General features: G+C 31.6%; 3 protein-coding genes and 1 long non-coding RNA gene across 5 annotated transcripts; 2 read left to right on the top strand and 2 right to left on the bottom strand.

Moving 5' to 3' along the window:
• Positions 1-31,644: 31,644 nt before the first annotated feature.
• LOC130676254 (uncharacterized) lies at positions 31,645-34,596 on the bottom strand. The gene is made up of 4 exons (XM_057482419.1): positions 33,953-34,596; positions 33,290-33,859; positions 32,909-33,192; positions 31,645-32,647 (listed from the first exon to the last, which is right to left on the bottom strand). Exons 1-4 carry the CDS (start codon positions 34,479-34,481, stop codon positions 31,808-31,810), a joined length of 2,223 nt encoding a protein of 740 aa, XP_057338402.1. The 5' UTR covers positions 34,482-34,596; the 3' UTR covers positions 31,645-31,807.
• Positions 34,597-36,448: 1,852 nt separating this feature from the next.
• On the bottom strand, positions 36,449-38,140 carry LOC130672919 (uncharacterized). The gene is made up of 4 exons (XM_057477713.1): positions 38,098-38,140; positions 37,499-37,655; positions 37,283-37,363; positions 36,449-37,193 (listed from the first exon to the last, which is right to left on the bottom strand). The coding sequence occupies exons 1-4, from the start codon at positions 38,138-38,140 to the stop codon at positions 36,449-36,451; spliced, it is 1,026 nt and encodes a 341-aa protein (XP_057333696.1).
• A 1,039-nt stretch (positions 38,141-39,179) lies between these two features.
• Positions 39,180-40,937, top strand: LOC130676483 (uncharacterized). The gene is made up of 5 exons (XR_008991416.1): positions 39,180-39,996; positions 40,064-40,167; positions 40,291-40,326; positions 40,406-40,616; positions 40,686-40,937. It is a non-coding gene; the product is annotated as an uncharacterized LOC130676483 (long non-coding RNA).
• An 11,356-nt stretch (positions 40,938-52,293) lies between these two features.
• Positions 52,294-54,750, top strand: LOC130676330 (uncharacterized). 2 transcript variants are annotated; one of them, XR_008991409.1, is made up of 3 exons: positions 52,294-53,869; positions 53,970-54,162; positions 54,527-54,750. XR_008991409.1 is itself a non-coding variant. In XM_057482502.1 (2 exons), exons 1-2 carry the CDS (start codon positions 52,412-52,414, stop codon positions 54,528-54,530), a joined length of 1,755 nt encoding a protein of 584 aa, XP_057338485.1. In that variant the 5' UTR covers positions 52,294-52,411; the 3' UTR covers positions 54,531-54,750. The 2 variants fall into 2 exon arrangements, 1 of the variants encoding a protein (XP_057338485.1); XM_057482502.1 differs by having other exon boundaries at positions 52,294-54,162.
• Positions 54,751-72,089: the final 17,339 nt, after the last annotated feature.

Raw genomic sequence — 72,089 nt, 5'->3', positions numbered from 1 at the left:
ATAAGAAAATAATTTCATTTTCATATTTATTTAGGTCTAAACTAAGTCTATTTTTTAAAAATTAGAATATATCTCATCTCACGCACTTACTTTTAACCATACCATTAACCATAATTATGAATCTATAAACACTAAATAACCAATAAGAATATTTAAAAGTTAAAAAAGAAATTAATATAAAATAATCAAGTCATAACCAGATTTCTTTCACAAAAATATTATAGATTAAGCAAACGTAAAAACTTGTATGATGAGTAGACAGAACAGGTTTGTAGCACTTAATTTAAAGGCGAGCATATATGATTCAGAAGTCTATTGGCTTTTTCGTTTATGAAGATATAATAGAGAGTAGTCAATTCCATACCAAGTTAAGTAAAGCCACTCACTCTTACTTTAGCTAAAGCTTGTCCTCGCCGTTTCTACTCGTTCTTAAACTACGTATATATACATATATATATATATATATAGATAAAACACACCAACCGGTTTTGGCAACTGACCAAAACATGTGTTTCCTATAAGCTTTTATTACTGATAAATCAGTCGAAAATTTTATTGATAAATTATTATATAGATTTTTTAATATTAAAACGTGAATGTCTTGCCAAAAAAATTAAGTATAAATTTATAAATATATTTATTATCAATCATAATAAATATTTGAATTCAATTTATTATTTATAAAATAAAAAATACGAAATTTATTATTTTATGAAATAACAATTAATTATTATTTGAACTTACCGATGTAAAAGTATTAAAAATTAATTAACAAGTCAGTATCTATTTTTTGGCAATTAATAATAAGTGGAATGATTAAATGTTTATAGATTTATTTTCTTTTTTTTTAATATTTTTGGTGGAGAAAAAGTAAAAGAATTTAATTTATTTAAAATAAATTTGTATAAATTTATAATATTATATTAAATATATAAAATAAATGTATATGGTTTTTAAAGATCGTTTATAACTACAGCCAGAATATCAGTGGCGCCACAATGTTTTTAAAATTAGACTACGATAAATCACACTACGGAATGCGAATCATATCTGTTAAATATGCTTTTGCCGGATACCAAAAAGTAAATAGCATAAAAAATAAATGTATAAGTATCTCTTGACCAAGACTTTATACGATAATACAAAAAAAATATACGTATAATCTTATACATACTTAGTTTCTCCGTTCATTTTATCGTAGATCACTCAATTTGGTCGTATAATATTTTAAAAATATAATCAAAAAATATATTTATGAATTTATTTTTTATAGAAAAATTTAAGTTGTGATTATAAATTTTCTTTTTAATTTTACAATTCAACTTCCGCTTGCGTGTCAAATAAAATTATTTTGAATAATCTATTTACGTGGCGGAAAAAGCAATTTTAGTTTTTTTTTTTTACATCAATTATCTTTTTTTTTTTTCAAAATACTAATAAATTTTGTTTTCAATGCAATAGAAATTTTTTAAAGTACACTGAGAAAATTCAATAATAGTAATTACTATATCTATGGTAAAATTTTTTACCATTAATCCGACAGTAGCGAATACTATCTAGATGATTGTATAAATCATCTCGATTGTAACATTTACCATACTTATAATAATTGTTACAATCCTGTAGGTTAACTAGAGTTAATTATTATTATTATTCTAAATAGTTAGATTTATAATCCAGATGGTAACAATTACCATCAGAAATTATGAAAGTTACAAGGTTAAAAAAAGGCTATTCGGCAGCCGAAGTGGAAGTAGATTTCTCATTATTTAATTTTTTTCACTGTTCAAATAAAAAGTAATAATAAAATAAAATTTTTTTTTACATTTTCTTAAAAATTCTCGAGATGATAAAACAAAAAAATCAAAAAATTATAAGAATAATGCCAAAAATTGAAGCTAACTAAATGAGCTTAAGAAGAATTTTTGATGATAATGCACTACATGTTTTGATTTGACGTTATTTGAAGATACGTATGCATATATTCAAACTATCGGACCAATGGTAATCCGGACCCTATTCGACAAATTATGATAGATTATGGTTTTAATGGGGGTAGGGTTTTAAAGACGAAAAAAAAGCATATTTTTGTGATTTTTTCCCGGCGAGATGAGTGATATAATTTTATTAAACTTAATCACATATTATTGTACAACTTTTAAAGAATATCAGAAAAAATTTTCAACGAAAAATATTGATTAATAAGCCGGTGACGTTGAATCTCCGGAGGCGCCTCGAAAAAAAGTCGTTTTGCGGTGAACATCATAACTCGTTACCGGATCATCGGAAAAGAAAAAATTGATATGCATTTTAAAGTTGATATATTTCTCGAGGTAACGACGAAGAGTTTTTTTTTTTTTTTCGATTTTTGGCAGCACTTGGAAGTGAAAAACGTGATTTAAGCGAAAAAAATAGCGGTTAATTTGTTATTAAAAAATAGAAATTAATGAAAAACAAAATAAAATTCTTCGTGGTTACCTGTTGATTTATGTGAAGAAGTAATGTTCAAATTTTCAAAAGGATCGGTTCAGTACATTTTGAGTTGTGATGTTCACGGACTTTGAAAATAACATTTTCCGGAAAATCCATATGAAGTTTTTTATTCGTGAAAATTTGAAATAAACTATCAATCAAAGAATATGAATTTTTATACTTATATTGAGTCATCAGTTTAAATCCTTTGAAAGACACACAGCCGGAGAAAGGGATTCGGAAGAACAAAGAAGATTGCAGCTGATTTCTACTAGGGGTATATAGGGGCAGGTCGGGCAGGTATAAAAATCAGGTAAACCGGCCGGCCATTTGAAACGCTGTAACTCCGTTAGTTTTACTCGGATTGATTTAAAATTTGTACAAAATATTCTCGACATATTGTTCATTCAGAAAAAAAATTAAAAAAAAAATTTTTTTTAAATAATTTAAAAACCCTACCCCCCCCCTTAATGCTCGAAAATTCTACCATAAGAACAAAGGCGATAATTTGCTTTCAATAAAATCTACTAATGAAATATTCTAAGATTAAAAATTGATTGTGATACATCAAAGTGTCATACTTGAAATTAGTACTAATAACTATTGAATTCGTAGGAAATAGGACCAGGAAATAAATAAATTACTTTAAATAAATTGAACGTTTCGTCATTTATTTATGACTTCCTCAGCAACTAAAAACAAAATAAAAACACAAACTATTTTTTCAGCACATAACAATTGTTCTAATAAAATTGATTAGGTTAGATTATATACCTTATTATTGTAATTCAATTGTCTATTGTATAGAAACTATGGAGAAAGACCTTATATCTTAAAATTATTGCCATAATCAGACTCATTATTATTGTAAAACTTTGATTTTAAATTAATTATTGTTAAATAAACTCAAATTTTTAACTATTAGGGTTTTCTCTATGTCACAACGGTTTCAAATATAATTTATATTATTATTATTATTATTATAGACAAGGTTCTGTCACGCCATCTATACTGACATGTTTCAACTTAATTAAGTTTAAATTTAAATTGAAAGTAGCTAAATAATTATTTTGAATTAAAATTTAGTACAGTTTAAAACTACATTAATTAATTGTTAGTAACTGATTATAAATCATACTGAGGTTATTTACATCTGATCTGAAATTTACCGTGTCATTAATTTTTATAAAATACATTTCACTAATGTTTCTTTTTATCCAATTTTGTTCTTTGTCAACAATTGTAACATCTCCGAATTTAAAATTATGTCCAGTGTCAAAATGGTGAGAACTTAAAGCTGTTTTATTCTCCTTGATAATATTAGTATTTCTACAATCATTTTTATGTTGTGCTACTCTTTTCTTTAACTTCTGTTTTGTTTGACCCACGTAACATAAGTTACATTCACATGGAATTTTATACACTACATTACATTGGTCCAGAGTTTCAATCTTATCTTTAAGACTTGAGTATAACGATTGTATTTTCTTGACATTATAACTGGCTAATTTGATGTTGGTGCCTTTAAAGCATCTGTCTAACTTCAATGACAAAGGAACAATGAATGGAAATTTCACAAATTTTTTTATGATCAAGTTGTCCTTAGATGTAGCTGTTGTTTTTAATTTAAAATTGTTGACCAAGTTGTGTATTAAACCAGTTGGGTAATTATTATTTTTAAGAAGAGTTTCAACTTTTTTCAGGTTGTCTGAATGAAAATCCTGGTGACTTAGAGATAGTACACGATGTAACAAACCTTTAATCACACCAATTTTTTGTGTCATTGGGTGGTTCGACCAATAATTTAATATTCTTCCCGAACTGGTTGGTTTTACAAACCAATTCGTTTTTAATTTCCCATCTGGTGACCTCAGAATCATCACATCTAAGAATGGAATCCTTGAGTTATTCTCACATTCCATCACATTCCACCCAATGACACAAAAAATTGGTGTGATTAAAGGTTTGTTACATCGTGTACTATCTCTAAGTCACCAGGATTTTCATTCAGACAACCTGAAAAAAGTTGAAACTCTTCTTAAAAATAATAATTACCCAACTGGTTTAATACACAACTTGGTCAACAATTTTAAATTAAAAACAACAGCTACATCTAAGGACAACTTGATCATAAAAAAATTTGTGAAATTTCCATTCATTGTTCCTTTGTCATTGAAGTTAGACAGATGCTTTAAAGGCACCAACATCAAATTAGCCAGTTATAATGTCAAGAAAATACAATCGTTATACTCAAGTCTTAAAGATAAGATTGAAACTCTGGACCAATGTAATGTAGTGTATAAAATTCCATGTGAATGTAACTTATGTTACGTGGGTCAAACAAAACAGAAGTTAAAGAAAAGAGTAGCACAACATAAAAATGATTGTAGAAATACTAATATTATCAAGGAGAATAAAACAGCTTTAAGTTCTCACCATTTTGACACTGGACATAATTTTAAATTCGGAGATGTTACAATTGTTGACAAAGAACAAAATTGGATAAAAAGAAACATTAGTGAAATGTATTTTATAAAAATTAATGACACGGTAAATTTCAGATCAGATGTAAATAACCTCAGTATGATTTATAATCAGTTACTAACAATTAATTAATGTAGTTTTAAACTGTACTAAATTTTAATTCAAAATAATTATTTAGCTACTTTCAATTTAAATTTAAACTTAATTAAGTTGAAACATGTCAGTATAGATGGCGTGACAGAACCTTGTCTATAATAATAATAATAATAATAATATAAATTATATTTGAAACCGTTGTGACATAGAGAAAACCGTAATAGTTAAAAATTTGAGTTTATTTAACAATAATTAATTTAAAATCAAAGTTTTACAATAATAATGAGTCTGATTATGGCAATAATTTTAAGATATAAGGTCTTTCTCCATAGTTTCTATACAATAGACAATTGAATTACAATAATAAGGTATATAATCTAACCTAATCAATTTTATTAGAACAATTGTTATGTGCTGAAAAAATAGTTTGTGTTTTTATTTTGTTTTTAGTTGCTGAGGAAGTCATAAATAAATGACGAAACGTTCAATTTATTTAAAGTAATTCATTTATTTCCTGGTCCTATTTCCTACGAATTCAATAGTTATTATTAAGTATGGACACGAATGTCAGTATATTAGTACTAATATTTCAAATAAAAAGCCTATTAGAATATCAAACGACGAGTAGATATAGAGAATATTATCATCATAACTAATGCTAATCTTGTTATTGATATATCATATCATTTATACACTGTCGATAAAACAAAATTGTATATACCCACTGAATTGAGATGTTTGGATTTTATAAGTGTCACACTGCGATAATATGAATTTAAGTAACTCCATGAATTTACTAAGAAGTAGGAGAACTAATGCAATAGCAAAATTTCATTAAATAAATGGTAAAATAAGTAATTTCAGTGGTCTAGGCATATATATAGGCATGAAAATAAAAGCTAATTTGAAGAGCTTTCAGATGAATTTGATAAAAAGTCGATAAGTTATCACATTCAAAAGATATTGAAGGAAGAATAAGTAAAAATGTAAATTTTGGGCATTTTGAAATTTTTGGTAGTCACCCACAAAATACGTATACTAAGTTTCAAGGTGATCAGTTTGAAATTGTGGCTATAATCAAAGTGAAAACCTGCATAAAATCAGTTTTTATAATATTTTGTAAATGTTCAAAACCATTTATCAACTAGAAAAAATGGTCAAATCAATGAGCTGTATCCCAGAGAGGAAAGTACCACGGGCCCAGGCTTGGCCCAGACTTGGCCCAACTTTGTAGAACCTTGGGCCAGGCTTGTAAGCCAGTCTTGGTCCAGCCTTGGTAGAAGCCTGGAATGATAATCTCGGGCCAAGCCTGGTTGCCAGACCTGGCCCATGCTTGGTTACCAGACCTGGCCCAGGCTTGGTTGCCAGACCTGGCCCAAGCTTCCAGGAAACGAATAAATTTAATTTAAAAAAATTTATTATTATTAACCTCGTAGAATTCATGATCATTAACGTTTTAATTATCTAAGAGAGGTAAATGATGTGAAAGAACTCGGTGGAAATTCTGCTGGACTCTGGGCGCGAACTGCCGTCCTGCTGATTACTGGGTCCGAACGGTAGCTACTGGACGAACCTACTAACGTTGAACTGGTACATTTATATGATCTACTTGTATAAACCATGGGTATATCCAAACTTGGGTAATCCTACCTTGGCCCAAGCCCGGGTAATCATTGTAACGGCCAAGGCTAGGTTACCCAGTCCTGGCCCAAGCGTGGCTTGCCATTGGATGGCCAAGGCTAGGTTACCCAGTCTTGGCCTAAGTCTGGGTTGCCATTGGACGGCCAAGGCTAGGTTACCCAGTCTTGGCCCAAGCCCGGGTAATCATTGTAACGGCCAAGGCTAGGTTACCCAGGCTTGGCCCAAGCCTGGCTTGCCATTGGACGGCCAAGGCTAGGTTACCCAGTCCTGGCCCAAGCCTGGGCCAATATAGGTGTGCCAAAGCTACGTTCCCCAGTGCTGGGCCAAGTAGGGGCCCGTTGTTCAACTCTGGCAGCTCCTGTATGGGATAGTCGAAATTGTAAGCAATCGAACGAGCTTTCACATAGAACAAACGAAAATAAGCTATCTCTTTTCGTTTAGAAGTTACATCCAGTTAAAGCGGCAAACAAATTTTTTTTGAAAATTTTACAAAATTTCAATTAACCATAACTTCTGAACTTATTGGCCAAATTGGTTCATCTTCGAACTCATCCAAGGTAATCGTCCATAGAATAAGTATACTAAGTTTCATTAAGATCGGTATAGAATTGCGGACGCTATCGTTGGAGAACGGCGCTTTATATTGTATATATATATAAATACATGTATAAACTTTTGAACTGTATGTATTTCCTGACTCAGCTCGTCGAGCTGAGTTTAGAGGTAGCAAAATTTTTCGAAAATTCCATCATGAAGACAAATACAATAGTTAGATTTTTAAGAAATCTACTAAAAATACCAAATGATAATAATGACCAAATTTTATTTATTACTCAGTACTTGAATGATTCTTATTTTGATGAGCATACTCAATCATTCAAAGTTATTGACAGAATCTCTCTCGCTTGGAAATTTTTATTCTACGCTGATCTAGACGACTGATAGTAACTTATTGTAACATTTTAAACAATAAAATTTACATTACTAAATTAAAGATTTAAATAGAAAATATTTGTTTACAATTTAAAAGTAAAATTAAGATAGGGCTGGTACGCCAATGAAGAGTTTACAATATAAATAATTTGAATACTTGTATTTTAACTTTTAAAAAATTGTCATTTTCTTTTAAAAATTTTATAAATAAAACTCAAGTATGTTTGTCATAATATTTGTATTCGAAAATTTACAATTTCGCAGCAGTACGTGATAATTATTGAATTTTCGATCAATTCTTTCATAGCATTCAATAATATTAATTACCATCCTTGATAGTAAATACTGAAGGTAAATATTCTTGATTCAAGAAAACTTTTTTGGAAACCTATATTTTTTCAGATAAAGTAGAAATCCTCTTCGACCAAGACGAATTTTTTTTAACCAAGACAAATTTTCTTGGCTTAAGAAAATTTTGACTTGGTTCCCGAAAACGTTCATCTTCCAAGATATTTTCTTGACTCAAGATAACTTTTTTTTCTGTGCGTGGAATCCACTCAAATGCGACAAAAATCACATAGAATCCTATAGACTGTATTGGTTTCTATGCGGTTTTTGTCGCATTTGAGTGGATTCTATGGCAATTTTTGGGTAGGGACAGATGCTAAAAATTTTAATAACACAATGAATACGACTATCCATCTATAAAAACTAAAAAATGCACGTAAGAAAATGCTAGAGTTAAATTTATCACACTAAACTAGTAATATTTGAACTACAGTTTGTGGTCATCGTATCGACAAATAAAATAGCAATAATGACACTGTATAAGATTCTCTACTGTAGTAGTTCTATTTACTATTTCTCTGGGGTAAAAATTTGTAGGCTCAGTAACTACTCAATATAGTATGGAAAACTCATCCTGTGGTTTATTTAACCACATAATTTTATAAGGATTAGTTGATATCATTATTCTTTGAGTACACGATATCACATAATTTGTACAATCTACGCCAATGTGGAGTAAAATGACTGATAAACAAAAACAACAGCGCCACCACCACCTTTTTTTACCCCACTGTGTGTTTGTACTACCTCCGTAATTATAGTTATAATTATTGTTATAATTACAATTACTACATCATTAAATGTGTGAGTCATAACCTTTAAAATTTAGTGCTTTGATTTTGTATCAACAAAAGTTAAATATTCAATAAAACTATGTTAGTAGTACAATAATTAATTTGTCATAAGGATATTTCCAAATGAAAAATAAATATCATGACATATAGAAAAAAAGAGATCTACTTTAAAAATTTTGTGTGTGGGGCTATCCGAAATAATTATTTACAAATCCACTTCAATATATTTGAAAACTCTTTGTACGAACAATATGATATAAATTTAAAACTTTTTAAAACGTTTTAAATACCATGAAGAATAATAAGTATCAATTAGTATATACTTGATAACTAAATTAAGGATAAAAAATTTGAAACTTTGATGTGGGGTAGTAAGAACCATAGCTGTCATTTAACAAGGAGTAGTTTAACCAACGACAGTAATAGATGTTACTACAGTTCGTGTACCACAATAGGCTAGTAGTCATTACTAAATGTGTAATGATTCTGTATATTACTATTCAGTGTAATCTATGTATCCCCGATTGTGGTAAATTCCACTATACCTTTTTATACGTATGTAATAAAAAAAAAATACTTATAACATTTAATCCATAAATTTTAATTTAGTGATTTATTTAAACATTAATTACGAAACGCAATTCATTTTGTGTAACTTATTTGTGTGTTAAAGAAAAATAATAAGCAATAATGGATATTCAGTACATACAAAATAGGAAAAAGTCGAGTAAAATAGACAAAAAAAGTATATTCTGAAAAAGCTTGAAAAACATAATGATAATAATAATAATAACATAAGTACGTGAAACGTGGAAAAGGCGTGGTGAAGAAGCCCGTTAAAAAAGACTCGTGTGACGATGAGGAGCTCGTTATCTTTGTCCAAAACGCTTTTTTTTCCTCTACAGAGTATGTACCGGCAATGTGTTACGTGCTAGAGAATTTAGAGATATAAAGTTTAAGTCTAAATAAATCCATCTTTTCCAATGCTTATTATTTAATTTAAAAATAAAAAAATAATTGATGCATCGTTAAATATTTTTTCCAAAAATTCTTTAAAGCATAAGCTTGATGCTACAAAAAATTTTACTTCAATATTTTTGTGATGAATATCAATTTTAATTGTCACACAGTAGTTATCATTAATTAATTACTACATTATCTGTTTTAGGATACCAACACTTTGTGACATTACGGAAAGATTAAAGTCCTTACCACGTGTGTTAGACGTAGCTTCCCCCTGCTCATTAGCTCGTCAGTGCCCAGGGATAGGTAGGGGATTGTGTAACAACAGATAACTCGAATTTTATATTTCCAGACTTGTGACCAAATTTGATTAATATTCAATAATTAGCATAAAAGACAATAATCAGATCATGTGCTAATAATATAATTGTACGTATTTTTCCTGTTGTTTTCTGCTATATTGGCTTTAACTTCTTACACTTTGTACAAATTCGTACATATCTAGTGATATCCTGATCCATTCCCGGCCATTAGTACGTTCAGGCTGTTCTCGCGATGATTTTAGTTATGCCTAAGTGTTTCCCTGTCGCTTCGTTATGATTATCGTACATAACTCGATCTCGGAGGTTCTCTAGTACACACAACTTTCACGCGTCGGATCTTTCAGCATAATTAAGACTATGGTGGATATAACAGTACACAGTAAAAAATATTGTGTAAAATCAACACAGTTTGTGTGTTAAAAACGGTTGACACAAAATTTGTGTTGAAATTTCGACACAAACTTTGTGTAACCCCTTTTTAACACAAAGATTATGTTGAAATATCGCCACAAGAGGGCGCAAAAATTCCACAGTAACACACAAAATGTGTTAATAAAGAGTGTATAACACATTTTTTATGTTACAATGAGTGACACAAACTTTGTGTTAGTTTAACACAAACCGTTTTCGACACAAATACACAATATTTTTTACTGTGTAGAGATTGTCATTCTTAATTCAGAATTCGGGGTAACGTTGCGAATTTTTCAACACGTCTTCTTTCACTCGGTTATACCAACCCTTTTTTATTTCGAAACTGGACATTACTGTCGTCTCTTGAATGTCATCGTCTTCTTTTTCGAACTGTATTTCGTTACTACGGGATAATATATCGGCTACTTTATTCAGATTACCTTTTCGATACACTATTTTAAAATCAAACTGGGGGAGGTACAAGCACCATAGTGTGACTCGACTACTCGGACTTTCTAGTGTGATAAGCCATTTTTAAGACTGATGAGTGGTTAACACGTAAAAAGCATACCCTTCTAAATGATGGTGTATCTTCTGGATAACCCAGACTACGGCTAGACGCTCTTTTTCGGTCACGGTATAATTAATTTCGCTTTTATTCAACAAACGGCTCTACTCTGCAATCACGTGTTCTTGACCTTCTTTCGCCTGCATCAACACAGCACCTAAGCCTCCATTGCTTGCGCTTGCTTGCAAAGTAAATAGTTTTTCGAAATCTGGAGAAACAAGTATGGGTGGGGACTTTAGTTTCTCTTTGAATTGATCGAAAGCTTCTTGTTCTTACTCCTCCCAGCGCCATTTCTCTTTCTTTTGAAGTAAAGACGTCAACGGTTTTATTAACTCGGAATGGTTAGGAATAAATCACTTGTACCATGATACTATTCCAATAAATTGGCGTACCTCTTTAACATTAATTGCAGTTTTCAGCTCATCGATGGCCTTGACTTTCTCGGCGTCGGTGTGCATTCCGTTTTTGTCAATAACGTGGCCTAGATATATGAGACAAGCTTCAAGAAATTAGCTTTTCTCGACATTTATTTTTAAACGCGATTCGCAGTGATGTTTAAACACTTCCTGAAGTTTCTCCATGTCTTCTGTAAAGGTACGGCCAATCACGATGATGTCGTCGAGGTAGACGAATACATATGGTTCTAGGTTGGGTCCGATGATTGTATTTAGCAATCTCTGAAACATTGTAGATGTGGAGTGTAGACAGAACGGCATAACTTTAAACTGAAATAATCCACATACTGGTACTGTAAAAGTGATAAGTGGTTCACTTTCCTTATCCAGTGGTGCTCGCTAATATTCGTTTTTCACAGCAATAGTTGATATATTCTTTGCGTCATACAATTTATCTAATGCTGCGTTTATTTGTAGGAGAGGATATGCATCTCTTTCTGCCATGTCTTTGAATTTACGGAAATCGATGCGAAATCGATAATTCTTGTAATTTTTTTTACTAGTAATACAGCTGAACTCCACTGACATCGAGGTTCAATTAAACCTTTCTCTAACATTTTATCAACTTCTTCGTTGATAATCTATTGCACTGCCGGGTTACGTGATGTATAACGAAATCGAATCGGTTCAACTCCTGACTTGACTAATAGCGTGCCACATTAGCAGCGTTGGCCTATTTATTTTGGCATTTAGAGCCTATTCTTTATCGATATCTTTCTTAGGCCTAGGTAATGAGTCTCTAGTATCTCTTGTGTTAATGATGTGACGCGTCTGCTTGTTTTCATTTTCTAACTGGACAACTATTATGCTTAACCCCAGGCTGTCGACTCTGAATAAAATGTTGCCGTGAAAACTCGGCAACATTTTATGGCATGACGTGAAAGGGTTACTCGTGATTTTTGTCTTTAACCCGTAGTTCAATCATCGTGACTCCATACTTCTTGCCAATCTGTTACATTTGCTACCTGTTGTATCAGTTTGTAACTTGTGTATAGGCCTTTAGAATCAAAAATCCCACAGATTTTAACTGATTAATGACGTTGTGACGCCTGTGTCGGCTAGACACCATAATGTTTTCATCTATGTATGCAATAACATTCAGTCGGGAATATCAAGGTCTAATCTCCGTAATAAACTTACGGAGGGTGTTACATATAGGCTTTGGAGTCATACTTTTCTCGAGTAGTTGTTCTGTTGTCGTTGGGACTGCTGAAGTGGATGGTCTAGGTTCTGTATATATTGATGGGAATGCTTGGATTGATTTGATGGATGTCGAAAAGACTGGGTGCAGTTGTGTTTTACTCACGTCTTTTCTCGCAAAGGTTTGGCTTCCAAGCTCTTTGACTTTAAACTCTGATTTTGGCTTGGTTGTCCACTGATGACTGGTGAAGTCTCTTGGTTGAGTTCGGGCTGATCTGTTGTTTTGAGATCGGCCCTCTGGGCGTTTCCCTGTTCTGGGCATTTGCATCCCTAACTCCATATACATTTTTAACAACATCGGATACATAATCTAACTCGAAGTTTGCAGCATCTACTCTACACATTGCCTTTTTCTCTACATTTCCAGCAACATTGCTGTTGATCGACTCTTAATTGGTAAGAAGATAAAGTCCAGGGGACATATTCGATACGGAGAAATTTAGTCATATGTAATAAATAAAAATGAACTGATATTTTTATAATTATGTCCAATAATTTAACTCCTCATCATCCTCACTATTATAAGTTTCAACGAACCTGATTTCATAATAATTAACATCTCCGGTTCTGGAAGGCCGAGTTTATCTTCCAATAACACCCTTATTAATTTACAACAATTGAAAGAAGTGACCAAATTTGGCAAGTTGAAAAATACCTTGTTATAACTTTATCGGGACCAAAGCATGTGCTCTACTAAGTCATTCAATTTTTTATAATTTGCTCTTATTCTACTCCCTAATCGATTGTCTTTCACACTGTCGTTTTTCTTTCTGCTCTCTCTCGAATTCCTCTTTTGTCTTTCTTTTGGTTTCTTGTTGCAATTTAGCTTCCCACTCTTGGTATTTGGACTCTAGTACGGTTTTCAAGTCACGCAGAATATCTTCTTGATCATTTGAGTGTGGATAACAGTTGTCGCCAAGGAGATTCGTGAATGAAAGTGATTTCTCAGGGATAACCGCATGGAACGTCTGAGTGTAGGAGTTTATTATGTTGAGTCCGTCTGTTGGTTTACGAATACTTTGATATTTTCTACCGCTTCCGACTGTGTTTTTACTGTCTGAAGGATCTGCGAGACTACCTTCTTCTTTTTCTTATGACTCGACATGCTCCACAGTATCAATCTCTCCTAAAACACTCGTGCAACTATTCACTCTACTACCTGTTGCAGTTTTTCTAAGTCTTGTGAGATAATCACATAACAAAATTCATAAATATGCCAACGTTGCTACCAGGCCAAACTTTGTCCGATGCTTTTGTAACTCCGCAAAAATACTGAACTTCCGCAGAAACCATAAATATGTCGTCTTGCTCGTCGGTGTACGTTAGAAAGGCATTTTATTTAATTTAAATAACTAAATCATCGAAGCAGAGAATTTCAATATCTTTAATTTCTATTTTCCGTCGTGAATAAAAAATTAATGGTTTGAAACTGAAATCTAATTCTTCACATTTAAAACAACTTTTTTTCCCGTATTACGTGAAACGTTCTTAATTTAATTAATTATCAATGACCTGGTAAAGATAAAATGATTTTATGACTCGACTTTATGTTTTTTTTCGTTTAACCGAGTCCCTATCCAAGGGCCAGAAATCATCTAGGACGTTATGTGATAGTCAAGGCAGAAAGACCAGACACCGCGATAATCACCTAACTCCCTATGACAATGACCTGATTAAACTTCATTCTGCCTTGTAAATACCAAAGCATGGCAGAGGTTGAATTAATTTTTCGCAACTCATAGTAAGAAACCACGTCTTCGATTAGTTAAAAATGACACTACAAAGAATAAATATCGCGAAGAATGTCCACATTGTTCGTGAAAAATATGTCAAATCTTAACTTTATATATATATATATATATATATATTAGGATGTGTCATTTCAAGGCTATATTTTTTTTTTTACTGACATACCAAAAAATCTGGTAGCATATAGAAAATAAAAAATGATGCCGCTGGGCTAAAGGGTTTAAGTCCAATAGCGGCTTAGCTCATCAAAAAATTCGAATTCCCATTTAAATAACACGGGAAATTTTTTTTTTTAACTTTGAGTATTTTTAACTCGTGAATAAATAAATAAATCGAATTGACTAATACATATTTTTGTAGAAAATTGAACGCTCTACAAAAAAGGTCTTTTATTGTTTTTCGATCAATCCATCTGTTCTAAAGTTATTGGAGCTCGAAGTCAAGTTATAGTAAATTTCGAGATCTTTCTACTTTTCCGGCAAAACTATCAGACTTATCACAAAATATCATAGTTTTTTTTTTGTAGACAATTTTATTTCCTACAAATTATTGTTTGTAAAGTTTTTTCAAATTCTGCATTGTTTTCTAGTTATTTTCATTTTAATTTTAAGCTCTTAAAAAAGTAGTGTTCTGATCGATTTTAAGAGCTCGACATTGAAATAAAAATAACTAGAAAACAAAGCGGAATTTGAAAAAACTTTACTGATAATACTTTGTAGAGAGTAAAATTGTCAACAAAAACGAACCCACAACATTTTATGATAAGTCTGATAGTTTTGCCGGAAAAGTAGAAAGATCTCGAGATTTACTATAACTTGACTTCGAGCTCCAATAACTTTAGAACAGATGGATTGATCGAAAAATGATAAAAGACCTTTTTTGTAGAGCGTTCAATTTCCTACAAAAGTACGTATTAGTCAATCCGATTTACTAATTTTTTCACGAGTTAAAAATACTCAAAGTCAAAAAAAAAAATTTCCCGTGTTATTTAAATGAGAAATCGAATTTTTTGATGAGCTAAGCCACTATTGAACTTAAACCCTTTAGCCCAGCGGCATAATTTTTTATTTTCTATATACTACCAGATTTTCGGGTATAGCAAAAAAAAATAATATAGCCTTAAAATGACACACTCTAATATATATATATATTTGATGTAACGGGACCTAAGTCCACCTGCGACGACCGGAGGCTGATACCTCACCTTTTTGGACAAACTCGCGCTGCGAAATTCTTTCTTTTCTACCAAAATATTATAAAGCGAAACATTGAGCGAGCTCTAAAATTAGAGTCAATTAAATTGTAGAGTCAAGTTAGAGTAAAGAAACTGTGTCTGTGATGTAAGTCCGGTGGACAAAGATTAAGTTAGGTTTAGGATATGTCCGGTGGACACTAGGAAATAAGAATAGGCGGGTTAACGTCCTGTGGACGGTTTTTTAAAGTAGAAATTTAGGAAAATAAGGTTTAACCGTCCGGTGGACGGTTTTTTTAATCAAGGTTTATTAAGGTTAAAGGTTTAACGTCCGGTGGACGGTTTTTTAAAGAGAGAGTGTGTGTGTGTTACGTCCGGGAGACGCTTAAATTACGTGTGTGTGTGGGAGTGTGGAAACGTCCAGGGGACGCGTTTAGTTTGTCATAAGTTTAGTTTGTCAAAAGCATAGTTTGTCATAAGATTATTAATTGTCATTAAGGGAAAATAAATGATAAGCAAGGTGCTTAATTAATAAGAAATTGGAATTAAAGCATTTAATAAATTTATTTCAGCCTGTTCATCATTCCTCTCCTCTCTCACAAAACTAAAAATTTACGAACGACCCTGAGCATATAAAATAAATACAATTAACATCCGGTTCTGGAAGGCCGAGTCCATCTTCCAGTGGCGCCCTAATATTCGACCATAATACTTAGGTGTGACCAGACTTGGCAAGCTAATCACTCTGTCATAAAGTCCCTCATACGATGCCGTCTTGTATGAAGACGTCAGTCCGTGCGAGACGGCGTAAACGACCAAAAGTTTAATCTAATTTCGCGCGCCTTGTCTTTATGTGTGTTGTTGGTTTGAGGTCCTGGTCGAAGTGTACCTCTAGATATCTAACGCTCTTTTTGAATGCTTTTTTTTATTTTACCTATTATGATTTTCGGTGGCCTTGAATCATACTTGGGCTTTTTCTGTCTCTTTAATTTGTAAGGGTACAGACCTGTTTCCTTGCGTGGAACGCATCGGGTGTATTCTCTCTTGAGAAACATTGCTTCGTTCTTGGACTCCGACAGCGTACGTTTCGCGGAACAACAACATTCCAGTATCGGATTTACCGTCCCTTGTGCTTTTGTCTCAATATCGGCACGTGAAGTGCCTTTTATGATGACGAGGAGGTCGTCAGCATATGCTACAAATTTACTCCCGTGCTCTGTTAATTCTAGTTCTTTAATTAGGTCATCGAAAATAATGTTTCAAAATAGTGGCCCCAAAACTGATCCCTGTGGACATCCCCTTGTTGGCTTTTCATTTTCTTTTCCGAATCTCCATGACGTTAGACTATCCTATCCTCAAAGTAACATTAAACGACCCTGTATATGTTTTTGGGGCACTCGTTGTTTTTTACCACACGTTGTCAAAAGTGCCAGAAATATCGAAGAGAAGTCCGATGGCCAGATTCTCTGTTGTCGAATTTAGCAAGCGGCGCATCTCAACGACTGCATCTTCAGTCAACCTTTTGGCCAAGATGCCAAAGTGTTGGCTGGCGATCATCACCAGCTAGGACTGTGGTGGTAAGTCTCGACTTCATTAGTCTTTCAAATACCGTCCCGATTACCGATAGTAAACATATTGGCCGATAAGATTTTAGGTCACTCGCGTCTTTATCACTGCTCTCAAGAAGCATAATGATCCCACCCTCTTTCCATGTGATTGGGAAAACTCCTAATTCTAGGCATCTATTATAAAGTTCTAAAAATTCTCAAAAGTCCGGTCCGGGTGCTTTTTTATTTTTAAGGGTCATTAAAATTTTATACACTTCATGCGGGGTGAATAGATCAGCATCCGTGGTGTTTGGTGGCGTCTCTGAATTTTCTCTAGTTACTTTCTGCTCCTCCGTTTCTTTCTCTAGTTTGTCATCTACAATGTGTGTGTTGAGAAAGCAGCTAGATGTGTCCTTAAAGCTTTCTGTGGATCGTCCGCCAGGCCGGAGTGTGGTGAGAACTCTGTTAACTCGGTGTTGGTCTCCCGGAGCTTGTAAACGATGCCCCAGTGCTCCGAGTTACCGTTCGACGTGACAAACTCTCGCGAGCTGTTTTCTCTGTCTTTTAATGTGTTTTGAGTTTGTTTTACAAAGTCCTAAGTTCTGGACTTTTACATTTTTCCGACTGTCTCTGATATCCCCTTCTAGCTTTATAAACTACTCTCTTTTCCTTGGTAAGTTCTCTGGTCCACTACGGGTATGACTTTATATGCGACTTTTTCCGCGAGATAGCAAATTCGCATGACTCTATTACGGTTTTAGTGAGTGCATCGGTATACTTTTCCACGTCCTCAACCGTTTTCGGCGCTAAAAATTCAAGATTCACTCTTGCAAGTTCTGGTAGTTTCTCGTGGAACTTCTTCGGTCGGCCAACACAAGGTTGAATCGCTTAGGGTCCACCCCATCGAGACCCTCCCGATCTCTTGGAATTCCTAGGCCGATATCGATTGCATAGTGGTCAGTACTTTGCACCCACTCGCGGTTGATAGACCAGTTTTGTACGTACCGTGCAAGTTTTGCGGTGGCAAGTGTGACGTCTATATATGATTCCCCTGTTGTCGAAGCCTAAGTTAAGCCCTCTTTCTTTATGTTTCAAATCTCCAACCCATAGTCATCTATTAAATCTTCCAATTTCTCTCCCTTATCAATTATTTCTGAACCCCATCTACTAGACCCAGCATTCACGTTCATCCCAAATAAAACACTTTTTCCCCTTAGTACTCGAACTACTTTTTCTAGTTGCGTGATGTAAATTTCTATATTGTCACGACACTAGAAGTATGACGATACCACGTAGAGGAAAGTGCCTGGGCTCACAATTTGAGCACATGCACATTGCGAGGTGCTCAGTTAAGAAATTTGAATCATTTTACATTTTGGATTTGTTGAGCAAATGACCGCAAATGGCCTTTCCTCAGTTGTGGCAGCGATTTGTACACCGTTGCCAAAACCGGGTATCTTAAAACAATTGTCACTCGCTGCTGCGTACGGCTCTTGCAGAAAAAGGACATCAATACGTTTCTCCTCCCACAAGGCACCTGTCTCCAGTGTTCCCACCTTATCGTTTCGCAACTTTACCTGCAAGACTCGAAGACCATCCACGTTAATATCTCTTTCTTCTCCTCCTCTCTCTGTTGTTGTCAGATTTGGGGGGAAGGGTGTAATTTCGTTTCACGTACTACGCCTTTCTACTGCATTTTCCTCTATTTCGAGCCCACTGTGGGCAGAGTTACTCGACCCTGGACACGTACGTGGGTTTGTGCCCCACGAACAAAGTCTCGCATCTACAAAATTTTCTTTGCACTCTCAGGTGAGTGTTACTGGTTCCCGTTTTGCGTTTTCTAAATTAATTGGTCGCGTGATTCTATCCGAGCGCGTACGCGTTTCCTGACTCTCGTGCCAACGATTAACGGGGGTACTAGGAGGCTTAGCGATCAAAGTAACAACCCGGTTTGCCACTTTGGCACTCTTTCGAACGAGCGTGGTGTTGGTCGTCGTCGATGATGATGATGTTGCCCTGGTGTTCTCAAAAGCCCCATGATCCTCCCCTCCCTCGAGGACCGATCCCGCACAGTCCGAGCGCCGGTCCGTTTTACGTGCGGAGTATTTTACAAGTGAAAGGAAAGCCATGTTTTGTTTGGTTGCTATTTGAGTTACTAAACTCCTGGTTGGGCCTGTAGGGAAGGAAATTTAGATTAGTGTGGCTGCTACCTGTGAAAGGGAAAAAGCGTAATTAGTGGTGTGGAGGGGGGAAAGGGTTGGGTTTTGTCTGGGAGCTAATACTCGACCACCTTTTAACATAAGTGCAAAAAGGTTTTCATATCCTTTATTTTTATACGTATTGCTTTCGCAAACGCAAGGATAATCGAAAATTATTGCAGGACCTGGGCCCAGTTACGGTGAAATCAGTCCACTACCGATATATAATAGTTTTTGACTATTGTTGCTTTTAAAAAAATCGATTACAGTGAAAAAATTAGCCTCAGGTTCAGGGATCATGATACAATTCAATCACTATTATAATCAAAATCGATCAATATTATAAAATCGATTAGAGTAAAAAATTTCGCCTCATGGTGCAGGTCATGAAGCTAGTTAATCACTTTTATGTACAAAATCGAGTAAAATGAAAATCCCACTTCCCCGAAGGGAGCGGGTTAATCACTTCTTTATATAATCAACAAATCATTCAAATTTCGTTCAAGATCACGTTTGAGGTTTCGTTCATTTTTTCATTCAATAAAGTGACATAGATCACTTTTTGGGTTAGTAGCATTGGCCTACCCGCCCAAGCTGATATGCGTTCTGCTCTGCTCCGATAGAACATACTAGCACATCAGCTGTTACATTTTACAACATTACTTCCTGCTCGTAGTTTCCGTAACAACGGTCCACAGCGTTGTACAAATTCAAAATATTACATGCTCAGTTTCGGATCGGTTCGGCTTACTGAAAGCCTCCGAAGTGAAAATGCACCGTTTCTCCTAAGTCACTTCCACCAGAATTATTTGCGTGGGAGTAATGAAGTAAAATGCCTTACCTGGCTCTCGTCTCTCCCTTTAACCCTAAGGTTGTTCTTTCTCGGGAAAAGATTTAGAGTCAGCTGAGCACCCGCTTAGGCTTGTGTGACCCTGATGGGCCCACAAGATTGTGGTGCTATAAGAGGTTTTTAGGCCTCTTTACATTCAAATGCATACCATCTCAGGTCTGTGTAACTTCTTGAGTCCACAGAATCGTAGTGGTTTCGTGGGGCTTTGCTCCGTTATCGCAAGTGCAGCCTCTCCGGCTTGTCTAACTCTTTGGTCCACTAGATTAGACTACACTTTGAACCTTGACGGACCCATGTCAAGGTTAACTTTTTAAAGAACTTTTAATGGTCATAAATAAATCGTTCATTTGTGGTGAACGGTGGCCATGGTAATTATAACCCTGGATTCGTTCCTCAAGTATGTTTTGTCTTGGTCAAAGTGTTTTTTTTTTAAAGCTTTTACATTTATGTGGTAATAATTATACGGTACATAAAATAGCAAGTATTCGATATTATTCGATATAAACTGAACAAGTAATAGGGAGGGAGGGCCAAAACGGGGTACTTAAGGAAATACCAAGTTTTCGAGGGTTCAAATACACAAAATTTTTTTTTTAATGACATTCAAAGTAAATAGAAAAATTTTTCAGTTATCGTTAGAAAAAAAAAAATTTTTCATTTTTGCGGGAGAAACGGGGTACCCCCAAAAAAGGTGGAAAAAAAAATTCTGGATTTTCAATGAATTTGATTAAGTCAAATTTTTTTGTAAGTAATTTGCATAAAGAAAAATGATATTTTACATGATTATTGGATACAAAAGAAGAAAAACAAAGTTTTTATCATAAAACAAAAGTCATTAATATGTTTTAACTGACAATTGATTTTTGAAAAAGTTTGTTTGAGGAGTAGTCTGCCAGTTAGATAGTAAACTCTATTGAAGCGAAGTCTTACGTTATAAATTTGGTGGCCTTGAAAAAAGCCGTTGTGGTCTTGAGAAAGACTTTTGAGTTTTGCGTTAAGAGCTTGAGATGACGACGAGTTGGTTCTTAAACGAACCGTTGAGGAGACGAGATGTTTTACGTTTGATCTGGAGGTCTGGTTGACTAGCTCTGAAAAGAGCTAAGACAACTTGAAAGTCAGTTCTGAAAAGAACTATTGGTGTTGAGAGGTAGCGGGAGAATATTCAAGCCTTGCTCGCTTGAATATTTACGAGTTCGTTACAGTTGATGGCTTTGCTCGCTATCTGAAGAGTTCCTTACAGTATAACTGGTCAGGAAAGAATGCACTGCCGCTCTGAGCGTCCCTTCTTTTATACACGAGAGTCGGGTTCTAGAATGTTCTACGTGGAGTGGGAAGAATCGGTATCTGCGCTCCAATGAGATGGCTGGATTGAGAGGAGAGGGGTGAAAGTTAAGAGTTGACCAATGAGAATACTTGAGTGAGGCGAGAGAAACTAGATTTTGCAACTGCAATGCTTTTGAGTCCATGCTTCGAGTCATTGCAGTCTTTCTCCATGGTCCGCGCGATATGAACCACTCACTTTTGAACAAAGTTTAACAAAAAAAATTCAAAACAACGCTCAATTATATTTACAAAAGTGATTTTGGAATGTTTAAAAACCATTTAAAAAATAAAATTGTTTTTCATAAAATTTTGGGGGTACTCCTTTTGCCCCCTTCCCCCATATTTATAAATTGAATATTAATAATAATGCATGAAAAAAATTCTGTGATTTTTTTCCGTGCATCATCGATATATTTTTTAAAAAATTTTTATGTGTGCAACAATTATCACATGTTCGCTATTTTTAATATCATTTAATTCTACGATTATGTGTTTATTTATGTATTTTACTGATAAAATTTTTGAATGAATAGCATTAATTTAAAAAAACAACTGACAATTTATATGTTGAAACTTGAAAATTTACAGTTCGTAATGGGTTCTATCACCATTCAAGCTAGATTATTGAAAAGAATAAACATAAATATTACTAGGTGAAAATGTAAAATTTGCAATTTATAGTTGCAATATCGTTATTTTGAGAAACAAGTTTTTAGAATTTTAACGTAAAACTTGCTGAGAAAAACTGTAAGTTTTAAAACATATCGAATGATACTTTGATAATTTTTATCAAATATTACAATGTGAGAAAAAACTTAATTTATTGTTAAACTGTAATGTTTCATACTTAAAATGTAAAACTTACTGCGCGGTGCCAAACTGTAACTTTAACAGTTTTGTTTATGAAGCGCCGCGTTACCATTTGAAAATGTAATAAATGCTCGATCGAACAGCAATTATTCGTGGTTTCTTTTTTCCGTGTAAAAATAATGCTGTAGCAGTAAGATTAAAAAATGATTTTACGAGTTACAAAATAAAACTATTGAAACGACATTATCACGTGTGATGCATAATTTATTAGCAGTTAAGAGCTCGAAGAGCTCGAAAATGTATTCACAACAATGTTTTCGAGCTCCTTGAGCTCGAAAATAGCGGGAAGTTTTGGGGCTGGCCTGCAGGGTAAACTAATAGACCGATTTCTTTTTCAAGCTTTGAGTTTTTTAACTCGTTAACCGATTAATAGATCGAATGGACAAATAGGCAATTTTGTAGGAAATTGAACGCTCTACAAAAAAGATCTTTTATCATTTTTAGATAAATCTATCCATTCATAAGTTTTTTCAAATTGAAGTTTAGAGGATGATAAATTTCAATATTATTTGACTTTTTTAGTAAAACTATTGGACTTACAACAACATGTCATAGGACATTTTTTGTAGACCATTCCATTTTCCACAAATTATCTTCTAAAAATTTTTCGAAATTCCGATATGCTCTTAAGTTATTTGCATTTAAACATAAATGTCTTCAAAAAAATCGTGTCATGATTTTGATTAATTATAAAAATAAAAATTGTAGATGTTTTTACTTCAAGTTTTGTATCTATGATTATCAAATCATTAAAAAAATTTCATGTTCGCTTATTCAATATTTGATCAAACTTCGATAAAAATTTTCCCGTTATTCAACAAATATTTTTTAGTGAAAGTAAATAACATCAATCTGTGATTGATAAGTCTCTTGAATAAGTACAATAATTTTTTTTTCAATGATTTGATAAAAAACTAAGTAAAACATCTGCCTAATCCCCAATCTACCTGAAAATAGAATAATACTTATAATAAATAAGTCAGCAAGGTCAATAGTCATTTTTCCAAAGCATTAACCCGATAATGACGTTGACATCTTTTGGAATTATAATTTACAAAAGAAAAGAGACCAAAAGGAGTAAAAAATAAAAAAAAAAACACGGGGTAAATGAATTCTCCAGGACCCGTTTTCTGCGACAGCAGCGAGAGAACGCAGTGGTACACGAGAATAAAAGAGAAGAGACGGGGTGTGTGTGGAAGTATAGAAACCGAGTGAGAGAAGACAAGTTAGGAGAATAAGGGAAGGAGAGTGAGGTGAGATGAGAGCAGAGAAGGTGAGAGGTGGTGAGGTGAGGTGAGAGAAGAGAGGACAAAGTAGAAGTGAAAGAACGAAAAGGCGAAGGACCCAGAGAGACCAATAGTCGCTTTTCCGAGTCGTTAACCCGCCGAGGACGCCCACGAGTAGTCTGAGTTGCTAAAATTCTTCGTCTTTTAGTTATTCTCCTTTAAATTTTTACCTTTTACTTAAACTTATACAAATATTCTGTATATTAGTTCAATTTCTCTAAACTCACCACCACGAGCTGTAACACCGGTAGGAAAAGTGTCAAAGTATTCTCGGGCGATAGGTTAAATCTTCTGGAAATATCTGCGTACAACTTTATTCATATTTTTTGTTTATTTTTTTATCGTTTTATTTTTAAACTAAATAACGTGGCATTAACCCGAAGACGAGGCTGATGGCACTAACGTACGTCTTGTGTACGCGGCTTATTCATGTTCATGAGTATTTTCGTTTTTTTATTTTTTTATTTTTCTTGTTGTATTATTACAATAAAATGACAATGATTAAGTTGTTAAATATACATATAAATTAATTGAGAATTGTAAAAGAGCTTGAAAGTTGAAGTTTCCCCGTTGAAAAATGAAAAATAAAAAATCATAGTATAAGATTTATATTTTTGGAAACTTTTCGGGGAAATGTTTTATTATAAATATCTGGGAGTACACAAAAGATTAAACTAAGAGAGTCTATTTGAACGTTTATTGGTTCTTATATAATACGTATTTGCTATTTCTTTCACACAATTTCACAGTAAATTATATAATTTAATTTACAAGTTTACTATCATTTTTCTACCTACGGTAATTTGATGGATTTACTGTTATTCCAACACAGATTTAATGAATAAATAAAGATGATACGTTGTGAATAATAATTCCGTAGCGATCAATCAGTGATTTTATTATATTTTAGTTATAATACCGGTCGATGACTTTATGCTGAGACAAAATTGAAGTATCAATCTAGTTTGCAAAAACTTATAACAATATAGACAAGCTTTAATTTAATAATAAATAGGAATTCAGATTGTGGTAACCAGAGAAATATGATTTAAGACAAGATTCCAGTTTGACAGTCTCGGACATGCCTAAAACTATTTAAAAATTACGAGCATAAATATATTCGTATGCATGTGCAGCTCAGCGTGGAAACTAACAACTAAAAAATACGTTTCAACAAAATGATAAACAAATAGACCTATATAAAGCTTTACATAACGACAATAAAATTTATTTGTTATTGATATAACCCATCTTAGATATAAATATCACCCGAAATATAATAATAACCAACCAACTCCGGCGTATTTTTTTTTCGCCCAGCGTTGAACTAAATTTAAAAAAATCGTTTTTTACAATAAACACCAGGAAGAAACAAAATTGTTTTATTACATTTTTCCATTCTCTTTCAATCGTCATTAAAGGAAAAAAAATAATAATTTCCAGGGACACAATTATTCGTACCATTGCAAAAATATTAACCACGAAAAGATCTTATGACAAAAGTAATTGTAAAAACCAAGTTAGCAGCAATTGAGTCATTATCCTGAGCTGAAGAATAATCAGTGACTAATAGAGTACATTGATCTTGCATACAGTCATGCAAAATACAGTTTTAAATTAACGCGAAAATAAGAGTAAGAAGTTTAAGCGTCAAAAGTTTGGTGCATCCACAGATATTGAGAGTATACTATACTTACACCTACAAAGTCATATGGAGCTGAGTCTTGAATCTGGTCTCTGGTCTCTGGTCCCAACTCTGGGAGAGCATATAATCCGAGATGAGAGTATTGCAGTACAGAGTAGAGGGACAGAGCGACTATTCTAGGAACGGACGGTTGTTGTTTGCGAGAGGAAGCGCCGCAGCGAATTGGCGGGGATTTGAACCCAAGACCTTGGACTAACCATTGCCCTCGACGGCTATATATTCGCGGCATCGTTGCAACTGAATAATTATTGACCAGCTCGAGGTCCTACCTGCTGCTATTGATGTTGCTGCTGCTAGTGGTACTTGTGCTCCTGCTGCTTCTGCTGCTGACTCAACTACTGCCACTCACTTTAAACCGAACGTCAATTTAATTCTATCGATACAACTCAACAGTCGAATACCACATCCGTACTTACATATGCACATACATGTAGACATACATATATAGATATATATTTATGAGTATTTTAATTCAAGTGAGGTAAAAATCTTGACTTGTCTATCTATTTCTTATTCGCAAACATTTTATGTGTCTCTTTAGATGATTCTCGCGCGGATCTCAAAACCCGCGAGCGTCAGGGGGACAATTGCATTTCAGTTACCAACGCGGAATGTACTTGTAAAAATAAAACCACTCTATACTTTTGTTATCTAGATTTGTTTTTTTTTATAAATGCATATACATATGCATGTTTTTTTACCGGACACAAAGCAATATTTTTTTTCTGTCAGCCTCAGATAAGTATTTTAATTCATGGATATTTATAAGGTTTATACTTTACATTATATCGTAAAGTTAATTCTTTTATTAATATTTTTTTAAAAACAATTGTAATTTATGTTGAATGGAAATTATTAGTCAGGATGTTTGTTATTTATTATCTTAATATTTATCATATTTTTTCGAATGTCTTTCTGAGTCAAAAAAATATTTCTTTGTTAGCCATTAATCAATGATTATTATTATTGTTTTTAAAAAATCATCACTTTAAATTATGATAGGAATTATTGAGTAATAAAAATTTTATAGCATCAATTTTAAAGGCATAATAATAAAAAAAATTTTTTAAGTTTTTCTGAAGTGTCTATATTACCATCGATCTTTTAAATTGTATACATAGTTATTACACTGTAAAAAATTTGCGGAACGAACGCGAAGTGGGTGACTCTTCATTCATTCACTTTTTCTTTCGCCTGATTAACATTACTAATATATAATGAGGTAAGATCTATATTTTGACATTCATATTGAGTGCGGAAATAATGACGAGCCCCTAACGCGAAATAATTTTCAAAAATTATAACCAGTTGATAATGAAAACTTTCACGATTATGAAGTCAAAGAAATATACTTTTTATTTTCCATCATTAATATAGTTTCACTGAGTCACAAACTATCATATGACTTGCGTTAACCATACCACAAAACATCATATTATGTTGTACCAAAATATGAAATATTCCCATAAAAACTATGTCACTATACCCTTATGAAAAAAACTAATCAGCACTCATGAGGAACACTAATGCTTTAGTTTTTTCACGCACTAATGGTTTAGTGTCATTAGTGCGTTTAGTTTCATTAATGTGTGTAGTGCCAGTAATTTGGGTTTCGCAGTTGAGTAGAACCAACTATTCGGATTACTAATGAACACTATTGAAACATAATCACCACTTATCACTTTTAGTGATATCGTGAGATCCACTAATCAGACTACCAATAATCAGTAATAAAACGCTATTTAACACTAATCACTTCCAATAGTGCTGCCGATTCAGTATTGGGAATACTAATGATCACAAATACAACAGTAATCACTTCCAACAATGTTGCAAAATTCGTTAGCCAGAGTACTAATAAACACTAATAGACCATTATTCAAACCGAACTCCTTCAAATACTGTTGCAAGATCTATTAGTACTCCGACGAATGAACATTAATATAACGCTATTGACACTAATCACTTCCAATAGTGTTGCAAAAGATCAGTTAGTACTCTGATGACTAATGAATACTATTTAACACTAAACAGATCCAATAGTATTGTTAGATTTACTAGTCAGAGTACTAATGGTCACTAACGATCATTAACAAAGCACCCGAGAAAAAATCATCATGCACGATCATGCTTGGTTGTACATGATTCCGGTATGGTCATGCCTAATTCAGACATGGCCATGCATGATACAGACATGACTTTTCATGATTCATGCATGGACATGCATGATCATGCAAAGCCATGTTCAATCATGCACGATCCTGCATGGCGCGAGTCGAATAGTTACACATGATTCGAACAATATTCATGCATGATCATGCATTTCCAAGCTTAATCATGCATGATGCATGCCAAGCCATACTTGATCACGCATGAGTCATGTTAAGTCATGCACAATAATGCATCATTATGTATAACGGAAAATTAATGATCATACATTGGATTGCATGACTGAGTATGACTTTGCTTGAGCATACATGACCATGCCTGATTCATACAAGGTCATACTCAGCCATGTATGATCATGGATGAAATGGGTAATACGATGGGGAACCCATAGGAATCCATGTAGAAAAGTATGGATTTTATCTAAGAATCCAAAGAAAATAATATAAGAATGTATGTATTTATATAAGATTTCATGAAGGAAACCATGGATATCTGCATTCCCATATGGAAAATTCACATAGGAAACTGAGGGTAGTGTTTAAGAAAATCGACTTTTTTTCTCGAAGAACTAATTATTTATAATATTTAATAATAAATTATCATTTCTATCGATGATTAGTAAAAATTAGTAGTATGTCACAGATATTTGGCAAAAAATCATCATAAATTTTTATATAATATATATGAATGATCTATTTCAATTTATGATGATTTTTTGCCAAATATCTGTGATATACTACTAATTTTCACTAATAATCGATAGAAATAATCATTTATTATTATAAGTTCCTGACCATTATTTTACTAAATACTTAGAAATATTTATTATTTAAGTGACAATATTGGGTATTTGAGTTATATAGATTAATTTTGTAATGCTTAAAAATAAATAATCAAAAAATTTTGAATAGCTCGGCAGAACTCAAAGGTCGTACATTTTGAGATACGCCCTTTTGACATTAGTAATGCGGTGAAGTCAGGTTTACTAATGCAGTTTATTTCAATCTCATATTTGAATACTAAAAATTACTAAATATAACTAAATATTAACATGCAACAGAGTAGATTCTCCATAACCAGTAAATTAGAAAATCCTTAACTAGTTGTAACTATTAATAATTGGATTTTCAATATTTCATATTTGATATATAAATTTTACTATACGATATAATAAGTACTCTAAAATCGATATATGAGAAATTACTATACGACTTTCCGGGAAAAAATGTTTTTATAAAATTCTACAAAATTTTAGTACTAGCATTTTATAAAATTATATATAATTTTATACTGAAAATTGCCTGGTAAAATTTTATCAAATTCTATAAAGTTTTATAAAATTTTATAAAGTTTTATAAAAATTTATGAAAGTTTATAAAAATTTATAAAATTTTGTAAAATTTCATAAAATTTTACCAGGCCATTTTCAGTGTAAAATTTTATAAAATTTTATAAAGTTTTATAAAATGATTTTTTTTCGGGATGGGTCACCCATCCAATTAATGTCCAACCTCGATGCTGCTTAACTTTTGTTATTGAAGAATCGTAATCTGCTCCGCTCGTCTATTGGTCACTTGAAGCTTAGAAAAATTCGTGGCTGTATTTATGATTACTCATGAATCCTTATCAGCCATATTTCATAGTATTAATTTATAATTATATATAAAAAAAAAATTGAAAAATTCAACTATCGATTGTTTAATGGACATAAAATTTTTAAATTAATTAAATTTATTGATTTTTACTAATTTATATTTTTGAATTAATGGCGAAACCTTTGAACTTTTCCTTAAGTAATAAGGCATTAATTTTAATTGATAGTTGACAAAAAAAAAATTTAAAAACATTCAAATTAAAATTATCACATTATGTAATCTATATATAAATATGTAAGAGAAAGGGGTGGCGGGGGTAGGCAAAATGAGGTACTTCCAAAATTTTATGAAAAAAAAAATTTTTTTTATTAAATCTATTTTAACCATTCCAAAATTACTTTTGTAAATATAATTGAGCATGATTTTTAATTTTTTTCGTTAAACTTTTTCACGAATCGAGTGCCGGTCGAAAAATGTTAAAGACTTCTGTATTATGATAAAAACTATTAAAAACTTTTTTATCTTCCTTTGCATCCAATAATTGTGTAAAATATAATTTTTCTTAATGTAAATAACTTACAAAAAATTTTAATAAAATCAAACTTATTCAATATTCAGAATTTTTTTTTTTACATTTTTCTGGGGGTACCCTGTATATATTTAGGTAATCAATTACATTTTTTATAATATAATTTTTATACTTGTTTATCACCATACCCGAGTCGAAAAGTTTCAGCATTATTTCAAACTGATTAGGCTTAACGAAACCTTAGATGAAGCTGACTGCGCTGAACTGAACCTTACTTGAAACTGACTACGCTTAATTGAGCCTTAAGTTAAACTGTTCAGCCTGTCAGTTGACATTATTTCAAACTGATCAGCCTGCTAATGGAATTAAGTTAAAGCTGGATTCAACCTGAATAAGCTTAAGCTTCAAACTGACGTAAAATTTTCAGGCTGTTTTTAAACTGAACAGCCTACTATATAATTGAAAAGACACTGAATTCAAGCTGAATAACCTGTCGGTTATTCAGTTCAAAACTAGCTTAACTTTTGAGCTTATTTTCGAACTGAATAAACTGCTATTTAACAAAATTTAGACTTGAATTGAAACTGAACAGCCCTCTAAAATATTAGAAAGGCACTGAATTCAAGTTTTAGGCTGTTCAGCTTGAAATTAGCTCAATCTTCGAACTTATTCTTAACCTGAACAACCTGCTACTTCACAATATGTTAAGCATGAATTAAAGCTGATCAGCTTGATATGACTATATAAACTAGCATCATCAATGTTAAATAAGCTTATTGTTTAATTATCAATTATTTATTGCAATACAAAATTTCAAAATTCTTTTTGCGGTTGTATAAATGAGAATAAAAAAATAACTTTTCGTTTATTATCCAAAAAGTTTGTATTCATTTTTGTTGTATTAATGTAATTATATATTTTCTATCTGTGACCTTCAATGTAGTGTTTTTTGATTCTCATTTAATTTCAATCAGGTAAATGAAAAGGATTAATCAAAAATCTTTAGAAGTAACGTGAAATTTGCTCATATTTGAGTTCTTTTGTATTTAAAGGATGAATGACATATGATTGATTATGAATGCTAATATAAATACATGGTGTGAGTAAATTATTTACATCTACAGCTCGAACCACATTAGTATCTAAGCATTTATAAAATATATCGTAACAATCAACTTCGAAATTATTACCATGAACAATGTATGGATAAGTTTTGATAAGTTCTTGAATAATTGCATAGTATTTGAATTCACACCTGCAATTGTTTCGTAAGCATCGGCAATTCAAATATTTGACAAAACAATGTATTCGACCGATTTTTTCAGATTCTGCGTCTGAATATTTGACCACTGATGTTGAAGTCTTTAAAGCTCTAGTGTATTCTTCTGATATATATAATTTACTTTTTTTTAATAATCGTAGGAATTCCCATACAAGTACACCATTAGTAGTAATGCCACAATTCTCCATAGCGTTGATAATAATATCTGAAATTTCATCAAGTATTTTGTATGATCGAATACTATATCCATTAGGGTGTTTCAATTAAAACTATTTATTTTATTTCTTCGCGGACACATGAAAATTTTGTTTTTCATGTTGAAAAAAAAATTCCCTTAAAATTTGAGCCCTTAATTTTGATTTTAAGTACTTCCTTTTTGGGTTTTTACGTTTTTTGCATATTTTTGAAAAAATCGAGTGAACAGCTGGTTTTCTTGAAAAACTTCCAAAGAAAAAGTTGTAGGAAATTTAATTTATGACAAAAAAAGTTTTCACGCTCATGTCATAAAAGTGCTTTGTTTCAGAGATATGAGCGATTTAATAAATAAAAGTAAAAAAAATATAGGTTTCAATGAAATTTATGTATCTAAAACTTGATATAATGTCTTAATGTTAATTTTTTTATTCACATCTAACACAATAAACATTAGAAAATTTGACATTCAACTCAATTGTTGTATGTAACGTTTTTTGATCATCATAAAAAGAAAATTATATTTAAATTAAAGACTTTATGTATTCAAATATTAAACATGTAACTTAAATCAATTATTATTTAGTTATTAATCGGATTAATATTATACTTGTAGAGCAATTTTACTTTTATCGGATTTTTAGTTCACTTTTGCTACAGTTAGGATAATTTTTTCTGTGATTATAAACAACTTGCAGAATATTTTTTCTCTCCTCTTCATCTCGCGTTAAACAATCATTATACTTCTCCGCCAAAGCTACACCTCTTTCAGCAACATCATTCACCACTTTCAAAGATGAAAAAGTTTTTAAGCATTCATTGTAGTCCTCATCGGATTCCCAACTATCGGGGTCATTATAAATAAACTCGTACGGTAGTTCGAATGCTTCGAAAAGAAAAATTGACTTTTTGCTAGCAAAATCACAAATTTCTTTTGTTTCCAATGTATCAAATAACTTCTGCGTTATTTGAGGACGTTTACCTTTTATATTAAACGATTTATTGGCTTTAGTGGAGTTTACAATTTTTAATTTTTGTTCTCGTGTCACATTAGAGTCAAACAGAGCCAAGCACACCAGTTCTTCGTGGAGATACCAAAGATGTAAGCTTAACTTTTCCAGTGCAGCTGCCGCAATTTTAGGTTGCACTTTTTGATATTTAAGCAAACTTTTAAACAGTTCGAGATCATTGTTAGAAGCTTTAATCGCACAGGGTGCTTCAAACCAAGCTTCAATGTAAAAGAACGTAAGAAAACAACAAATCTCACGCAGGGAAGAAATTTCTGACGGTCTCATTTGGAATTCACTTCTAAACATGTACATTTTGAAGCTGTAAAGAGCTTTGGAAAGCCACCTGGCATGGTGCATTGCACCAGGAGCTCGAAATTTCACTTCACTCCTTGGCACAGCACCCAGAAAGATTTTGCAAAGCATCAATAGTTCCTTGTAATCATCTCTTGAGTGGTTTAACTAATGGAGAAATTAAATAAAATTTATTATGGGTCTACCAAATTAAAGTTACTTTTTACAAATTTAAAGTTCTATTATAATAAAAAAATATAATGAAATCCTATTATCACTAAAATTCAAACAACAGTTGATTATATCTTCAAATCAATTTTGATTTACTAATATAACAATGTAATTAATTTATATCTGAGTTTCATTATATTTTGAATAGAGCGGCAATGTTAGATTTATTTCTATATAATTTACTCCTTGACAATTTACCTTAAGCTGGTCATCAAGAAAAATAACTTTTTCGTCTTTTATTTCAAGCAAAGTTATTTTTATGTTTTCATCTTCTACACCAATTTTAAACTTTGACTTGTCAATTTGTTCCCACGCAGTTTGAAATCGTTTGAAGATTGGCACATTGGGACTATTTGTTGCAGGCCAAGCAGTTTCTACAACTTTCCTCAACATTATTTCATGTGTATGGTGACGACAAGCAAAGTATAATACCTCTCTTCCTAATTTTTCCGTTAATAGTGTGCAAGTACCGTTCATACAGCCTAGAAATTATAATTCATGAAGATTAATTGAATATCATATTGATAAAATTGAACTAGTAAATCTTGAATCGAGTAGAAATAGAGATTTTCAAGTTACCGGTATTAACACTGGGGGTGTCAGAACACAGAGCTTTAATCTTGTCCTGCACATTCCATTGAAGGAGAACTTCATGGATCATTTCAGCATGTTCAACACCGGTTGATTCATAAAGTATTGGCGCATCCAGCAACATTTCAGTATTAATACCAGTGACTAAAATTGGAAGTTTCTCTACTTTAGATGTCGAAGAATTTGTCGAAAGTAATTTTCCATCCCAGTGCAGAGTTAGACATTTTGGAAAATTTGATTTTTCCTTTATCGATTCAGCGATAATGTTTCGAAATTTTTTGCGATGATTATGTATTGTACTATGACTTACGCAGTAGTCATCTACATCTAAGCCAAGACTGTCTAAAGTAGCACAAATGATAAACATTGCTTGTCTATCGGTAATTTGTGTTCTATCCAACGCTGCAACTAATTCCGGAGTGATGAAGCTGATTTTTCTGATTTTTGCTTTGGGTAATTCATCTTCAAAGTCCGAATGGACTCTTTTATTATCACTTATATCTGAAGACTGTTTGCTTTGAGAAGATAATGAAAATTGGCTCAACTTTCGACTCAAATCTGAAAACATCATAAAAAAATTATAGATTTTTATTTATCAGTAAAATTATCGATGAATAACTCAGAGAATTAAAACAAGATTCAGTTACTCACTCTTTGTATTGCAATCATTTTCATTATCGTCTTCTGTGTTTTCTTCGTGTTGTTCTGGAGGCTCCTGGTTGACATTTGATATTTCGTTAGTGACTAGAGTCGAGCATCTGTAACCACCTCTTTCACGACTTTTTAATAAAAATGATTTTATGTCACTTGGCAAATTTTCTACTTCAGATGATTGTGAAATATCGAACAATTTATCTAATTTAGTTTTAAAACCCTTTATTTTTTCGATATGTATTGGTGTTTTTTTTCCTTGTGAATTTTTCTTCAAATTTTGGTAGAGTTGATAGAAACTTTCCAATTTTTTTATGTTGTATTGGCAGCGACTAGTAGGAATTGAAAATTTATACCAAACGTTATTTAATTCACAAATAGTATTGGTCGAGCTCTGTCTGATTGTCAAATTTAATATTGTGTGCTTGTAAATAAAAAGATTAATGACATCCCGATATGTAGGTAATTTGTTGTCTCTTAATTCACTGATTGGAACACCAATCAAATAATTAAATATTTTTTTACTCATTTTTATAAAATGATGTTCAACAACCAAATTGCACTGTTAGAATTTTTTACAAAACAACAAACAACTGAAATCACAAGACTTTTTGTAGGTTAGAACTTTACATTTTACGCAATGAAATATATTAATCAATTGAATTATAAACAGAAACACTGAAACAATATAAGGATAAGTTAACGAAAATTAATGATGATTTACGAAAAAGTTTCGCATGTATTTGTTAAAGGTTCTATTTAATATCTTATAAGATATAGACAAACGTAATAACAACGTTTGGTAAATGAAGAACAATGCAAACTGATAATTAGCGCCAATTCAACTCTACTGGTATTTACGGTAATTAAAAAGCTTCTTCAAGGTCAACCAGAACGGTAAATAAAACAATCAAAGTAACTAACCAGAGGACGTGATAGGTAAAAAAGTAAAAAATTTTTAGAGTAAGATGAAAGACATCGATTGTTGATTTTTTTTATGATATTTGTGTTAGATTTAAATAAAAAATTGATATTGAGTCATCATATCAAGTTTTAGATACATAAATTTTATTAAAACCTATATTTTTTTTTACTTTTATTTAATAAATCGCTCATATCATTGAAACAAAGCACTTTTAAGACATGAGCGTGAGAACCTTTTTTGTCAAAAATTGAATTTCCTACAACTTTTCTTTCGGACGTTTTTCGAGAAAACCAGCTGTTCACTCGATTTTTTCAAAAATATGCAAAAAACGTAAAAATCCAAAAAGGAAGTACTTAAAATCAAAATTAAGGGCTCAAATTTTAAGGGAATTTTTTTTTCAACATGAAAAACAAAATTTTCATGTGTCCGCGAAGAAATAAAATAAATAGTTTTAATTGAAACACCCTAATATCCATCTACACATACTTGCTCATTTAGAGCTGACTGTTTCTTTTTATTAGTGCAAAAATCTTTGACGTTTTAATTTTCAATTCATTCTACATCTGTGATCATTTTAATAAGATGACCGTGATTACTGGAAACTTGAGATCATATATGTCTAGTTCCGTGAACATGAAGTAATAACTCACCATTCAAATTTTCATATTCATAACAATGATGAGCCCAAAGAGGTCCGTGTAGTTTCACACACTTTGGTAAATGTAATAATAAATGAATATTAATGGATGCGAATTTAACATCATACAACGCTTGAAATTCACGAACAAATCGATGTAAAAAGTTTTCAGCTGTTGTAAGCATGAGATCAGATATCTCATCAGCACTTAAAAAAAACATCGAAACTATTAATAACAAACAATGATTAAAATACCTGGCTTCCATTATACCTTCAAACACTGCTATTGAGTAATAGTAAAAAAAACTTTTCAATTCGGAAGCTTTACAATGAATTAGGTCATCAGTAGTTCTAGGCATACGGTGAATAAATTTTGGCGGTTTGATCATTTGTAAACGACTATTAATAATGTATTTACTGTCATACAAAGAGAACGGTTCATTTCTGTATGAAATATTTAAAGTTAAATTTAAAATCTTTTTAACTACGCCACCATCAACAGCATGCATGCGATCGATACACATCCCGCTCATAAAATCAGGCATGAGCTTGGCTAATGATGTAGGTCCTTTTACGCCAAATCGTGGATTATCAGGAGTAGCTTGTAAAGCGAAATCTTCACAGGTTCTTGAAGTCCGTAGTTCAAAGTTATCACAGTATGGGTATACTTGTAAGTACGATCGAGGACCCAGTTGCATAATTTGCCCTTCAAAAAAACAAACCGGGCATCCGTATTTAGAATTAAAATTCACAAAGTTTAAGCAATCTATTTTGGCTGGTAAATCACATACTCCCATCAACAGTACACCTCTCACAGTTATTTCATTACCTCTGGGACATGTCACTTTGATTGCAGCCAGTAAACTTTCAAATAAAGGACGGAAGGCGTAAAAAAAAGTATTAAAGTGTGGTTTTTTATCACCATACCACAGTCCTAACAATAAAGTATTGTGATTTTTTTTCTCTCCTCGAACGGTAATTCATTAATAGTAAAGTAAATTGGCCAAGCACCAACTTTCGAGGATTTGAATACTGGCACACCATCAATGTACCAATTTGATAAGAAACCATTATTAATCCAAGATTTATATAATTCTCCGTCATATATATCAGCTATTTTATCATCAAAAATTGGTCGATCGAATTTATTATGTAAGGAATTATAAAAATATTCTCTTTTATACATTTCCTTCAAATGATTGGTAATTGGTAACTCTAAAAAGAATGAACTTTTTGTTTGAGGGCACATAAGGCATAAGTCATTCACGTTATTAAGTTGATTTGCACAGGATGGACAATAAAAATGTTTTTTAACAGTTTCTTTGTCAAAATTAAAATATTTTTGAAATTTATGCAAACTGTTTTTAATAAGTTCTTGACGTAGGCAATGTAATTCAACAACTCTTATTAAATCTTCAATGCATGTCATTGATAAGTGGTGTTTCAAACTCATCGCTAAAATTACTAACATACTCTCTCGCTTTGATATTCCAGCTCCCAAATATAAAGGATGGTTATCGTCATCATTATTTTGGTCTGGTAGTTCTCCATCTTCATCATCAGAATCATGATTTCTTCTGATTGGTATTTCAAAAATGTTATTGTCAAAGTTTAAATGTAGATTTTGATCTTGATTATCAAATCCTGGATATTGGTGCCGTTGAAATTCATACAGCAATCTATAAAGTAAATGAATTAAATTTATAGCCAAGAAATAGAAAGTCTTTACGAATGTTTCATTGATGAGAAATATATCAAAGTTTCTTACTCGTTATCATCACCATCATTTTGTTGCAACCTATTATAAAAATCTTCGAAGTCGGGTATCAATTCTCGCTGATCGTCATTGCTAATGAAAAAAAAGTATATATTTAATAAATTAATAATTGACGTCATTAATATTACAAATACATTATCATCGTCAAGAAAAAAAAATTTTTTGAGTTTCTGAATGATAAAAAAAAAAAAAATTTGAAACACTTACTCCGGTGGTAATGGTTCTTGATGATCAATCTGCAAATTTTGAGGTCCAATAATGTCTACCTGGTTATCATTATTCTGATGATTATTATCTTCTAAAGCTTGGTTATGTTCAAATGGAGCATTGCCAGCGACTTCTATATTAATGATTGATAAAAGGCCTCAACCGATTATTATATTGCCGATGATTCAGGAGGTTTTCCATCAACTTCCGAGACATCAGTAGTAACTTTTAAATGACAACAAAAAATGAAAAAAATAGAAAAAAGTCCCGTATTTGTCACTTCTAAACACTCCAAAAACTGATTACGAATAAAGATCACGAGGTACTGAAGTTCGTGTAAGCAGCTTGTATAGTAGTTCTCTCTATTATCGACTGGGTCTATTGGAACGTTTTTTTTACACTAAATATTACATATTATTATTAACTTATTCAAATGATAAATCACAATGCAAAATTATAAATATATTCATTTATAGTCGTAAAATTAAATTAAATGTTGTTACTTATAATCAAAATTAATTTACGTATTTCTAGTATTTTTTAAATTCATATAATCAGACTAGAGACCGCCATTTGTAAAAAATAAAACGCCGTTATACTGAGGTTGTACATAGAGTAAAACTTAAGAGTTCTATCCTCCATGTTGGTTGTTGGCGTCTTCTAAACTTACTCGTAACTTTGCGTTGATCAACCTTGAATTTTCGTCAAATCAAATAATAAATACATATTGAAAAGAATATTTCAATTAGCTAAAATTAAGTAAAGAAAATAGTAATTTTCGTAATAAGTTCTTCAATTAATAATTTTTCTTGGTCTGTATCATAGTAACAGTTTATTATAACCTCACACGGTTTTTGAGTATTTTTTAATAGATAACGTGAATAAGTTTTTATAAATAACATGGGTCGAGGCCGAGGGAAGAAAAAATACGCTAGTCTTTGGTGTATGCGAACAAAGAAGCATTTTGTTGTACCACTGTCAACAATCCCAATTAAAAATAGAGAGATTGAGAAAGTGATAAAATACCATAAAGTAGAAACTAAATTGATAGACATAGGAGGTAAGTACAAACATTAATTAGAAAAAATTAATTAATTACTCATTAAAATTTATTTATTACTTATTATTAATACGTTTCAATCACAATCATGTTAGTTTTACCCTTAATAAGTAAAAATAAATTTGATTCAACCTCTATCATAACAATATTTGGAACTCATACACACTTCATACTATTTTATTTAACTTTCCTTTAAGAAAATGAAAAAGAGCTGCAACAAAAAGCAATTCAAGAAGAAAATCTATCATCACTTGTCCAGGATGCGAAAAACAAAGCAGCAAACAAAGTTTTACCCGATGATGTGTGTGACTCAAAGGAAAAATCAGCTGTACTCAATTCTAATAAGAGAATAATAGACGAGAGAATTAGTCAAGACAAAAGTATTTTTGAGTCGTACAAACGCTTAAAATTTGACTCGTTAACCAAAATTGCTACTACTGTCGGATATATTACACAAAAAAGTACATCAGTTACTTCCACAGCACTAGATATTCCAGCTAAATTGAAAGAAGACCAGTCTTCATCAAAAGCTCATCAGGTATCTCTGTCGATTGATAACTTATTATCTGGTCAAGTATGTGATCATGAATCGTCTCAAGCAAAACATGATGTCCCAGCTTTAGAAAGTAATGACTCACCGCTTAATTTAGAACATGATACCCCAACTCAAGCAATTAAAAATAATTTACGAGTGGAAAATAGTTCTAATATATCACCATCTATGAAACATCAGGAACCATTTAAAAATGTTACGGATTCACCTGTCATTGCTAGTACCTCAGCAACGAACACGCCAATAGATTACACTATTACACAACTGCAAGCCCATGTAATTCCACCAGAATCAACTTACGATGTATCTAATTCTTTACATAATTCACTGTCAACGTCACTTTTTTACCCCCATTTAACGGATACTTCTCCGTATGTAACAGTCAGTTCATGTTTAAACAAACACACACCAACAGTAATCAACAACGTACCAATAAATTCTCGCTATACCATTACAACTACAGAACCATCTGAATCAGAACTGAATAAGAGCTGTATATATACATTACCAGCTGTAAATACCCATGACTCTTGAGCATACGAAACGAAATCATGGACGACTTTTGGTGATGACTTACCAGCGAATAAAGAAAATTTTGACTCAGGTAATAGTGTATCTTTACCAACACGACAGTATTATGCCGGTTCTACATCTGAAACTATTACTCGGATCCTTGGAAAAAAAATGACTGTGAAAAAGTTTCTACATCTTATCGAAGCCGGCAAGCAATGTTAACTGTGCCATCTTGTCATTAACAAAGTTCAGATTCGAGTAAGATTGCAAAAAATAGTACAGTAGACGAATCAGATAGTTCATCTTATGATGTAGATGAAGAAAGTCTCCCAATAACAACTGAATTAGTCGCTACGATTCCTCACGGAAAGCGTAAGTTTAATTCACTTATAAAATAAATATGGTTCAATATAAATCAAATTCATTTTTTGATTTCTAGTTTCAGCACGAGATGTCTGGATTCAGAAACAAATTTATCTGTCGTTTAAAAGATCTTATTTGGATCAAGAAAAAAATAGAAACATTGTTGATAATTCGTTTCAGGTAATTAATTATTTTGAATAATATTATTGAATTAGTCGAAAAGTTAGTAATTATTAAAAATGTATTTAGTTTTATTATTTTATGCCATAAATCCGTAAAATGATATTATTTAATTTTATTTAGATTCCACCTAAATTTCTGCAAGCCAGTGAAGATCAAGTAAGATTTTAATCAGTTTTTAATCAGTTCACTTAAAAAATAAACATAGAATTATTTTACCTCATTTTACTTTTGATAGGTTGAAATAGCACCAGGAAAAAAATTTTACATCAGTAAAAATCTTAAAGCTTTGATACAATTCAAGTATGAAGAAACAGGTTGCTGGAAAACTATTGTTAAAGAAGTCATGCTAGCTGTGTACGGAGACCATATGGGTAATTTTTCTGCTACCGGAAGTAAATGTGGTTCTCGCCCGAAAATTAATAAAACATTGTTTGATGGATTATTAGGTAAGGTTATAATATATTAATTTGAGGATAATTTATATTAATAACTAATGATAATATTTTTAACTGCAGTGTGGATTAATCAGGGGAGGGCTCCAGAAGATTTAATCAAAAGAACTGCCCTCATTGCCGAAATTAACCATAAAATTTCGAACAAAAGATGTTACAGGAAGAAAAGCCTGAGCAAAGAACAAGACGATCCGCAATAGTTTTGAGCATTATTTAATTCTTAAGTCGAAAAATTTTGTTTTTAAATCTTTTTCAACTGTAATTCATAAATTTTACACACTTTTTTGTTATTATGAGAATTTTAATTACATCAAAATAAATATATTGAAATAAATTCAACCTAACTTCAAGCTTATTACGCTATTATTGGTGAACCTAACATCAATCTGAAAAGCCTTAATTTTAAACTGTTTTCAAGCTGATCACACTGCTATTATAGAGCATAATTTCAACCTGAAGAACCTTAATTCTGCACTGATTTGAAGCTGATCACACTGCTATAATTAAGCATATTTTTAACCTGAAGAGCCTGATTTGACGCTTTTGTCAAACTGAATAGCCTGACTAATTGATTTTATTTTCAAGCTTAATTTCAGCCTGATGGTCCTGAAAAGTGAAATATGCCGACCTTTCAGTCTGAGTTCAGACTCATTTTTTAATGTATTTTAAATAGCCACTTTTTATATTTTTCTACAGTCGGTTAGCAGTTCATTCAGTCTGAATTAATGCTGAAACTTTTCGACTCGGGTATATTTTGCCTGCAAAAATGAAATTTTTTTTTTATGGCCATTGAAAATTTTGTCTATTTATTAACTTTGAATTTCTAACAATTTTTTAATAATTTGTAATAGACTTTTTAAAATTGTGCAAAATTTTATGAAATGCTACCCCACACTAGATGCAATAGTGACATCAAATTCTCTAAAGTTTTATAAAATATTATAAAATTTTATATAATTTTATAAAATTTCATACAATTATATAAAATTTTATGTAATTATTACTTCCCTTTTGAGATAATACTTTATAAAATTGTATAAATTTGTATAAGATATTTTAAGATTGCACATAATTTTATGAAATCGTCTACAACTTTATAAAATTTTATAAAATTTCATCTAAATATTACTTCTCTTCTAAGGAATTACTTTATAAAATTGTATAAAATTTTATGAAACCGTATAAAACTTTATGAAATTTCATACAATTATATCAAATTTCATTCAATTATTACTTCCCTCACTAAGATCTAACTATATAAAATTGTATAAGATAGTATAAAAATTTATAAAATTTTATGAAATTGTATAAAAATTTATACAATTTTATAAAATCTTATAAAATTTCGTACAATTATATAAAATTTTATCTAATTATTACTTCCCTTTTAAGATCATACCATAAAAAATTTGATAAAATTTTATAAGATTCTATGAAATTTAATAAAATTATATGAAATTCTATAAAATTTTGCTGTACAGTCTTATAAAATAGTATAAAATTTTATATTATTTAATACAATTGTATAAAACTTTATAAAATTTCATTACATTTTATACAATTTTATAAAATTACATTTATTTATTACGTTCCTTACTCAGAGCTTACTTTATAAAATTTTATTGAATTTTATAAAATTTTATAAAATTGTATGAATTTTTATAAAATTTTGCTGTAAAATCTTATAAAATCTTACAAAATTTTATAAAATTGTATAGTATTTTATATTATTTCAGAAAATTTTATAAAAACATTTTTTCCCGGGTTGTAAAATATACTTATTTGTTTATGATTTTTTCATATAAATCATAAGCGTTTCAAGATTACTATCTAAATTTAGTAATTATTCTCATATTTTTCAGTAACATTTACTACATTTTTTTCTCCGTGCATTAAATATAAATTTATTCTGTATTAAAACTTTGGACCGGAGTGAATGCGAATTGAAATGAAATCCGCGTCACTCCGAAATCACTCTGCTCAAAAAAAAAGGATTCACTCCCGATTTTTTACCGCGTAAAATACTGATTATTGGTTCATCGGCACATGTCTCAATTTGCTGGTAATTCGAATACAAAATTAATTAATCAATTTTTTTAATAATATTTTCTGGTTCCCCATTCGGTTGAGCCCTCCCCTATCTTACAAAAGTTAATAATAAAATAATTTAAATCTCAAGTTATTTATAAATACGAAATTCTCATGAGCTGGTCATTAAATGCGGTTAGCCTAATTGAAAATAAAAAGTGAATAAAAAAAATTGTATATACAGGGTGATCCAGAATTACTTTCACAGCGAGAAAATTTAGATAGAGGAGGTGATTCTAAGCATGAAGTTCCTTTGCCACTTTTGAAAATTTTGAGTAGTTTTTGAGTTATTCAACATTTTAATTGACCAATCATATGTGAGGACTGGAATTTAAAAAAAAGTAAAAAAGAATAAATATTAAGTTTGGCAACGACGCAATTATTAACTTTAAGTCATACATAAATTTTTTATTTCAAAAAATTCGAATTCTGCAAAAGTTTGAAGAACGAAAACAAAATACGCAATCGCAACCTCAAATATACTCTTATCATACATTTTTTAAATTTAATTACTGAGAATTGTGAATAATAATTATGCTTTCATCATTAGAGTCAGGACCACGGACAATTAAAGCACAATTATGTTTTTGGGGCATTCCATGCTAAATCGATCAATTTTGAAACAAACCCCTTCTGATTTCACAGATAATTTTTTTTATTTTCTATCTCACTAAAGGCGTTTCTCATAATTTTTTAAAATTATCTTACCCAATCAAAAAAAAAAATAGTTACGAATTTTTGAAAAAATTTTTCTCTTATTTTCAAAATTGAAGCCTTCTAAGAAATCATAATTCAAGACTGAGAATAAGATGAAACTCAAGACCAGAAATAAGACAAAATTTAAGACTTATAAGAAGTCAAAATCAAAGACAAAATTCGAGGTTGAGAATAACACAAATTTCAAGACCAGAAATGATAAAAATCAGAACTTAAAATAAGACCAAATTCAAGACAAAAAGTAAGACGAAATTCAAGACACAAAGTAAGACAACATTCAAGACAAAAAGTAAGACAACATTCAAGACAAAAAGTAAAACGAAATTCAAGACAAAAAGTAAGACAACATTCAAGGCAAAAAGTAAAACGGAATTCAAGACAAAAAGTAAGACAACATTCAAGACAAAAAGTAAGACGAAGTTCAAGACAAAAAGTAAGACAACATTCAAGACAAAAAGTAAGACAAGATTCAAGACAAAACGTAAAACAAAAATTCAAGACAAAGAGTAAGACAAAATTCAAGACAAAAAGTAAGACAAATAGGAAGATACAATTTAAGACGAAACTTCAAACAAAACGTGAGTCAACATTTAAGAAAAATAGTAAAACACAATTTAAGACAAAAAGTAAAACAAAATTCAAGACAAGAAAGTGAAGAAAATTCACCACTGAAATTCAAGATGAAAAGTATTACAAAATTCAAGATATAAAGTAAAAAAAAATTACCACTGCAGATAAGACGATATTCAAAACTGACAGTAATTTAAATTCCAAGACTGAAAATAAGACAATATTTAAGACAAAATGTAAAAAAAAAAAAAAAACGTCCAGATAAGTCTATTTTTGCCAAAGTAATGGAATTTTGAAAATAAAAGAAAAATTTTTTTCAAAAATTCGTAACTTTTTTTTTTTTGATTGGGTAAGATAATTTTAAAAAATTATGAGAAACGCCTTTAGTGAGATAGAAAATAAAAAAAATTATTTGTGAAATCAGAAGGGGTTTGTTTCAAAAGTGATCGATTTAGCGTGGAATGCCCCAAAAACATAATTGTGCTTCAACTGTCCGTGGTCCAGACTCTAATGATGAAAGCATAATTACACTGTTAGAAGAGCGGTGTTAAAAATGGACTCGTTTTAACTCCGCCCGGTGTAAAAATGAAATTACACCGGTATAGGAGGAGTAATACACCGGTGTTAAAAACACCGGTGTTAAATCGGGGTAACCGGTGTAAAAGCGGAGTAAAACCGGTGTAAAAGCGAGGTAACCGGTGTAAAATTGAGGTAAATAGCGTCCGCTTGGAGTATTAACTTTAAAGATTATAAAACACAAAAAATGTCAGTTCTTTATGAAAATTAATAAAAAATATATTTATTAACAAGTATAGTGATCGAGTAAGTACAAATATTCACAAAGTAAAATATTTTGACACCGGTAAAGAATATCTACACCGGCGGCTGCGTTATTTTAACACCGGTCTAGAATATTTACACCGGTGGCGGCGTTATTTTAACACCAGTACAGAATATTTACACCGGTGGCGGCGTTATTTTCACACCGCTTTCGGGGGTAAATTTAACACCGATAATTTTAACACCTACACCGCTTGGACACCCCGGTGATTTTTTACAGTGTATTATTCACAATTCTCAGTCATTAAATTTAAAAAATGTATGAGAAGAGTATATTTGAGGTTGCGATTGCGTATTTTGTTTTCGTTCTTCAAACTTTTGCAGAATTCGAACTTTTTGAAATAAAAAATTTATGGATGACTTGAAGTTAATAATTGCGTCGTTGCCAAACTTAATATTTATTCTTTTTTACTTTTTTTTAAATTCCAGTCGTCACATATGATTGGTCAATTAAAATGTTGAATAACTCAAAAACTACTCAAAATTTTCAAAAGTGGCAAAGGAACTGCATGCTTAGAATCACCTCCTCTATCTAAATTTTCTCGCTGTGAAAGTAATTCTGGATCACCCTGTAGATATATATATATATATATACATATCTTGTATATAAATTGAAAGAACTTACGAGAATTATCTCGCGTCATCGAGTAAGGTCATAGTATAACGACACACGAATTTATTTATACAAGCATATTAATAAAATATACAACACTCATATGCGTACGCAAAAAATAAAAATATATATTTCGCACATTGAGTTTTAAAGACAACGTGTTTTCACATAAAATAAATAAAGTAAATAAAAATAAAAAATATTATAATGTGGGCGTTTACGTATGTATGTAGATAAAAGCTATTTTTTGGCGTGGACTCAAGTTCAAGTACCAGTTATTTTTTGTTACCCACTGGCGATTCCTGACCTTGCATAAGAGATGTTCAATTTTAGCCAACAAATATACACCTTTTTAACATATATATATATATATATATATATATATATATATATATATATATATATATATATATATATATATATATATATATACATATGTATATATGTGTGTGTATGTGTGTTTGCATATATATACATACATATATGCAAACATATTTCTAATGTATCGACTATAGACCGTAGACAAGAGATAAGAAACTCGTCGAGCGTAATTAATTCATTTAGTTAACGAATTTATCTCTCTGGGCACTAAAAAATAACGACAATGAAACTGAAGGTAAAGGAGGATGTTATCATTTGGAATTAGATGAATGATTGTATTCGAGGCATAAGGCGGACATAATTCACCATTCGACACCTGTTGCCCCAAGCATTATCGAGTCTTTAAAGCCTGTGGTGTGCACATACGATAAAAGAAAGCTAAAGACTCCAAGTAGACTCAACTTGTTACACCGAGAATAAGAGTAAGAATATAAGAGTAAAAGAGCAAGTTTACTGTCTTTCTACACATACACACACACATGCACACCACTGACATACGGGTTGTGCACAACAAGTAGAGATAAAAAGTTAAAAATAAAAAAAATGTAAGTAAGGAAGAATGAGTGAGAGTGAGAAAAGATAAAAAGAGACGAGTGGCGCGGCCGTTGGCGGCAACCTCAGACAACTTAAAAGAAAAGGTGCTCACTCGTTCGTGTAAACTTGACCGCAGGAGTCTGGACGAGCCTCCTAAAAAAGTTTAATAGCGTTCATGATAAAAACTGATTGAGACGTAACTGAGATTAGCGAATAAAAATGATCCTAAGATAATGTTACTGTCAGATATTTTTTATAAATTATACACATATATATACATATATATATGTACGATATTATATTCACTTTTTTTGTATTTCATACTTATTCCATTTTAGCTTTTTTTTAGTCGGACGTTTACCAACTGAGTTTACAAATGAGAATTAGGTTTAGTATTTTTCCCTGTCATTAATTTTTTACTATTACTATTATTGGGTTTTTTTCGTGATTGAATATTAACCAGGAATGGATGGAAACATGATGGTGTGCATTGATGTATATGACGATTTTTAAAAGTTACTATAATGTATAGTAATTTTAGGACTTCCCATAATAATGCTATTAAAAGCATTTATATGATGATACCTACACGGTAAAATATATTTTGCAGATATCACTATGTATAGTAGCGAAGATTTTTATACGTTGTAAAATTGTATACATAGATGATTCGACCATTGCGAGAATAGTAACATTGGCGATAGTTGTCCCGGACGTCGCAATGTCAGTATGGCCGTCAGGCCCATACTGCGTTGCCGTATCCACAATGCTTCTGGCAAATAAACCTAGTTTAACTACTTTTATATAGTTTTGGCAGTAATACGATAGTATATATTGATTGACACACCAAAAACTATGGCGGGAAAAACTAGTAGCATTGTGCCTTTGGCATTGTAGTATGGGTCTCAGGGCCATACTGTTTCACCGTGCCTTCTATGCATACGTGTGAGCAATACAATAGCTCCAGTACTATACAGTATAGTAAATAACGCCATACTTCTGGGACTCGTTACAATACTGTTTTGGAATATTTCACATACTATTTTAGTATCTGTCTTGAGACCATACCAGCATGGTGTTAAACGCCATGCATTTCTTACCGTGTATTAATATTTTCGAATAATAATCACTCTCACCAACAATAGTAATCACTCACATTACAATCAGCAATATTTTTAATTTTAGGCAACAATTTTTGCTATACCGCAATGGTAATAGTTAAAATCACGTAAGCAAAAGGCACTCAGCAGCCTTTTAATAATATACTTAAGTATAATTCTTGAATTTTCCAATGAAATGAAAATAAACATTATTAACATATAATAAAGTCTAAAGTAAATAACGAATTAAACACTTTAACTGCTCAATCCACTAAAAAATTAATTAGAAACTGGTTGTTGTGGAATGTTTTTGAATTTTTTGTACATGTTGGCAATCATTCTCGTCGGGGATCATAACACTTGCCATATAATTTGTAATGATTACAATCGCGATTCACAGAAAAAACTAATGAGCACTAATGAGAAACACTAATGCCCAAGTAGGAATAATCGAGGGCCGCCTAGATTTTAAACTTGGCCCCCGCTAGCGATGTCGAGGCAAAACTAGAAATCGCGCCACCTACAACTGATGCTTAAGTATTGCTAACATCTAGTAAAACTAATCAGGCCCTAGCCAGCACCTCGATTTCATTTCTACTAGGGTGCTTTAGTTTTTCCACGTACGAATGGTTTAGTGTCATTAGTGCGTTTAGTGCCATTAATTTGTTTAGTGTCATTAATTTGAATTTCACAGTAGAGTATTACCGACTATTCGGATTACTAATGAACACTATTGAAACCTGATAAAACTTATCACGTTCAGTAATATTGTAAGATTCACTAATCAGACTACTAATGATTAGTAATAAAACGCTATTTAACACTAATCACTTCCAACAGTGCTGCCAGATTAGTATTTAGAGTATTAATGATCACAATCCAACAGTAATCACTTCTAACAATATTGCAAAATTCATTAACCAGAGTACTAATAAATACTAATAGGGCATTCAAAACTAATCGTTCCAATAGTGTGTTGCATGAACCATTAGTACTCTGGCTTATAATGAACACTAATGCAACATTATCCAACACTATTCACACCCAATAGCGTTGTAAGATTCACTAATCAGAGTACTAATGGTCACTACCGATCACTAATAAACCAGATTAGCACTAATTAATTTTCAATAGTGTTCATAAGTGTTCATTAATTTTTTTCCGTAAGCCCGAGTCAAAAATAGAACTTGATTCAGGCTCGCTTCGCCTTATTTTCTTTTGAAGTGATCGATTTGCCGACGATTTTTCGATAAGATCTCGACTTTTTCGACTTAAATTAAATTTTTTTCAACTTTTTGAACTTTTTTTCATCTTAGTTTCAACTTATTTTTACTTATTCATATTTTTTGATTTTAGTTTGAACTTATTCGCCTTTGCTTCGAGCACGATAGTCATTCACCTTACTTTTGACTTGCTGAACTAAGTCGAAAAAAAGTTATTTATTCGCCTTACTTCCGCCTTTGTATATACAAATTATTTCACCTTAGTTTTGACGTTATCGCCTTATATTTTAAGTCGAATAAGTCTAAACCAAGTCAACTTCGACTTGATTTCAACTTTTTCGTCTTAAATCGTGATTAAGTAAGCCAGTTAAGCCTAAACCAAGGCGAAAACTCAATGTATTTCATCTTCGTAAAAAAAGTCGAGTTGGTCTTGTGAAAAACGGCTCCCAATTTCGACTTGGTAAACCAAGTCTAAATCAAGTTTTATTTTTGACCCAGGAGGGGAAATAGCGACTACTACCATCGCTATATTGTGAAAAATATCATCGAGTGATTGTAATATTTGTAATGTGACATAATAATAGCTACTACTTTTATGATAATGACTATTCTACTAACTTAACACCCGTTTGAATTATTAACATATGATATTATTGTTAAGCTCATAATAATTATGAGATTAATAGGTATCGGAAGAAAAAAATTAATTCTACCACCATGAGATGATAATCATTACCATAAAATTCTCAGCGTGTGAGAATAACCGATGATTGACATTGAGAAAAAAAAAAACAAAAATTAGCTCGGTCACGCGCTGAAAGATCTGTGGTGTTTTTAAGACAGATCTGTTGAACTTGATTAAAAAATTATAATTCCGGTGTTCATGCAAATCATCGACTTCGAAATCTCGCCAAGCGATAATATAATATAAGTGTATAAGACGCGACAGGTAGAAATAAAAGAGGCGATGATAATAATATTATTATGTACTTTTAAATAAATACTGAGCGAGGTGAGATGGTGATGATTACGCTGATAATAATATGTTATTTTTATGGAAATTTAATAGTCGTGAGAACACAACTAATTTTTATATTCAAAATACGCAATATTGTCGAATTTGTGGAATCACATTTTTTAGTCATGAATATTTTTGTATTGATTTAAATGATTATGTCCATGGAATTTTTGATTTTTAGGTAATAAATTTCTTCAGAATTTGGTCTATTGCAATAAGACTTATAATGAATTTATCAAAGAATTTCGCCACCATATGTCTTATTTTACTTAGTAAAGTTAAAAAATACCATCCCCTCCCTTATGGAAAAAAAATAATGAACACTATCGAAAATTTATTAGAGTTGATAAGTATTTATTAGTGATCGTTAGTACTCCGACTAGTAAATTTCGCAACACTATTGGAAGTGATTAGTGTTGACTATTGTTTCGTTGTGATCATTAGTAGTCCGATTAGTGAGTCTACTGCACTATTGAAATACGATAAAGCACGATTTTTTACGAAATTTGATTCTCTGCAAAAGAGGTGCTTTTATTTAAGTGGCTTAAGTTCTTTGGTAGTTTTTCACTGATGGTCACTTACCCTACCTGTAACCCCAAACGAGCATTCAAATAAGTTTTTCGACTTGTCACCGGGTGCGCTTATTCAAAATACTCACACGCTAGGCCCAATCATAATTAAGTAGATAAGGAGTTTTCTGATAACAGAATATTTTTCTTGATTCAAGCTAACTGTTTTTTTTAACTTCCCGCTAAGAAAATCGACGATTTTCGTAAAATTGGAAAGTTATTGTTTTCACCCCGATTTTCGAAAATCGAAATTTCATCAGATGTCGACGTTTTAAAGTCCTAGGAAGCAATTCTGACTATTTTTAGAATGACGTCCAAGTGTCTGTATGTATGTATTTGTGTGTGTGTGTGTGTGTGTGTGTGTGTGTGTGTGTGTGTGTATGTGTGTGTGTGTGTGTGTGTGTGTGTGTGTGTGTGTGTGTGTGTGTGTGTGTGTGTGTGTGTGTGTGTGTGTGTGTGTATGTGTGTGTGTGTGTGACCGGTCTATAACTTTTTAACTAATGAACCAATTTGGATGGTTAAGGCGGCAATCGAAAGAGCTTGTTGGCCATCAACTTTTCTGAAAATTTCAGATCATTTTATCAAATAGACTCGAAAATATTGGCGAATTACGAAAAAAAAAATTTTTTTTTTTAGTTTTTTATTGATTTCTCAGAAATGACTTATACGATCAACTTCAAAATCTAATCAGCTCTCGAACTTGATAAAACGCGTCGATTGCCGCCTTAGCCATCTCAATCGGAGTATTCGTTCGAGAGTTATCGCGGGAGAAAGAAATGGTAAAAAACGGTTTTTTGAAAATATCTTCGAAACAACTCAACCAACCAATTTCAAAATTTTATCAGCTCTAGAACTCAATAAAATACGCCGATTGCCGCCTCAACCATCAAAATCGGTCAATTCGTTCCTGAGATATCAAGGGAGAAAGAAATGCTAAAATCGGTTTTTTTCGAAAACAATGGCACACAAAAGTATTTTCGAGCTCGAAGAGCTCGAAAATGTATTCACAACAATGTTTTCGAGCTTAAGGAGCTCGTAAACGCGGGAAGTTTTGGGGCTGGCCCGCAGGGTCAACCGATAAACAGATTTTTTTTAAAGAGAATGGGAGAACGTAATAAAATAATTTTGTTTCTTCCTGATGTTTATTGTTTATTGTAAAAGACGATTTTTTTAAATTTAGTTCAACGCAGGTTTGCCGATAATTGGACAATAAATGGAGCGAAAAAAGATTCAGGGGAAGTTTATTGTCGTTGTTATGTCCACCGCTGTAATTTAAATTTATTATCTAGGATTTCTCCTTTTGGTAGCGAAAGGAAAATTCTGACGAGTGATTTGGAATTTGCGGACAACTATAAAGAACACGACGAAGATTTTTTCTCCCTATATTTATTATTTATTGTGGGTTTTTCAAAGAGTACAAACCTAAACGATCTTGAGCTTGGTCACGTTGCATTTACAAATCGATCAATAAAAAGAAAAGATATTAAAATTGTTTCTCACTTACCTTTAGATGATTATTTCTTCTAGCATGGCAGGTTTTATCTCCAGGACTTTGCGGCTCACTTAGCCGTCTTCTGAAGGATTTGGTTGAATGGACGCGACTGGGGTAGGATAAAGTATTATGTGCTACTTTCAAATGAAACTCGCAAGGTTGAAGTTTATGATCTTTTGTCTTTTATTAAGGGGTTAGGGGTAGTCAGAATTTTCAAAAAATCGATTTTTTTTTTTTTGCATTTTCTTAAAGTATAATATTTTAAAAATATTGTGTGAAAATTTGAAGTGAATCCGACAAATTCTTTTCGAGTTATTTAACAATGACCAAAGGACGCTCGGGTGCTACGTGGCATTCGAGAGCAGGTAGCTAGAAACAGCTGCAAGCAACCGACCTTTCGGGTTTCATTGTCATGAATATCTCCCCATTTTAATGTATTTATAATTATATATATATATATATATATATATATATATATATATATATATATATATATATATATATCCTTCTACATATATTCACAATTTGTAGGTAGTACAAGAACTGAAAAATAATTTTTGGTTGCCAGTATACCTGTAGTCGTTGCACTGATCAGTCGATAGTTTTGTGATAAATTATTTCTCAAGTGAATTAAATTATTAACCATGGGACGTGATTCTAGAAAGGTTTCAAGAGAACTTCGGAGTTCTGAAAAAATTAATAAGTCGCGTTCAGTCAAAAGAAAGAATGTTTTTAATCCGAAAACAGCCGAACGTGATGAAAGTATTCAGAGTACATCTTCTAAAAAATTAAAACAAAACACTGAAGATGATGTACCTGAAGACAGCAGTACTGAATTTCGAATAATAAATTTTATTCAGGTATTCACTGCAATTTCTGCTCTTATAAAATGTAAAAAATGTGATGGAAATGTAGTGTTTCAAACAGCAAGTACACGTGGGCTGGGATTCAAAATTGTAGTTGCATGTAATAACTGTGGAAATGAATATATTCCTTCCTGTTCTTTCGTTGGGCATTCTTATGAAATAAACAGACGTTTCATTTTTGTAATGAGAATACTAGGAATAGGATACGAAGGATTGTGCAAGTTTTGCGGCCTGATGGACATGCCGTCTTTTTTAGATAAATCTACGCATACAATTTTACTGAAACAGATTTTGAATTGTAGTAAAGCCGTCGCAGAAACCTTCATGACGAAAGCTGTGAATGAAGAAAAGCAAGCAATGCCAACAACTGAAAATGAAGATATAAATCATCTAACTGTATCGGGAGATGGAACCTGGCAAAAACGGGGATATACATCGTCATTTGGAGTTTCTTCTATAATTGGCTATTTTACTGGAAAGATTCTTGACATAAACATTAAAAGTGCATATTGTAAGCTATGTGAGTATTGGAAAAAAAAAACAAATACTGTTGAGTTCGAGGAATGGTATCAATCGCATGAAGATGTGTGTTCTGCTAATCATCAAGGGTCTTCTGGGAAAATGGAGGTGGATGCGATGGTCGAAATGTTTTCGTATTCTGAAACTAAATATGGAGTTAAGTATGCCAACTATATTGGTGATGGTGACTCCAAGACCTATTCAGGAATTATAAAATCAGATCCTTACGAAAATACAACTGTAAATAAAAAGGAATGTATAGGGCATGTCCAAAAGCGGATGGGGAGTCGATTACGTACGCTGAAGAGTAAACAAAAAGGTCTTGGTGGTCGAGGTAAGCTCACAGGAAAATTAATAGACAAACTAACTGTGTACTATGGTTTAGCAATACGCCGGCATTGTGATTCTATTGAAAATATGAAATCTGCTATAATGGCAACCTTTTATCACTACGGCTCGAGTGATGAAAAACCGAATCATGATATGTGTCCAAAAGGCGAAGAATCTTGGTGCTCTTACCAGCGCGCTGAAGCAAGAGGAGAGCTTGATACCTTTTCTCACGATTATTCTCCTTTACCTTCTGATGTTTTAAAAGCTATCAAGCCTATATACGAAGATCTTAGTAATGAAAATTTACTTTCAAGATGTGTAGGTGGATTCAATCAGAATAATAATGAAAGCTTTAACCAACTAGTATGGAAAATATGCCCAAAAACGGTAAATACTAGTTTTACCATCGTACAAATAGCTGCATACGTTGCTATGTGTATATTTAATGAGGGTATAAATTCATTATTAGTCTTGATGAATACACTAGGACTTAATTGTGGGCCTAATTCTCATCGGTATGCAGAAAGAATGGATGCTGCACGTATCAAAGTAGCAGATAAGCGCGCTAATGATAACACCCGAGAAGGTCGATTGCAACGTAGGCACCAGCAAATCGATATTTTGGAAGCTGCTATGTCGGCTGAAGAGCTATTATATGGTCCAGGAATAGATGACTCAGTGTAAGTTATTAAATAATTCTTATAATTCGACATAAATCCATAGCAAAACTTTAAATGCGTTTTTCTCAAAACTATGTTTTCTGAACTGGTGATCACTGTAACTTAAAAACTGCTCGGTAGATTTCAATAAAATTTATTGTACTTTTGAAATACATTAAAAACTCGTGCCTGATCGAAGGATTTTTTTTTTTTTTCAAAATTTCGATTTTTTTTTAACAATAAACTGTCGGTTTTTTTCTCGAAAATTTGAAAAAAATTTCCTGAGGCCGCCATTTTGTTAATTTCGAAAAAAAAAAAAAAAGCTTCGATCAGGCACAAGATTATCTATTAATAAAACTAATTTTTCTTGTCCGATTGATTTTAGATGAATCTCCAAGGACTTATGATGATCACCGCAAAGGACTTCGGGAGGAACGGGCTCTACAAAAACAGCGATAACTTTTTGAATTATTAATTTTTTTTTTTGAAATTTTCGTGAAGTCAAATCGAAACGTGTTCTAATAAAGCTATGTTTTTATTTTTGTCAAATAAAGTAATTAACTACAAAAAAAAAATTATTGAAAATCATCATTTTTTCATACCCCTGAGTACCCCTAACCCCTTAAACGTTTCAATTACAATATTTTTAATTGATCTTCACTAATACACTAGAATTTTTCAAAATTTTTAAGAATACAATTTTATTGTATTATGTGTCTTTGTTGGGCCCCGAAGGCTTATATGCGTAAAACTGAATCGACTCGAGATTGGATTACATATTATTCTTATTTTGTATCACTATTCAATCGAAGCGAATTTTTTACCGATGATTGAGAATTTATAATAGATAGTTTAGATTTAGTTATTGATTTGATTTAAATATTCCTTATTGACTCTTCGACGCAAAGGCGGATTCCTGCAATAAGATTCACGAAATTTTCGCCATTTCGTTATTCGCGGTCCGTAGGACTCAAGATCACAAGATCTGATATTCGACTAAGGCCCTGAGCCATGGTGCTCAGGCTATTTAAAAACTTTATTTGATGTTTGATGTAATTAATTAAATTATTGGCATTGGTGGAAAATGATGACGTTTTTAATTATTCATCGGTCGTTATTGTAAAAATCCTTCCACTACTTTTACACGCATAAATGATATTAAAACTGACGCTGCATTTTCGCGTCTTTTTGTAAAGAGAGGTTACATAAATTTATTCAAGAAATATGAAATAAAATGAAAATAAAAAAAAAAATCTGTTTGTCGGTTGAGCCAGCGGACCAGCCCCAAAACTTCCCGCTGTTGTGAATACATTTTCGAGCTCGAAAATGCTCTTGTATGCCATTGTTTTCGAAAAAAAACGTTTTTACCATTTTTTTCTCCAATGATATCTCTCGAACGAATTGACCGATTTTGATGGTTGAGGTGGCAATTGACAGGTTTAATTACACCCTAGAACTGTTCAAAATTTGAGATCGATCAGTTGAGCTGTTTCCAAGATATTTGGGAAAAACCGTTTTTTACTATTTCTTTCTCCAGCGATATCTCTTGAACGAATAAATCGATTTTGCTGGTTAAGGTGGCAATCGACGCATTTTGTTGGGTTCTAGAGCTGATTGAATTTTGAAATCAATCGATGGAGTTATTTCTGAGAAATTTTATAAAAACAAAAAAAAATATTTTTTTTTTTCGTTTTTCTTTTATACCTTAGAGTTTAATTGATCGATCGATCTGAAATTCTCAGGAAAGATGATGGCCAACAAGCTCTTTCGATTGCCGCAAGAACCGTTCTGATCAATTAATAATAAAAGTTATAGCAAGCTTACACACACACATACATACGCTCGGACATCATCTTGAAATGAGTCAGAATAGTTTCCTAGGACCTCAAAACGTCAACATCTACTGAAAACTCAGTTTTCGGAAACCGGACCAAAACCAATTACTTTCAGAATTTTTTAACATTTTTAATTTACTTAGCGAGAAGTCAATAATTAAGTGGACATAACATCGTTAAGAAAGCTTTATTTCGGACTATTTGTTTTTTATCTTGTCGAAACGTATTTTTTAGTTGTTAGTTTTCGGGATAAGCTGTTAAGTTCGCAATTTTTAAATAATATTCGGCATACCTGAGACTAATTAAAACTGGAATCTTTTCCTAAATCTGATTTCTCTGGTCAACACAATCTGAATATCTATTTGTTATTAAATTAAAGCTTGTCTATTCTGCCGTGTTTAGGATGTAACGGGGTGGAATGCTTCCACATTACATTTTAAATTAAATTTCGACTCGCGCCAAAAGATCCGCCCTCCTTCTTCAACAACTGTTAACAATTGAGGAAATACAGTCATTGATGCGCCGGGGTCGCTATGGTCGAGTCCCGACATTTGGTTTTAGGGGTTGGCCAACCTGAGTGGAGAGGTACGAGGGCCAGAGACGACGAGCTATCGGTCTCTTGGCTCGCAGCAATCGCCGTGGACGGACGTGTCTTACTACAACTACCACTAACATCTTGGTTTCCACAAATTTCTATCTACTACTACTACTACTACACGTGCTGCTAGTCATCATTCAAAATGGGCCAAGAGCATACAAGCCCACGGCTCGTGGAAGCTTATTCAAATTTAAGTTAATTAAGTTATTTAAACTGGTTAATTATATAATATTTATTGTGGATTGGACCTGGTTGATGGGAAAGGATTGGAATGGTTTGGTGGACTTGGAAGGAAGGATTGGTTATGGTTTTAGTCTTGGAGAAAAAGGATCGGTGTAACGAAGGACTGGTTAAGGTTGGAGATTGTGGGAGTAAGTGAACTCGTTAGTTTTATTGTCGGGTTAACTATTTAATTGTTAAATAATATTTTACTAATTGAGGAGTCGTTATATATAAAAGTAGTCGAGTCAGTTTCATCATTCATTTTGGTTATTGTTCATCTTTCATCAAATTATCTGTAAAGCGGCTTCGTTTCAATAAATGTCACTGTTTTTATATTTAAATATGATATATTAAACTAATTTATCGCAACATTCCTGACAAGTTTAGGTATAAGACTTCTCTCCTAATTTTAATACTGTGTGGTCCAGTACGGGGCTTATCCTCGTCCTGAGGTACTGAGACAGCTAGACAGGTTTGCAAAACACCTTAAGTTTTGCACATGTGTGGGACACTTATTGTATTGAGACCACAGTCAAAATTAATATACTAAGTGCACCCATTACAAGGAAAAAGGCAGTAAGTTCACTTACTGCCTCTCTATATTACCAACGTAATTTTACATTAGTTAAATAGAAAAGTAAGTGAAGTTACTGCCTTTTCCCTAAGCACGGCAGTATTGTTATTAGTTTTTGCAAACTAGAGTAATATACTTCAATTTTGTCTCGGCATAAAGTCACTGACCGGTATCTTAACTAAAATTACTGATCAATTGCCACGGATCATTGCCACGGAATTATTATTTGCAACGTTAATACGTTGAATTGATGACTCTTTATTTATTCATTAAATCTGTGGTGGAATAACAGTAAATCCATAAAATTACCGTAGGTAGAAAAATAAAAGTAAACTCGTAAATTAAATTATATAATTTATTGTACAATTGTGTGAAAGAAATAGCAAATACGTATTATATAAAAACCAATAAACGTTCAAATAAACTCTCTTAGTTTTATCTTTTTGTGTACTCCCAGATATTTATAATAAAAAATTTCTCCGAAAAGTTTCCAAAAATATAAATCTCATACTATGATTTTTTTTTTTTATTTTTTAACGGGGAAACTTTAACTTTCAAGCTCTTTCACAATTCTCAATTAATTTATATATATTCAACAACTCAATCATTGTCATTTCATTGTAATAATTCAACAAGATAAATAAATCGTACAAAACACACATGACTGTAATTAAAAATTATGTGCAGGATATATCGACCATTTAAAAATAAAGTAATTATTCAATTAAAATAATAAATTGATTAGTTTCTTTAAAATGTAATAAACACCTCGTGGGAAACGATGAGTCGATCATACTGCATACGTATCAGTTGAATGTATACCGATATGACAGCAGTGCGAATACAAAGAAGTGAATGCAGTTGTAGTGTGACCCGTTTACACAGGATCATTTACCGAACCAAAACGTGTATTATAAGACAGGATTGCTCGAGGTTAACAGCAAAAACCAATCTTCAAAACGATTTTCATCATTTTAGTGATGCGACAAATTATGAACCAGCGACTGATAGAGCATTAAGAGAAATGAAATAATATTAATTTAAAAAAAAAAAAACCACCGGCAAAAATAAATAAATAAATGAATTTTCAAAGTCGTCCCAGCCCGATTCTCTGAACTATATAGTTTTTAAATTTAGTCATGACATTTTTTCACCGGCAAAATTAAGAAGTAAATTTGCAACTATTCAAGACTGTCACGAGGACATATTTATCAAGGACAAATCATCTAAAATAAACTCAATATAAATGTTAAAATACATTTAAGAGATATATTTATGCACCACAATTTCTGTTACATATAAAAATAACATTTAAACCATTAATATTATTATTGTTTTCAGTAACTTGTAGATATCAACGAAATAATTTATTTCGAGTAAAACACTTGTGTAAATATGTAATAAATATAAATATAAATACTAATGATTAAAGAGTATGAGAAAAACAACTTATAATAATTTATAAAATCAATTTAAGTATTAAGTATAATCATATTATTTTTTGAGGTCAACTAACTCCGGAGTTAATTTAATATTTTCTTTTTTTCTTTCAAATCACATGTTTATTATTTTATACATTTTTTATGTTTTCAACTGACACACCTATTTCCGTTCTTTACTTACAATGTTTTCGAATAATACATCCTGTGTAAGTCAAGATTGGTAAATATTTTAAAATTTATTTTTTTTAAATCAGAAGAAATTCCCGGCAGAATTTTCATCGAGTTTTTTTTCACGTCATTTACCTCACTTAAATAGTTTAAACGTTAATGATCACAAACTCTATTAGGTTAATAATAATAAAAAGCCATGGGACGATAAGAATACCGAATCGGCCCCAGAAAAATATCGGGCTCATAATTTCAGGAAACGTTGGTACTCATAAGATACTTCGATGCTGCAAGTTTCAAATCTTTATCTATTACCGTTTCTGAATAGATCGAAAAATACTGAAAATCAGTGTTATTCTCAGTATCTTGTTAATTGATTGATCTAAATACCGGATATGTTTTGGGGCATGATGGTAGCTTCTAAGAAAAAAAATATGAGCAATATCTGTTCATAAGAAACTTAAAAAAGCGAGGTTATTATCTTTATTTTAATTTTTAATCATGTTACGACAATGATAAAAATATGAAACTATTTTTTTTTTAATTCCTCATTCAATTTTCGATAAAATTTTAGCCTCGGGAATCTTTTAAAACAGTACTTCATATTGAAAAAAATTTTAAACCGATTTATTGCTCAAAAATCGATTTCTTTTTATGATTTAACTCTTGAAATGATAAAATACAGAACTTTTGCGATTACTGTACTAGTGAAAACAACAGAATAAATTAGGAACAATCATATAAAAATAATTGTTCTTTATATAATGAGCTCTAATCATTATATAAAATAAAATCTTATCGTCGCATGGCCTTTTTTTTAATTAAATTTATTTGTTTTGTCGATGCATGGGCCAGGTCTCCCTGATTAAACAACTGAATTCGATCGAATTAAACAGAATTAAATATTTAATTCTATTTAATTCAGATAAATTCTGTTAATTCGGTACCTAACTTTTAAATGAATTCTGTCTAATTCGGCAGGAAAACCAGAATTTGTCCAAATTAAAATGAATTTGAATAATTCTATTCGGTTTAATTCTGATTAATTCGAAAATAATTTTCCAATTTCCGGTTCTGAATTCGAATTAAACTGAATGAAAACGAATTCGAAATTTTTAAATCGGTTTTATTCTGTTTAATTCAAATTCAAATTTTCAATTCAGTTGAATTCTGTTTTGCAGAATTCGACAGAATATAACAGAATTGAAATTTTTATTTCGGTCGAATTCAGTTGTTTAATCAGGGCTGGCAAGCAAGCATGGGTCAGGGCTGGCAACCAGGCTGGACACAGTGTTATCATTCCAGACTTCTACCAAGGCTGGCTTACAAGCTTGGTTCAGAGTTCTATATATTTGAACCAAGCCTGGGCCCTCCGTACTTTCCTGTCTCGGCGGCCAGCAAAAAAAATCGTTATGAAAATCAAAGTTTTTATACATTAGTATAAAATTTTATACAATTCGCTAAGCTATTAAAAAATCATATCAATTATGATAACAACATTTGCACTTCAAAAATATGATTTATTTATTCAATTAATAAATCTCCCTCAAAGTAGTTTATTAAATGATATATTTTTCTCCGGATATGAATTATGGAGTCAACCATGATATCATGATCTTAAAATTTTTTCATAAGTTATTCTTACATATTTAAATAAATATACCATTTACTTTAATTCGATCACGTACGTAGATTAGCGCAGTGGATAGCAGCAAGGACTTAGAATCAGATGGATCCGGGTTCGAGACCTGAAGACACCAGGGATTTTTTCATCAACATCACACATACTCCATCAATCTCAGTAAATATCCACACCCAATATATCCTAGAATATGTCTAGATAGTTTTTTTTTTGCGATTTAAAATCAATTTTAAAAATAATTTCTGTCCGTAAAGTTTTAGGTAATTCTATAAAATTTATTTTCTAGAGGAATTTATTAAATCGTCAATGATAAAATAATTTTTCCTTGGGTTGTTATAAAATGAAAAAAAAAAAAAAATTACACAGAAAAAACAGATATCTTGAGTCAAGAAAATATTTTTGAAGACAAACGTTTTCGGGAACAAAGTCAAGATTTTCTTGAGCCAAGAGAATTCGTGTTGGTTGGAAAAGATTTCTACTTTATCTAAGAAAATTTAGGTCTCCAAAAAAATTTTCTTGAATCAAGAATATTTACCTTCAGTCGAGAATTTTTTTTTTGTGAGTATAAAATCTATGTGGGATTCGAACCCACGCTAGCTAGACACTTTTAAAGATGGTTATTATTATTATTTCTGGCCTGGTTTGATGGTAAAACAGTCAAAAGTAGACAAAACTCCACTAATTAGGATGAAACCAGGTGTGTTATCGTATAGATACTAATACAGTAGAGATCCGTTTTAATTATCAAATATGCACAAAAAAAAAAATTCTCGACTGAAGGTAAATATTCTTGATTTAAGAAAATTTTTTTGGAGACCTAAATTTTCTCAGATAAAGTAGAAATCTTCTCCAACCAAGACGAATTCTCTTGGCTCAAGAAAATCTTGACTTGGTTCCCGAAAACGTTTGTCTTCAAAAATATTTTTTTGACTCAAGATATCTGTTTTTTCTGTGTGTGTCTGAAATGTATAGAGAAAATACGATCAAAACAGACCTGAAATTTTGACTCGGAAATGAAATTATATTTTTTATTTAAAAAACATCCACTGACTATCAAATTTCTCCGTGCAGTATAAAATATTTTGATTAGTCAATTAATTGTTATTTTTAATTTTAAAAAATTTTCCATCAACTCTTAAATCTAATTTCCATCAGGAAGTTTCTCTATTAATCAAGTAAATTTTACTTTTAAAAATTGTCATTAACAATAAAATTTTTATTTTCAGTCAAAATATCCATTTTTTGATAAATTTACTTTAATTTATTTTAAAAAATCCCAATTACACTGTTAAAAAAATTGTTTGAATTTTTAAAACATCGTATATAACGCAATAAACACATCTATATGTGCTTGAAATTTCATTACTAATTTCATATAGAATTTAAAATATATGTTTTTGAATTTTTAAATTAACACTTTGGATTTTCAAATACTTCTTGTTGAATTTTTAAATATAAGTTTTTTAATATTCAAATACTTTTTTTTTTTAAATTTTCAAATACTTTTTTTTGAATTTTCAAATACTTTCTTTTTAATTTTTAAATAAATGTATTTGAAAATCTGAAGCGTTTATTTGAAAATTCAAAAGCGTGTATTTTAAATTCTATACGATCGTTACAATGAAATTTCGATCACAATTGTATGTGTTTCCCGCGTAGGAACCGCCAGGCATACAACACTGCCAATGATTGGCCTATTAATGGCTTGCAATTATTGGCCGATGATCAAAATACCAGTGTTGGGCCATTAATGGTTGATGAGTGGCCCATGGATCTTGTATCGATATCGCCAGTGATACACTTGGCCAGTCATTCAGCCAATGGTTGGCCGCTCAATAGGTAACCTTGGTTGGCCGATGATCGAATTACATTAATGGGCCAGTAATATTCAATAACCGGCCCATGGATTTCGTATCCAAGGCACTGGTTAGACAATCGGCCAGTCATCCAGCCGATGGTAGACCAATCAATGATTATCGATGGTTTGCCGATGATTAAAAAACATTCTTAACCCAGTTGTAAGCTACAGAAGGCTGAAAGTATTGTGATCACAATTTTCGCGCTATATTATAAGTGGATGAAAAATTAATCTATTATTAATTTTATTAAATATTTAAATATTTATTGAAATATCCATTTAAAATATTTTAGTTAAAATATTTATTTTGTTTATTTTTTTTTAACCAACAAAAAGTGATTCTTTCTTTTTTCTTTTTCAGTTTGAAATTTAAACGAGTTATTTTTAAATTATTATTTTTTTTTCTTTGCGACTAGACTATAGATTCATATACTTGTACAAGTTAGTCGAGATTATAGTCGATTGTGAGATCTTGCTCCCTACACGTGGTGTGTTGTGTGAAATTGTAAAAAAAATATTACTTATTTTATTTAATTATTTATTATGTCGCATAATTATTATCGAGTAAAAAAACACTATGGATTAAAGTCTGTAGATAATATTGGTGGCGATGATTGTAGTGGAGTTAGAGATGAGGTAAATAAATTAGAAGATTTGGAGGTTAACCATTTCGAAATTCCAAGTTATGAATTACTATCAAATACTATTGATTACAGTGATCAAGTGATTGAAAATAATGGTGAATTTAATTATTGTGCTAGTGATGATCGTGATGTTAGTGTGATAGTGATGGACTATTATTTAGATAAATCATTTAGTATAAGTTAATTATATAAATAATGTAGTAATGATTATATATAAGTATGTGAAATTTAATTTATGTTGATTTATTACAATAAATATTTAATAAAATCTTCAGCTTAATTATTTAAACTATTGCAAGTTTTATTGTTGAAAAAATTTATTTTTTAGATTCTACGTCGTATTCAAAATTCAAAATTTATTATTTATGGGCCGTCTTTAATTATCATCATTGGGCCATTCAAGTAGACTATGTTTGGCCGATGATAGTTTGCTATGGCTGGGCCCAAGTTAGGTTCCAGCCGTTACCCGTTGAACGGCCAATCATAGTTGCCATTACTGTGCCAGGCTAGTATGCTTGGCACCCACTCATGGCCCGATAGTTGGCCATTCATAAAACCCTACACGGGTTATTGCGTTACATACAATGTTTTGAAAATTCAAACAATTATTTTAACAGTGTAGCGGCTGAGGCAGCCGTTCGGCACACGCGTGGCTCGGGCGATCACCGAAGTTAAGTAGCATTGAGCATGGCCACTACTTGGCTGGGTGACCGTTTAGCCACGCGTTGGGTTCGAACGAAGGTCTCTGTCCGTTAGGCGCGGGATGAAGATCCAGTGATCGGTAAAATGGGAATTTTATCGACCACTGGAGCTTCACCCAAACCGAACTGTACTGGCAATGGTTTTCTCTGTGGTTTTCCTTGCCCCTATACCCCCACAGCCAAGGTGGAGGATAGGGTATCACCGTAATGGTACAGTACAGTATAAGCACAAGTCGGGCCACAGCCGCACAATGAAAAGCAGATAAAGAAAGGAAGCAGTTGCGATGTAAAGGCAAAAAGTGTAAAAGGTCGTACATGCGGCTATACACTGGAACAATTATTCATTCATTCATTCATTCATATTTTAACAGTGTATATCACATTTAATACTGTATCATTTTATCATTTATCATACTGTCAATGAAGTTCAGTTTACTCACAAGTTTCATTTACTTTATATTATTGAGGAAAGAAAAACTTAACAATAATAAAGTCTAATGTACACCGCTCCCATTACTCACACAGATATTATATATTTCACTACACAATCCTTGATTACTGAACGCGCAGCACTTCACGCGCAGAAATTGCATATACAAGCATTTGAATTTTCAAATTAGTATTATGAAATTTCAAATGGAATTATTACAATTCAATATGGTTTAGAATTTTCAATACTTGGTTTGAAAATTTAAAAAACAAGTATAAATTTTAAATACGTTTATTAAAATTGATATGTTTTATCTTAATTTTAAGTAGCAGCTTGATTATTAAATTTGAAGCTTTTTTTATTGAAAATACAATTCAAATATCTAGTTATGGAAATTCAATTTCTTTTGTACTGTAATTTTCAAATTATTTTTAACAGTGTACCCCGAAATTTCTAGTTATCATTCAGAAATTCCCGTTAGAAATAAAGTTTTAATTTACTCCGCGTAAAAAAAATTCGTTCTTAAAAATTTTTCAAAAAAGTTCATAACAACAAACTTCCAAATTTAAGACCATTCGGAATTTTGAGCTAATAATGTTCGGAATTTTTAAAACCATCAAAAGATAAACATATTTTAAATCTCTTGGCCTCATTTTTGAATAATTCCGATGAGTCAAATAATGTTCATACCCAGAAAAATGGAAATTCTTGACTGAAAGTAAATACTCCTGATTCAAGAAATTTTTTTTTAAAAGCTCAATTTTCTAGGATAAAGTAGAAATTTTTTCTGACCAAAACAAATTTTCTTGACCCAAGCTAACTTTTTTTTCTGTGTACATATAATTAGTTTCAAAGACTTGAATCAAATTTCTTTTTTTTTTAAATTCCGAAAAACCTGATGCCTAAAAAGATACTCCGTTGAAAATTTTTTCTCTGGAATTTTCTTTAAGTTCCAAAAATAACCAATTCAAAATTTGAAATTGTCTTGAATTTTTTCTTTACAGAATTTTCAATTTTAAATAATTTAAAACTTTGAGTTGTTAAATGCAAAACTTTGTTTCATCCGTTATAAAAATATTAAAAATCATAAAAGGAACAAGTCTGTATATTCAATTTGTAAGAAATAAAGTAATTGATGTTATTCTTATTTTTTGTGTCGCGCCCTTTTTTATTGGCTTGTCACAAACAACTACTACACTAGTACTCAAGTCTACACGAGTAAACGTATATGTATATATTTATATGTATATTTATAAATGTATACATGTATGTGAGAATAAAGTTAAAAGCCCAAGTGTAATCGTAAACTACGAAGAAACAGTAACTTAGCTTGATCACATCGACGAGCGAACGTGGGTGTCGACAACTGACCTGCACAACACACTGGGAGCAAGAGAAGTCATGAAGATTCGTGTCAAGCTATCTTACTTGGGATTTTAGTGTGTGTTTAAATGTAAATTACCAATTAAATAACTTTATTTTTTGTTTTACTTTTTATTCAAAACTTTTTTTTCGCCACATCATTTTTCGCGCTCTTACTCATCCCGTTTTTAGTTGAAAGATAAATAATACAATTTTATTTAAATATATGTAAATTGAACTTGTTTCTTAGTTTATTAAAAACTCAATAATTTTTTTAAATTCGTCTCTTTCACTCGATAAAAGAGTGAATACTTTATATTTATTAAGTAGACTGAAAAATATATATTTTCAAGCTGTTTTAAGGGGGACCACTAGTGTAAAACTTTGTAAAAATCATTTTTTTTTTTTTTTGCATATTTCGATAGTCTATACCTTCAAAATTAACATAATAAAATTTAATGTGCATATCTCGAATAGTTTTTTTGAGTTACAGCCATCTAAAGAGCAGCCGCTTATCGGTTATCGAAAATGCATTTTTCAAAATTGCTGCGATTATAACTCGATGACAAATCATCCGATCGATTTGATTCGAATTTCAGCTTCTTTAATACAGGGAAGACCAGGGCACCACGGTCCCCTTAAGCCGGTAATTATATTTTTGTATACACAGAAAAAAAAATTAACTTGATTCAAGTGAAATATTCTTGAACCAAAGATACTAGTTTGAAAAATTCCATTTTTTTTGCTTCAAGAATTTATTTCTTGGCTCAAGAAGTTTTAGGATTCTTAAATCAAGATTTGTATATGCTTGGTTCAGAAGTATATTTTTTTTTTCACACAATAAATCTAACTCTCAAATCAAGTAACAGATTTACTTGTGTGAAGTGAACATTTTGACGCCAGGTGGCGCCTCGATGAGAACAGCGTACTTGCTTGTTTTTCTCGGTCAGTTGTAGTTAGTTTTGAATTGTAACTTCACAATTTGAACATCAAAACATTAATCTCGCCGTTGATAATCATTTTTGTTTAATTTATATGCATATGAACAAATTTCGGTATCATAATACTCAAAGTAGTAAATAATTACTGTGTTCAAACGTTGAAGATTTTCACAGTAAATGTATTTAATTGTCAATTCTTATTTACTGGGTAACCTCAAATTTTCTATTATTGAAAATGTGGTCATTAAACAAAAATATTATTTAAATTTTTAGTACAAATAAATTTTTTTCTAAATAAAAATATGCACTAAACTTCTAAATCGAAAATTAGTATAAGTAACCATTGTAGTAATAAACTGATTAATAATTTTTAAAAATATATTTGTATATTTTTGAATCGAATAAAATAACATCCTGATTCAAAAAATGTGCCATACTCAAACTAAGTCGGTATCATCCTGAGTCAATATTATCGGCTTCAAACCAAGAGAAAAAAATTCTTGGGAGAAATAAATATGCATCTTGTTTGAAAGCAAAAAATGCTTCTTTTAAGATTAAAATTTTTGAAAGAAAAATTTTTACTCTCCATTGAAGAGTAATAATTTATTTATTCAAGACTGAAATTTTTTTAAATTGAGAAGTTTAGATGTTTCGAAACAAGAATAATATTTTGAAGAAAATAATTTACTTGAACCAAGTTAATTTTTTTTTCTGTGTAGTAGTAAAGCGCTCTCAGTATTTAAAGCCGTAAGATGGACGGTGGAGAATACGGTCCGCCAAGGTCGCGGAAATCACCGGTAACGGTTTCCGTGGTCTTCAAACCTCATGTAGAAGTTATCTTTGGAAGGAAGGCTTCTAAAGATTGTCTACTATTATGATTATGTTTGCTATAATATATATATATACATAAAATATTAATTCTTTTACTACTGAGTCTGAAACTGTAAAAATTACATTTTTTATCCAGAAATAACAAATAATACAGTTTCAAACTCGATATTGTCGATTTAAACTGTTAAATTAGCTGCTTAAAATTGTATTAATTTTATTATAACAAATTTCTAAAATTACAGTTTAAGCTTTAATGTTTACAGATTTTTCCCCGGAAGGCCTATTTTTACTGTAAAAACTATAATTTTTCAACTGCTCTTTTGTCCGTGTGGTGGTCGATTTTTCCCCAGATATCGCAGATCAGCTTAAAATATCTTTGAAACATCAGAGGTATCATGATTTGACCAAAAATGGAAAAAAAAAAATTTTACAAAATTTTTGAGGGGGGCCGCCGTGCCCCCGTGGGCTGTAGTGCCCCGGTCTCTCCTATGTTTCTACGTACCATGAATCTCCAGTTTTCCGATTAAATCAAAAATGTAATTTTGGCAGGCTTAAAGTCATCAAATTTTCCCGCAAAATTTGAAATTTTTTTTAAGAACTCCACCACTTTGTTAAATTACAATTTTTTTCTTAGCCCGAGGGTCATGATACGGGAAGTATCTTTTAGTTTAATAAACTTTTTATTGTTTTGATTTCATGCACTGTGAAGGTCGCTATCACTGCAGCAGTGGAGGGGGGGGGACTTTTTTTTGGAGCGTTAGGAGATTGTGAATAACTCGCTGAATTTTGAATTTTTTTGGTCCTAAAATTTGATGTTGAACTGATTATATATCCACAAATATATCTTCAAAATATTCAATTATTCCATGCAGTAGTTTTCTTTAAAAAAATTCCCAAAAATCATCTTTTTTCAGGCGGTCACACTAGTGGTCCCCCTAAATTAATTTATTATTAGACGTTTAAAACCCTACAAGACGTAAAAAATATGAAACGTGCAACCAGAAAAAGACGCTAATTTTCTACTGATACATATTATGTCGTCCAGTAACTACGAAATTAAATATTAAACATTTGACTTAAATAAACAATTTAAAAACAACTATGTTGTCTAAACATGAATACAATAGAAAGAGAAAAATAAATCCGGTTGAAATAACTGTTTATATAAAACTTGAAGTTTGAACTTTAAATATTGATAAACTAATCAAACAACTTTAAAATATGGTAAACTAAAGAATTATTTTTTATAAAAATAAAACTTAAGGCAGACAGACGTTCTTAACAAAAAATAAAATCACATAAACAAATTGTCGGGTATATTTAGCATCAATAAAATTTCCAAAAGTGTGTTCGGCAAGACCAGTTTAAAAAAATCCATCGTGTGCCTGACCTCCCACAACGTCGAGGCCACCTCTTCATTTATTCTTACCGTTCTCTTTCTCTCTCCACCGACAAAACTTTTATAATCTTCTATCTCGATTTATGCGTTCCTATCAATAAATACATACATATGACCCACTTGTAACTCTTTAACTACCAAGTATTTAAGCTTCAGGTTTAGCTTCTTCATTTTGTAATTTTAAATGGCTAACAAACTCCTCACCACTAAATATATAAAATTACTTAAAATCAAAAATAACATGATCCCAAAACTTTTCAATTTTATTTTTAACAATTATGTATACTTCTCTTTTATGACTCAGTTTTAGGTTGATTTTTCTAATAGGTAACCTATTTGTCCTCATGGTCGATTTTTCAAGGAATTTTGTAATAACCTATTGTAATTGGTTGAGTAGCGTTCAAAAATACCATGCGTTAAAAAATATATATATATAGGGGAGGGCCGTTAAAATATATATATATATAGGGGAGGGCCGGGCAAAATGAGGGACTTGAGGAAATACTAAGTTTTCGAGGACTCAAATATGTAAAATCTTTTTTTAGGTAGATTTTTTAAAAATCTAGCTATTGTGTTTCCCATACAAACTCCCGACTAGCATTTTTCATAAAGACCTGACAAGGTCCTTATCAGGTTAACCTGATTTCAAATAAGGTCCAGATCAGGATATCCTGACGAGGAACCGATATGGATGTAACGCTTAATATCCATGAGGTCCTTATCAGGATTACCTTCTCAGATCCTTACAAGGATATCCTCATCAAATCCTTAGCATTATTTTATTATGCTTTAATTATTTTTAAAAAAACATTAAATTGCAAAAAAAAATAAGAAAATTTTAATTCGATCCCGAAGGTTATCTATTGTATTAAGAGCATTAATTAGAGGAAGTAAACATGTTTTTTATTGATGAAAAAATCGAGATGACTGCTGGACTCGAGCCTGCATCCCTCCGATTCAAAGTCCTTGATGCTATCCACTGTACTGAAACACATTTATGATCTTGTAAGTGTACACGGTAAGAAATGCATGGCGTTCAACACCATGCTGGTATGGTCTCAAGACAGACACTAAAATAGTATTTGAAATATTCCAAGACAGTATTGTAACGAGTCCCAGAAATATAGCGTTATTTACTATACTGTATAGTACTGGAGCTATTTTATTGCTCACACGTATGCATAGCAGGCACGGCGAAACAGCATGACCCTGAGACCCATACTACAATGCTGAGTGCACAATGCTACTAGTTTTTCTCGCCATAATTTTTGGCGTTTAAATCAGTATATAGGGGAAGGGGGGGCAAAAGGGGGTAGGGTAGGCAAAACGGGGTACCTCCAAAATTTGATAAAAAAAAATTTTATATTTTAAATGGTTTTTAAACATTCCAAAATCACTTCTGTAAATATAATTAAGCGTTACTTTGAATTTTTTTCGGTAAACTTTTTCAAAAATCAATTGTCAATTGAAAAATATTAATGACGTTTGTTTCTTGATAAAAACTATTAAAAATTTTTTTTCTCCTTTTGTATCCAATGAACATGTAAAATATAATTTTTCTTCATGTAAATTACTTAAAAAAAAATTCAACTTAATCAAATTCGTTTAAAATCCAGAAATTTTTTTTTTTACTTTTTTTTAGGGGGTACCCCACTTTGCCCGCAGAAATGAAAAAATTTTTTTTTCAACGGTAACTGAAAATTTCTTCTATTTACTTTGAATATCATTGAAAAAAAAAAACGATCTAGCGTATTTGAGTCCTCGAAAACTGGGTATTTCCTTAAGTACCCCCTTTTGCCCCTCCCTCCCCTATACTATTGTATTACCGCCATAACTATATAGATGTCGTTAGACTAGGTTTATCTGCCAGAAGCACTGTGGATACCGCAACGCAGTATAGGCCTGACGGCCATAATGACATTACGGCGTCCGAGACAACTATTGCCAATGTTACTATTCCCGCAATGGTTGAATCATCTATGCATACAATCTTATAATCTATAAAAATCTTCGATACCATACAGTATGGCGTTCACGCGGTGACATGACCGATGATCCGAGGACAATTGATCCGCGACAATTAATCCGCGACAATTGATCCGTCGATAAAATATACTCACACACATATAAATGTGAAAAATTTGTGTGTGAGTATATTTTTTATGTTACACGCACACAAAATTAGTGAAAAAAGGGCGTAATTTTTCACATTTATATGTGTGTGAGTATATTTTATCGGCGGATCAATCGTCGCAAGGATCAATTGTCGCAGATCAATCGTCCTCGGATCAACGATCAGGTAATCTTTCACGCCCATACTGGCATAGTGATATTCGCGAAATATTTCTTACCGTGTAAATATTATATTCATTATGTCAAAAAATAATGCAATGATTGACGTGATTTTTGTATAACGTTGTTCTGTATTTTGTTTAATTTTTAGCCTGGAAATAAAATATTTAAAAGGATTGAATAACTTTTTTATTAATAAGGATATTTTGAAAAAATGTTAAAAAAAGTTTGGAAAATCCAAAAGTGCACGCCTCATAACGCTTATTCAAAAATACAAAATAATTTATTATTTAAGTATCCTACCGAAGGAATTAGAATTAAATAAAAAAATCAATGATATTGGTTTTATTATTATTATTATTATTTTTTTTTTAATATCACTTTTAGTTACTTGAATTCTAGGGTTCATTCTTTCGCGGTTTTGGCGTCCGATGAGAAACGTACAGCGCATGCGTGTACATATTCATCAGTCTGGCTAACAGCGCCCGAAGGTGGCCAAAGGCTGAAGTCGAACAATCATAGAAATACACCTGTATATATAGATATATAAAAGACCAGTGTTTTCAATATTTTTTATTAATTATTATTAAACGACAGCGAATTAAAAAGTCATTTTAAATAGCAAAAAATCCGGTGTCGTTCTGAAGCTAATAAAACAAGAATGGTCCCGATACGTTAAGTTTGACGGCCGTGATTGTGGCACATCCACACGTACAGACATCCGGACAAGCACGACAAAGTTTTTTAATCATATATTTATTAATGTTAAACAAAATATGTGTGTTTTAAACAAATCGAGTGTGATAATTAGAGCATTTATCTTGATAATGGTGCATTTGTATTACCTGACAAATACAAAATGAATGAAATACACGCAATTTAAGTCCGGCAAATTGCTTGACTGGGACATGTTGAGAGTAATGCACAACCTCAAACGCTTCGCGTTATGAGGCGTGCAATATGGTTTTCATTCCACATACACTGATAGGAGGATTTCTTATTATTTAAG

The sequence above is a fragment of the Microplitis mediator genome, chromosome 1 (genome assembly GCF_029852145.1).
Source record: "Microplitis mediator isolate UGA2020A chromosome 1, iyMicMedi2.1, whole genome shotgun sequence".
In the NCBI taxonomy this organism is placed as follows: domain Eukaryota; kingdom Metazoa; phylum Arthropoda; class Insecta; order Hymenoptera; family Braconidae; genus Microplitis; species Microplitis mediator.
Note: the sequence above shows the minus strand (reverse complement) of the source record. Positions and strands in the feature narration are given on the sequence as shown.

Coding starts and splice junctions, on each gene's coding strand:
- LOC130676254 (XM_057482419.1), bottom strand. CDS start 34,481: ATGAGTAAAAAAATATTTAATTATTTGATTGGTGTTCCAATCAGTGAA. Junction 33,860..33,952: donor AAATGATTGCAATACAAAGA/GTGAGTAACTGA, acceptor TGATGTTTTCAG/ATTTGAGTCGAAAGTTGAGC. Junction 32,648..32,908: donor TTCTTGATGACCAGCTTAAG/GTAAATTGTCAA, acceptor TTTCTCCATTAG/TTAAACCACTCAAGAGATGA.
- LOC130672919 (XM_057477713.1), bottom strand. CDS start 38,140: ATGGAGGATAGAACTCTTAAGTTTTACTCTATGTACAACCTCA. Junction 37,364..37,498: donor CAAGAACCATTACCACCGGA/GTAAGTGTTTCA, acceptor TTTTTTCATTAG/CAATGACGATCAGCGAGAAT. Junction 37,194..37,282: donor AATGATGGTGATGATAACGA/GTAAGAAACTTT, acceptor TTTACTTTATAG/ATTGCTGTATGAATTTCAAC.
- LOC130676330 (XM_057482502.1), top strand. CDS start 52,412: ATGGGACGTGATTCTAGAAAGGTTTCAAGAGAACTTCGGAGTTCTGAA.